Source organism: Lactuca serriola, chromosome 4 (assembly GCF_051521515.1).
Source record: "Lactuca serriola cultivar US96UC23 chromosome 4, Lser_US96UC23_V15, whole genome shotgun sequence".
NCBI classification, from domain to species: domain Eukaryota; kingdom Viridiplantae; phylum Streptophyta; class Magnoliopsida; order Asterales; family Asteraceae; genus Lactuca; species Lactuca serriola.
In genome coordinates, this window is record NC_136411.1 from 129,006,084 (window position 1) to 129,078,172 (window position 72,089).

General features: G+C 38.1%; 1 protein-coding gene across 1 annotated transcript; it reads left to right on the forward strand.

Annotated features, from left to right (window-relative positions):
• Nucleotides 1–32,606: 32,606 nt before the first annotated feature.
• Nucleotides 32,607–36,919, forward strand: TAR2 (tryptophan aminotransferase related 2). Its single transcript, XM_079039955.1, has 5 exons — nucleotides 32,607–33,428; nucleotides 35,005–35,308; nucleotides 35,848–36,131; nucleotides 36,199–36,497; nucleotides 36,584–36,919. Exons 1-5 carry the CDS (start codon nucleotides 33,127–33,129, stop codon nucleotides 36,766–36,768), a joined length of 1,374 nt encoding a protein of 457 aa, XP_078896081.1. The 5' UTR covers nucleotides 32,607–33,126; the 3' UTR covers nucleotides 36,769–36,919.
• The last annotated feature ends 35,170 nt before the right edge of the window (nucleotides 36,920–72,089 follow it).

Genomic DNA, 72,089 nt, shown 5'->3' on the forward strand with positions numbered 1-72,089 from the left:
TATTTATAGTAAATATGATTATTTTGGCATTAAATTTTGATTATTTTAATTAAACAGTTACCAGAAAAAAAAAAAAAAAAAAAAAAACCCGGATAATTATGTTTTCACTTTGTGCCTTCTTGAAGCATGATACAATTTAATAACAAAATGAATGCAACTTATATTTAATGTAATTTTCAACGACTAACGAGATAACATGTTGAAAATTTGTCAATCATGCATGTATTGTTTGTGTTTAACCATTTATTAATAGACATCTTAGCCGGACCATGTCCATGTAAAACGACATAATTTTTTTTTGAACAACATCATATATTATTAACTAGTTGTGTGACCCGTATGTTATACATGTTAGATAAAACAAAAAAATAATTAAATAGGAAGGTTTAAACAAAAATTTATTTAAATTTGAAATTTAAAATTTGAATTTAAAAGGAAACATACTAAATACTATATGAATTGTAATATTGTAATTTATTGGTTATTTTCAATTAAGGCAATTATTAATTAAGGTGTAAATATGTGTTAATTAAAAAAGACAAAAAAAATGAGAAAATAACAAATGAAAAAAAAAAACATTTATTTAAAAATACCACAAAATGACAAGTGTCAAAACTCATAAGGCTGACTGGTATACCGGCAACGAACGGGCTCGTGGTTTACGTGGCCACGAGAGTTGTCCGTGCACACCATCCCGGACGTTCGTGGTCGTGGTGGTTCGTGGTGGGGAGGACGGAAGACCACGACCGTTCCTCTCTCAGCCAGCGTTCTTCTTCTCCCTCTCTCTCCGTTCGTTGTCGTCTCCGGTACACCAACACAGTTCCATGGTTCGTGAAGGTCCTCGTGGTTCCGTTCTTCGTGACAAGCATAACGAATGGTCTAAGAGATTGACATATGGCCAAAAAAAACCTTCATTTATTAAAAAGCATTATTAAGCTAGCAGGTATTTAGACAGAAAAAACAAATTATATTAAGGAAATAACAAATTAAAGGTCCTGCAACCAATCTATCAAATTAATGTTCCTCGAATTTGATGGGTTTTGGCCATATGAACATTCCTATGTGCACATACAAACCCTAATGCTTGGATCTAGGTTTCTCTAATTAAACATGCATTGGATCCAAGACTTCTAATAGCTAATAGAGTATAAGAACAATACAAAATCAGAGTTAGAAGCATACCTTGAAACACTTGTTTGATTTTCTAGTTCTTAGAGCTTTAGAGTCACAAATGTCACTCCTCTAATGGTTTACAAACACCAACTAGCAAGAGGATGATTTGAGAGAGAGGAGAGGGAAGAAATCGGCCAGGGTTTCTTTGCTTTAGCAGAGGTGTCGATTTCCCTTGCCCCAAGGGTCTATTTATACTTGTAAGGCTCCTAGGGTTTCACCCTTAAACCCTAGTTGGATAATCTTTTACTCAAAGCAATCCAAATCCTTTCCAAGATAAGCCCTTGGACGATTTGTGGCTTATCCTAAGCCCTAGAAATCATCCAACCCTATCTATAAAGGATTTACAGCCCAAAGTGTAACTATCAAACAATTGACAGTTTATATCCTCTTATTTAATTAATCTCTTTAAGTCACCAAATTAATTCTAATTAATTTATGACTTATATTAATCAAATAACAATATTATTATTCCATATATTATTCTCATAATATATTAATAATATTTATTCTCTCATAATAAATCATCCGGTCAAGTTGCTATGGTGAAGGCAACCCAAAAGGACCATGCACAATCGGGTAAAATACTTGTCTAATATAGTTGCAGCCTTAGACACTATTCCAATAGTCTCCCACTTGGATAAGTCTAGTAACTATATGCACAAGTACAATTCGATTTGCAATCGTAGCTCTCAAAGACGCTGTCAAACTCTGATCTAATCAATCTTGTCCTTTTGATAAGGGATCGTACAGTCCTCTGTTAGATATCATGCTGAAAATTCTATGGAATAATTAGTCTAGCATTTGGTTTCTCGATCTCCGATTCATTTGACATAGAACTTAATCGAACACATCAATTTAGTTCTGACCGGGCCCGACACATAAGTCAAATCAAATCATCGAGCGGCCGAGATATCGCTTTTACCCTCTTGGGATAAAAGTAACAGATAAACTTCGACTTATATGCATTTAATTATTCATTAATCAACTATACACAACAATGCGTTTTATAACACCGAGTTACTGATGCGTTTTCGCATTATCAATGTACAACTAATTAACAAATAACAAACCATATATCTAGGTTTTAAGACTATATGATATTATCGTCTTGTGATCACCCTTTCATATCATATTCCATAAGGTGATTCCAGCAAGCGCGGGTTTGTTCCAATGCTCAAAACTAGTTCATAAGCACTCATGAATGTTGCAGCAACCCTTTGCTATGTCTAATACCATTTAGACAATCTACACACCGATTCATGACAATCTTCATTCATATCTACTTCCAACATATGAACGATTGTGGACAATTTGAATAATTCGATTATTCTTAATAAACTCAATTATTTAATCATCAAATGTTAATTACATTTATCTATTACACGTTTCTACTACTATCTAATCTATGCAAATATCATCCTTCAGCCCAATACTCCTAGCATGCTGCAAGTGCTTAACCCTACTCAGTCCCTTCGTAAGCGGATCTGCTGGGTTATCTTCTGATGATATCCTCTTCACTACGAGTTGTCCTTCTTCTACACGATGTCTAATAAAGTGATATTCTCTGTCGATATGTCGAGATCTACCATGATCCCTTGGTTCCTTGGTCAAGGCAACCGCTCCTTCATTATCACAGAAAATTTCCATGGGCTCCTTTATGGCAGGTACAACTCCAAGATCACCAATGAAGCTCTTCAACCATATTGCCTCTTTTGACGCTTTGCTCGCTGCAATGTACTCTGATCCGCACGTTGAATCAGCTACGGTTTCCTGTTTGGAACTTTTCCAAGTTACTGCTCCTCCATTTAGGGTAAAGACCCAGCTCGACTGCGAACGGTAGTTGTCCCTGTCGGTCTGAAAGCTGGCGTCACTATACCCTCGCACCTTCAAGTCATTACTCCCTCCGAGGACTAAGAACCATTCCTTCGTCCTCCGAAGGTACTTAAGGATATTCTTCACCGCAATCCAATGGACTCTGCCAGGGTTCCCTTGATATCTGCTAACCATGCTCAAAGCAAAGGCTACATCAGGGCGAGTACAAGTCATAGCATACATGATTGAGCCAACTGCGGAAGCGCATGGTACTCGGCTCATTTATGCTATTTCAGCTTCGGTACTCGGACTTTGAGTCTTACTCAACTTGGCATTACTTTGTATCGGTAATTCTCCCTTCTTCGAGTTTTCCATACTAAAACGTTTTAGTACCTTCTCTAAGTAAGTGTTCTGACTAAGTCCTATTAGTCTCTTACTTCTTTCTCTCACTATCCTTATTGCCAAAATATAAGAAGCCTCTCTGAGGTCCTTCATAGCGAAGCACTTCCCGAGCCAGTACTTAACCTCCTGCAGAGTCGGGACGTCGTTTCCTATAAGTAATATGTCATCGACATATAGAATGAGGAAGCTTACTATACTCCCACTGGCTTTGACATATACACACGATTCATCTTCGCTTCGTACAAATCCAAACTCTTTGACTTTCTCATCGAAGCAAAGATTCCATCTACGAGATGCTTTCTTAAGTCCATAAATGGACTTCTCAAGCTTACACACTCTATTCGGATGCTTCGGATCCACAAACCCCTCTGGCTGAGCCATGTAAACATCCTCAGCCAACTTTCCGTTAAGGAAAGCGGTCTTGACATCCATTTGCCTAATCTCATAATCATGAAATGCGGCAACAGCTAGCATCACTCTAATAGACTTTATCTTCTCAATTGGTGAGAAGGTCTCATCATAGTCAACTCCGGGAGTTTGAGTAAAGCCCTTCGCAACCAATCGCGCCTTATACGTGTGTACTTTTCCATCCACGTCGGTCTTCTTCTTGAAGATCCATTTGCACCCAATGGTCTTACGTCCGGGCACATTATCAACCAAATTCCAAACTTGGTCATCATACATGGATTGGATCTCGCTATCCATTGCCTCTTTCCATTTTGCAGACTCCAGGCATGCCATGGCTTCCTTATAGCTATTAGGTTCATCAAGGTTTATTAGTGTACCATCACTAATATACGTTTCCCTTCAGTAGTAATATGAAAACCATAAAACTGGGGTTGAACTCTAACTCTTTCGGAACGTCTAAGAGGTAAGGATTCGTCAATTGGTTCAACCGGAGTTTCCTCCTCGGGTTGAGTGCCAGCGGTAGAGGTTCCTTCATCTATCGATTCTTGAATCTCTTCAAGCTCGATTTGCCTCCCACTGTCTCCTTGGCTTATGAGTTCTCGCTCTCGGAAAACTCCTCTCCTCGCAACGAAGACAACATTGTCCTTCGGTCTATAGAAGAGATATCCAAAGGATTTCTGCGGGTAGCCGATGAAAATACATCGCTCACTACGAGGTTCGAGCTTGTCGTGAGTATCTCGTCTTACGAAAGCTTCGCAACCCCAAACCTTGATATGTGCCAATGAGGGAGCTTTCCCTGTCCACATCTCGTGAGGTGTTTTAGAAAACTTCTTAGTAGGGACTCGGTTAAGGATATGGGCGGCAGTCTCTAAGGCATACCCCCAAAAAGAGATTGATAGTGAAGCACGACACATCATAGAGCGAACCATGTCCAACAAGGTTCGATTACGCCTTTCTGCCACACCATTCAATTGTGGTGTCCTAGGTGGCGTCAATTGTGAAACTATTCCACACTCCTTGAGATAATCGTGGAATTCAAGACTTAGGTACTCTCCTCCTCGATCGGATCGAAGCATCTTGATTTTCCTGCCCAATTGATTCTCCATTTCATTCTTGAACTCTTTGAACTTTTCAAAAGTTTCTGACTTTTGCTTGATTAAGTAGATATACCCATATCTACTATAGTCAACGGTAAAAGTCACATAGAAGCGGTTCCCATCCTTCGTGGTTGATCTAAACGGTCCACATACATCGGTATGTATCAGGTCCAATAGACCCTCACCCCTTTCACACATACTTGTGAAGGGTGACTTAGTCATCTTTCCAAGCAAACAAGACTCGCATGTGTCATCTTCCCTAAGGTCGAATGACTCCAACACTCCATCCTTTTGGAGTTGGGCTATGCGCTTCTTGTTGACATGTCCAAGACGACAATGCCACAAGGATGCTCTATCCATACTATTGGAAGAATCCATGCATAAAACATCATTTCCTAAGTTATCTACAATCATAACGGTTTCATAAATTCTATTACATGGTATAGCTTCAAAATAAAAGACACCATTTAGATAAGCCAAAATAGAACCATTCTCATTATTAAAAGAAAATCTAAAACCTTGTCTAAACAAACCATGAAATGAAATGATGTTTCTAGCCATTTCTGGCGAATAGCAACAATTGTTCAAATCTAAAGATAAACCATTCCTAAGAACTAAAGAATACACTCCAATCTTGGTCACAGGCGACGATCTTCTGTTCCCCATGATTAGATTTATCCTTCCATGCTCCACATCCCTATTTCTTCTTAGTCCCTGCACATTAGAACAAATGTGGTAACCACAACCGGTATCAAGAACCCAAGAAATAGCATGAGATGAATTGTTAGATTTAATTGTGTATATACCTGCGAAAGACGGCTTGATCTTTCCTTCCTTGATGGCTTGCAGGTACTCTGGGCAGCTTCTCTTCCAATGTCCTATCTTGTGGCAGTGGTGGCACTCTGCCTCCTTTGGGTTAGGGCAGGGTTTAGCAGGATCAACTTTGGTCCCACTAGAAGAGGCACCATCTCGGGGCTTAACCTTGCGATGGTTCTTAGACGAAGCCTTCCTCTTCTTTCCCCTTCCTTGTCCAATAGCCAAAACAGGAGCAGCGGGTGGATTGGGAGTTGGTGCAACAGACTTGTCCTTGAAGTTGGTCTCAGCGACCCTCAAGAGACCTTGGAGCTTGCTTAGGGTGACCTCTTCTTTGTTCATGTGGTAGGTCATCCTAAATTGATTGTAACTTGGAGGCAAAGAGTGAAGCACCATGTCGATCGCCAAGTCTTCCCCAAAGTCAACATTCAACTTGCAAAGACGGTCGACATACCTTTGCATGTTTTGCAGGTGCACGGTAAGAGACTCTCCATGACCCATTTTAGCGGAAATCATGTTAGTGAAAATCTCATAACGCTCTTGTCTCGCGTTTTGGTGGTATCTCTCCAACAAGTCTTGGTGCATCTCGTACGGGTACATGTCCTCATAGGACTTTTGGAATTCGGAGTTCATAGTGGCTATCATGATGCAATGTACCTTCTATGCATCACGCTCATGAGTTTCAAAAGTGGTCATTTCAGCCGGAGTAGCGATTTCAGGGTTGATTTTCTCGAGCTTCTCATCGAGGACATACTCCATGTCCTCATAGCGAGCAATAGTGCGAATGTATCTTATCCATTCGCTAAAGTTCGTCCCATCGAAAGTGACCTTTTGACAAAGGCTCATCAATGTGAATGAACTAGCAGCAGCGTTGTTTGCGTTCGACATCTACAAATAGAAAGGACAAAGATAGATTAGAATATAAATCCCTAATTATCACCCAATAAGAAAATTAGGGCTAGGATCCAACAACAATATTTACATATTAGAAAATGGATGTCGTAATCTAATATGCAGACAATTTGAAGGTAAGTGAATGACAATTCACTAATTCTCCACCACAAAACATAACTTTAAGTTCTAAATGTATTGAGAATTCCTAGGTTTGGATGAGATTCATTGAAACTTTTCAATGGCATGTTTAAATCTCGATATGCCCCTCTTGTTTGTGACTGGGATACCGAGGATCACAAAGTGGGTGTGAATTACCATGCAAATTTACATGGTGCCTTCATTGTGACGATCACATATTCGATGTGCCGGTAAACCACACACGCTCCATCGAACTATGATAAAAAATGAATCACCCTTTGCCACCTTTGCTTAGAACCAATCAGTGTGCCGGTAAACCACACACGCTCCACTAACTTCTTAGCAAGGGTGCAAATTGTAATTTCATGGGATTGCATCAATTCACTTTTCCTAAAGTAACTAAGATTGGGAAATTTTTGAAAAACATGTAGTTACTTTGTATTTCATATTATACTTTTAATGAGAGATGAGGTTGCCCTATCCTACCCGTTCGGCTAACGACCCTCCACCGATCAAGCAAGCGGTGGGTGTGAGTGTACACCCATTAAGCGCCACTTTATAGGCAGCAAACTTATACTCACCTTATAGACCGGCTTCGTGAATGAGGCCTACTAACAGTAAGACTAGCATTTTAATTATACATACATACATATATATATATATATATATATATATATATATATATATTAATCTTATAATATTATATTAGTATAGGGTTGGATTTTAAACTTGTAAAATTCTAGGGTTTGAAATTTAAATTGTCTAAATTAAACTTTTAATCACAAAACATAAATTTCAAAACTTGAGGGCAAGTTTTAAACATTTAAAACATGGAGGATCAAATAACAAATAATCTTAATTAACAATTAATTCCATAATTATCCATATTTGATTTATTTAATGATTTCTTGCTTAATAATTTACCATTTTAATCAAAATAATTAATTAATTATCACTTAAGGAAATTAAATATTTTATTAATTGATAAATATCTTCAATTAGATCACGATTATAGTCATATATATCAAAAAATCGGATTAGGGTTGATCTAATATGATAAAGGCAAGTTTCCATAAGATAAATATCAAAAAATCCCGATTTTGGCCCTTCCTGACACTCGGCCTCGCCGAATGCCCAACTGGACTCGCCGAGTCAGGCCAACTCGCCGAGTCCACCATGGGACTCGCTGAGTTCATGACTCAGAACCACAAAATTCGAATTTTGCAAGCAAGAAACAAACAATCATGCATCAATTTAATAGAAACCAATCTAGGCTCTGATACCACTGATGGGTTTTGGCCATATGAACATTACTATGTGCACATACAAACCCTAATGCTTGGATCTAGGTTTCTCTAATTAAACATGCATTGGATCCAAGACTTCTAATAGCTAATAGAGTATAAGAACAATACAAAATCAGAGTTAGAAGCATACCTTGAAACACTTGTTTGATTTTCTAGTTCTTGGAGCTTTAGAGTCACAAATGTCACTCCTCTAATGGTTTACAAACACCAACTAGCAAGAGGATGATTTGAGAGAGAGGAGAGGGAAGAAATCGGCCAGGGTTTCTTTGCTTTAGCAGAGGTGTCGATTTCCCTTGCCCCAAGGGTCTATTTATACTTGTAAGGCTCCTAGGGTTTCACCCTTAAACCCTAGTTGGATAATCTTTTACTCAAAGCAATCCAAATCCTTTCCAAGATAAGCCCTTGGACGATTTGTGGCTTATCCTAAGCCCTAGAAATCGTCCAACCCTATCTATAAAGGATTTACAGCCCAAAGTGTAACTATCAAATAATTGACAGTTTATACCCTCTTATTTAATTAATCTCTTTAAGTCACCAAATTAATTCTAATTAATTTATGACTTATATTAATCAAATAACAATATTATTATTCCATATATTATTCTCATAATATATTAATAATATTTATTCTCTCATAATAAATCATCCGGTCAAGTTGCTATGGTGAAGGCAACCCAAAAGGACCATGCACAATCGGGTCAAATACTTGTCTAATATAGTTGCAGTCTTAGACACTATTCCAATAGTCTCCCACTTGGATAAGTCTAGTAACTATATGCACAAGTACAATTCGATTTGCAATCGTAGCTCTCAAAGACGTTGTCAAACTCTGATCTAATCAATCTTGTCCTTTAGATAAGGGAACGTACAGTCCTCTGTTAGATATCATGCTGACAATTCTATGGAATAATTAGTCTAGCATTTGGTTTCTCGATCTCCGATTCATTTGACATAGAACTTAATCGAACACATTAATTTAGTTCTGACCGGGCCCGACACATAAGTCAAATCAAATCATCGAGCGGCCGAGATATCGCTTTTACCCTCTTGGGATAAAAGTAACAGATAAACTTCGACTTATATGCATTTATTTATTCATTAATCAACTATACATAACAATGTGTTTTATAACACCGAGTTACTGATGCGTTTTCGCATTATCAATGTACAACTAATTAACAAATAACAAACCATATATATAGGTTTTAAGACTATATGATATTATCGTCTTGCGATCACCCTTTCATATCATATTCCATAAGGTGATTCCAGCAAGCGCGGGTTTGTTCCAATGCTCAAAACTAGTTCATAAGCACTCATGAATGTTGCAGCAACCCTTTGCTATGTCTAATACCATTTAGACAATCTACACACCGATTCATGACAATCTTCATTCATATCTACTTCCAACATATGAACGATTGTGGACAATTTGAATAATTCAATTATTCTTAATAAACTCAATTATTCTGGAAGTCAAAACATGCAAAATGAAACAATAGTTAAACAATTAACATAAGACAGTAACATTACTCATAAATAATACTCTTTTATTTAATCATCAAATGTTAATTACATTTATCTATTACACGTTTCTACTACTATCTAATCTATGCTAATATCATCATTCAGCCCAATACTCCTAGCATGCTGCAAGTGGTTAACCCTACTCAGTCCCTTCGTAAGCGGATCTATGCTAAACATACCATCACATACTTATTAGATCCGAAAAAAAAGTTTGTGTTGATTAGATAATAAACCATTCCTAAAATATTTGTTTTCATTTATTGATTCCTATTGAACACTTCAAACAGATATCCGGCTTTATCATGACATTTCAGATGTCTTGTACGAAAATGAAAATGAGGCCTCATAACAAAATTTGGAAAATATTATAAAGTAAATTTATTATTGTTAAATTCAAAACTCAACTTTGCTAACAAAAAATGTCGTAAATTCTCTATCAGAGAATCATGTCTTCACTTATTAGTGATAAAATAAAATTGTTACAAGCATTTAAAAAAAAAACAAAAACAAAAAGGTCAACACATTATTATTTTCTAAGCATCTGTATTTTTGCATTTTAGAAGCAAATTCATCTATTACAATTTCATTATAAATATTCTCAAGAAACTCGTTTTCAATTAAAATCAAAGCCAAAATGTTTAATCTCTTTTGAGACATGATCGATCGCAAATATGATTTTAAAAGTTTTGAAAATATTATTTCTCTATGTAGTTGTAATGGGAACATTCAACAACATTTTGTATGCTAGACAAGATATTGAACAAGTGTTTATCATCTTTAAGAAATTAAGTATTTCGTTAATTATATTATGTTCAACTGATAAATGTTTTTATAACAATTCCAGTTTGTTGAATAAATCATCAGCATCGATGTTTGAGATATGACTATTTTGCAACCTCTTTTCAAGATGTTTGCAACTTGCCTTTAACCTACTAATATTTAATGACTTCAACTTTTCTGTTGTGAATAAGAAACCAAAAATGTCTTTAAATTGTTTGTATTGCTCAAACATTCGCTCCAAGTAACCAATAATTTAATCAACTATGTACATAAAATATTGAATCTTGAATAATTCTTGAGGTGAAAGTTCATTTACCGCTTCTGATGACCAATATCACTCTTGTCAAAATGTTTTTTCAATTCTTCTTTTATTATTTTCTCAACAAACACTGGTTTAATTCCTAAATCAAAAGTGATATCTCTCACACAATTCAAAGCTTTCTAGAACTCATTCTCTCGGTAGATTTATCCCTAAATTCAACTAATTTTACATTGTGTATATAAGTAACAGGGAAAAAAAATTATGATAACATATAAAAATATATTTTATGAAAATATCAACACTATAACTATAGATTTATCTCTTCGGAGACCCTGTGCGACTGCACAACCTACACACCCTCATCTACGCCACTAATTGGCATCCTTGAAGATGAGTGTCTTTGGTGTAATAACAAAAACATGATATCTTAGGCATTAAATCCTACTAGTTAGGTTTCTTAAGATTGATGTAATATACAAACATAATAACCGTTACATAAGTAAAGGCCACACAATGGCCTTGGATTCAAATGTCACAAAAAAAATCATCTTATAGTAAGATTTACATATAACTATAATATTAGTGTTCTCAATTGAGTTAGACCTTCTTGGGGTAATTTAAATACATTAAGTTTTTGTCACAAAATAATGAAATACTTTAAGTTTTCATTTTTACTTATTTTTGACACTTTCTTTTTCCAATTAGAAATATCATGATTATAATTTTGTTCAATATTGACCATTTTAGGTTACCTGGTATCCCATGTCACTATTTGATAATATGATGCAAAAATGTCTTGATGATGTGTAACTATTTGGTGACATCACATTCTAGAAGTTAAAATTTAAAAAAATCCAAACTATAGGGATTTTTATGATAATTATCCAAAATATACTGATTTTTGAGCAATTTTGTCTCGCTATAAAATAATAAAAATTTCAACACTGCATTTAGTTACCCTTTATATTCTTTTATGGAAGTTAGTCTTGTAAGCTAAACATTAGTACGTCGTAAATGGTCGAATGCCTTACATTATTGAGGTTGGATCAACCAACATTTGCACCACATATGTTCCTATTTATATCCTCAGATCCAAGATCCTTTATATATATATATATATATATATATATATATATATATATATATATATATATATATATATATATATATATATATAATCCTCTTTTTAGGCCTCTCCATGTATATTAATATGTGTTCTACCATCCCAACCTATTAAGCTTTGGCCAAAGTTATTGTCTAAGAGTTTGTAAGGAATTAGAGTTGAAAATTGGCATCCCAAACTTATGTATGTATATGTTTTAAGCTCACACATTTTTTGGAAAGAGATATTATAAATGTACTTTAATTAAAACTTTCAGTTGTATCCTTTTTCCTACAATCTAAAAAGGAGAAGGTCGCACCGTCGTAGAAGTTTGACTATTATGTTTCACGAAGCTAGTGGTAACAGCAAGCATTTTGTGAATCATAGAAACATCAAGGGCATTCTCTATAAGTCTTAACGTATATCACTTAAATTTCAGTGCATATATATATATATATATATATATATATATATATATATATATATATATATATATATATATATATATATAGAATAAGGGATTAAGTGTTTAAGCATGAATGATGCAATGATATTTGGTGATCCATTGATGTAAAAAGAGAGGGTAATAAATATGTATTTTGTTTGCATACCTTATAAAGATGATTTTGGGTTACCTATTTATAGTGGAGATGAAGAGGTGACGACCTCTTCATTTATGGAGCATGTTTGCTATCTTGTCGTATTTATGGACGTATACCGGGAGGTACATGAAGATGTACTTAGTAGCCGCTTAACTTTTGTAAGGCGTTGGTAATAGGGTCTAACGGTCATATGTAGTAGTACATCTTGTATTATTTTGAGTTCCAGTGTCTTGTAGTACTTTTATGATAATACCTTGTACTTTGGTTGTATGTTCCTATGTATATAGATGGTTCAATACATACATATATATATATATATATATATATATATATATAGTTCGGTACATATGTAGTTGGTACAACAAGGGTATATACCCTATTCAAACTTAAAAGCTAAAGTAACCATTGTAATCAGATAAGAGAAGGCACCTGCAGTAAATTCGGATGTGACGGTTTGGCGGCTTCTAGTGTTCATCATTACCTATAACCGTCTCTTCAACTTTTTCCATTTAAGGGGATTATAGTATATAGCTGCCGCTTTGTCTGCTCCATAAATATAGCTTTGCTTGATCTGCTATAAATACCTCCCTTGGTTGGTTACTTTTCTTTATCGCCTGTAGTTTTATTCTTCTAATTGTTCTTCACCCTTTCTCCTTTATTGTATTTCCCCATGGCTAGCAAAGATATTTTAAGCATTCGCACCATGAAATCCAAACTTACCCCAAAAATCTTTTCATCTATCATGAAAAAATATCAAATTAAACCTAAATTCAGTCTATGGTTACCTGAAGAGGGAAGTGTCATTGTTGAGGCCCTATAGAGTTTTGTTGGTGTTTACCGTGTTTTCTTTAAGTCAGCTTTGCAGTTACCGACATTTGATTAAGGGAAGAGCTGCCAGCAAGGTTGAGGTTGGCGAAAGGAGGAAATTCGAAGGATCGGCAAGGCCCAATGAGAAGAGAAATTTCAATACAAGGAAGTTTAAAGGAGGAGGAAGTGAAGAAAGATGGTGCGAAAAGTGCAAAAAGAAACACACTGGAAAATGCGGTGAGGAGGTGACTTGTTTCAAGTGTGGAAAGCATGGGCACTATGCCAACGAGTGTACATTCAATAAAAGGGTGTGTTATGGATGTAACGAGGAAGGGCGCTTCAAACAAGACTGCCCAAAGAGAGAGGGGCTACAAAGCCAAATGTGCCGCCAAAGCCAAAGGCGAGAGCATTTCAAATGATCCTTGATGAAGCAAATGACAATGTGAGGATTCAGGAGTGAAGGCTTGACATCCAAAGATCGAGTTATGAAGTAGTCGTGTAGATAGTACCACGTGATGTAGCCTGTTAGAGGCATAGTCTAGGGTGAACTTGAACACCTATGTAATCATTTCAAGGAATAATATAAAACCTTCTTTTTGATATTTGATGTGTTGAGTTGTTATGTGATTTTCTTGTATGGTGACTTGGAAAACTGTAGGACAATACTTGGGACGAGTATGAGTAGGTGTGAATGGTATTAGAGGCCTATACTACCGAAAGCACATGACTCACGCTTGGATCAGGGAAAGTCACAAAGTTACCAAGAAACTAGTAATTGATTTCGTTTTATTCAAGTAGGTCGTTACCATCGTTTCGGTAATGATTAAGGAGATTATTGTTATTCCGACCCTAGTAGTTATATCAAATTGAGTCCGACTAAGACGGGTATGTTACATGGTTCAGAGAACCAAGTCTGATGTAGCACCTGACTAAAGCCAGAAGAATTAATCAAAGCGAACAGTAGAGGAATCACGATAGTTGTTTGTAGCTAGGAATGCTACCTTTTAAAATGTGATTATATCACATTAGAACATGAAGGAAGGTATAGTCTGTTTTGGAATATAACTCTAAGAGACCTGAGTCTAAACGTGCATCACATGATGGTAGGTCATAATTTGGAGTCTAACCTGAGATAGAGAGCAGGTGCACGATCGAGTACTGCTTGCAGTCAATAAGTCTAAGAGATAGACTTGAAGGAATATAGAAGTTATAATTATTACCTAGGATGAAGAGATGATGTATGGAGTCATTATACGAGCCCTGTTTCGTTGATGATTCTGGGACGTAATCATCCTAAGGGGGAGATAATTGTAACGCCCGCAGATCCGGGCTAGTCAATTTAGAGGCAATAAGTGTCGAAAATGACTTTTCGGGAAAATATTCTCTAGAATAAATAATCTTAACCAAGTTGTAGTATATGTTACAAGGTTTTCGTACATATAAAGAACGCCGAAATCCGAGTTATAACGAAGAAGTTATGACCCGTCGAAGTTTCGCGACGGAACCGACACGATACCGGGAAGCGTAAATAGTGAATTTATGATAGAGCGAGATTTAGCCTTAGCTATCTAAATGAAATTCATAGAATACGTTAAACCGAGAGCGTCCATAAAAAGAATGCCCAAATCTGACTTCGTATGAAGAAGTTATGATTTTTCGAAGTTTCGGCTTAGCAGTGTACAACCCGAAATTTGAATATTAGATCGAGCGGTTTTTAGCCGACACAACCTAAACTAGAATCGAAGATCTCGTTAATAGTAGCATAACAATAAAAAGACAGACGAAAACGGACATCGGATGAAGAAGTTATGAATTTTTAACGGACCAATAATGTCCCGGCCTGTTAATAATATAACTTTTAAAATAAAGTCAAAATTAGCCAACGGAGTCTAAACGAAAGTTGTAGAGTACGTTCCCACCTTCACGTGGATATAAAGAACGTCGAAAACGGAGCTCGTACGCGAAAGTTATGAATTTTTAAAGTTTGTAGTCGAATTTGCGAGACCTGATGCGAAAGTGCTGACGTGGCGCTTTCCCAGCCGTCCGATGATGATCGCTGAAGTCGCACTGGATGGAGACATGTCGCCCTCACATACGCCCCGCGTCCAAAGTCGGTACGCCCCGCGTACCCTCGCCCTTATCCATCCGAGTCCAATGTGCGAGCCAGCTGGTGCGAAGCTGGCACCCTTATCTAAAGCCTACGCCCCGCGTAGACTGCTGGACGCCCAACGTAACCGAGGCTGCTGGCCTCTATAAATAGATGCGAAGGGTTCCGAGTTTTTCACACATTTCTTCACTCTCTCTAAGATCTTTCTCTCTCTAGAGTTCCAAACCCCCCTGAACCCTAGGTAAACCCCCTAGCACCCAAAGGAAGCCCCGAGGCTCCTGTAGTCCTTAGAAAAAGGGTCTTTCGGTTTCGAAATGCTGCTCCGAGCAAAGCCCGATTTTCTTTAAAATCCGTTGTAAGTGAGCTACGCTTATGCAATTTTTAATATAGCTTTCAAATAATTATAGTAATGTTATTATGTCCTTAAAATAATTATTTGGGATATTATTATGAGTTATATAAGTATCGTTTAACACTTATATAATAGTAAAAATAGTTAGACTATTAATTTGTCGCGGTTATCGTTAGACTAAACCCTAGTAGTATTGATACTAGGTTTTATCGAAGGAAAATTGTTTTGAGAGTATCGAAGCGCTGTCCGAGTGCTGAGTCACCACCGTATCAGGTGAGTGCATAGTCTCTTTCATCTTACACATAGATATGGAATATTTTAATATAAATTACGTGCTATGTGTGCATATTGTCTTAATACTTGCTGTCTATGCTGGTGAAAGATTTTTATACATGTTTTAAATGATGTAAACTGTATAAAGTATTTTATATCTATAAGATATGTTGGGTAAAACCTAGGTAGATGAATGATGAGGGATAAAAGCTGAAATAGAGGAACATTAGTAGTATGGACCTAGTGCCCTATAGGTAAACATTGGCAACAATGGACCTAGTACCCTATAGGTGAGCACTGGCAGCTGCGCCACAACCCGTAGATGTTTTAGATCTACGGTAAACGTCCTAGCAGTTGCGCTCTAAGGACAGTATCAGCAGCTACGTCTAATAGGGAGCCTTATGACCATGACAGTAGCGTTTAAAGGTCAATACTGGATGAAGTGCCTCATAGAAAAAGTCCCAATTCTGGCAGCTGTGCCTAAGTGATAATATTAGCAGCTGCGCTTGACCATAGTGTCATTGGCAACAATGGACTTCATGTTGTTTCCTTAGGATGATCCTTAGGAATGAATGAACAAGGGTTAGCTGATCCTTAGGGTAAATCCTTATGAAGATAATGAGAATGGGTAATTGGGTTGATTGTTTGGTGTTTAAATATAGGGATGGAAATTTGGCCCGAAAACCCGAACCGAACCGAAAACCGAACCGAACCGAATTAGACCCGAATAAGCAATTCGATTCGGTTTTCGGGTAATTAAATAAGGCTTATTCGGTTTTCGGGTTATTCGGTCCGGGTTACCCGAATAAGGGCTTATTCGGTCCAAATGGACCGAACCGAATATGAAAAGTCACATTTTTTTTTCCATCTGCACGATTGCTTATTCGGTCTTATGTTATATCAATCGTTACCCAAAATACTCACATAATGTTTAATGTTTAACTTATATACTTATAGATAGTTTTTTAGGTGTTTTGGATGTTTAATGTTTAGTGTTTAATATGTTGCTTAATAACTATATCTTAAGATTGTGGTGGATGGATTTTACATTTTATATATCAAGAATAGTTAATCTGTGTTATTCGTGTTTATCATAAGCTACAAAAGTCATACAAAATACAATATTTATAATCACATTGTAAATGTTATTTGGGTTATTCGGCTCCTCAATCATCTTGTACTTGTTATTTGGGTTATTCGGGTCGGAACCGAACCGAACCGAATAATACCCGAACCGAACCGAACCCGTATTGCTTATTTGGTTCGGTTTTCGGTTTATACAATTACCCTTATTCGATTTTCGGTTTATTCGGGTTCGGGTCGGTTCGGTTCGGTTCCGACCCGAATAACATCCATATTTAAATATAATAATTATATTATTGTGGGTTGAAAACCCTATGTACTCACCATGTTTCCCAACCTGACCCACTCCAGCTTATGCTTATGTTCTGTTTATGCTTATGTTCCTGTATTGACGATGACATCCCAAATGTTTTAAAAGTGAATAAAAATACATTTCTTTAGAAATGCTTTGATAACGCAATTATCATGTTTTTCTGGGAACAAATTCCGCAACATTTTTATTAAAAGAGGTACTCTGATTTTTATAAAGCATAAACAAAATCGGTTTTTTTATGGCCGTGAAAATGTGATCTCCGGAAGAAGTTCATGGTTTATCAGAGAGGAACAGACGGTTGGTTAATGATTTAAGTGAGAGCCTTCTCTGCCAGGAGGAGCTAAAAAAGCTAAATCAAGATCTTCAAATCAAGGCTGATGATGCAAGATAAGAACTTTAGGAAAAAGAATGTTGAAAACGGGATCAGTATGAGAGAGATATGATTTTTGTAAAATCATTTAGTTTTACCCGCGTTAGGCAAAAAAGATGAAAGTCAAAACTAGCCAAAACAACTTAATGGAAAGTTGTAGTACTAGTTTAGACCATCACATAGATATAAAGTGGGTAAAGATTGGGGCTAGTATGCTTAAGATATAGATATTTCAAATCTTTTTTGTGCGTGCGAGGTAGTGCCTGGCATGCGCCTAACATTGAATTCAATCGAATTGTGAGTGACATGGCCCATGGAGAGGGTAACATGTCGCGATTCTAGGATGGCGCCATGATGATCACACGCGACGTGCATAGATATTTGCGCCACACACACTACAAAATAGGGGTCGCAAATTGGATCATCGTGTCGTGTTTTTGTCTGACATGACACGACACGATCTCGGGTTTTTTTAACTAACACGAAAACGAACCGATTAAAAAACGACAAACACGACAAAGATAACATGAAATAACGATTAATGTATTTAATTAATATTTATTCATACATAACACGAAAAACACGACAAACACAAAAAAAAATATTAAATCGTGTCAATTTTGTGTCGAAATTTGAATATGAACACGACACGACGTCGTTTTTTTACACTTGATACGAACACAACACGAACACGATTTCGAATTTCAGTTTCGTCTCGATTGTGTTTCGTGTCATGTATTTTTGTCGTGTCGTGTCATCAATTGCCACCCCTACTGCAAAACCTCAATTATAAATATCAGATCAACAACTCCATTCTGCATATCTCAAGCACCTCTCTCTCTCTCTCACTCTCTCTTGGAGCTGCTGTAATCCCGAGGCCATCCTGGAGTAACGAGCTCGAATCAACCCTACATCAGCGGTATCACGCATAGAAGGTGATTTCATGACCCCACTTTTACGGTTTTAAAAGATATTATGGTGGGAATACATGCTTATCAAACTGCCTTATAAAAGTATATTTTTGCAACTATATCAGTAGTTATGTGAAATATGAAACGATAGGATAATATGTCGGTGGAAACTCTGCCTAGTCTTAAACAATGATATTATGCCTAATCATTATGTTGCCCGATATACTAGGAAAAGATTATACCCAAATGTTATGCTGACCGATTTCCTATGATAACTTAGTACCTAGAAGTAATGCTGGCCAAATTTTATGATAAACATTGTACTTAGCTGTTACTCTATAATATCCTGTTATCAAGATAATTGTACCTTATATATATATATATATATATATATATATATATATATATATATATATATATAGTGATAATTATAGAAGAAAACATAAGGATATGCAATGTAGTTAACTGTATCGTAACCTATCAAAGGATATCTATAAAAATATAATTATTGTATATAGGGTTTAGTATATATGAATAATAAATTAGTATCAAGGAAAAACTAAGTATATAAAAGATAAAACGGTAATCATACTTAAGATTAAATAAACACGTGTTAGTGAGCTGTTATTATTCATCCTATAGCCTGATTAAATTCGGCTAACCCCGAACCTATAGTCGTTAATCCTGCGAGAGCCAAAAATATATGTATAGACATATACGAGACTGACACCCCACCTGCGATTGTTAGCTACAATCATGGCATGATAACTTTCTATTGTAACGACCCGTCTCCGGTATGATGATTCCATAGTATTTAATTAGAAGTTTGCAAGAGGGACTTGGCGAGTTCATAGCCTGACTCGCCGAGTAGGGACGGGTTTTCGAGCACGTGTTAGTCGGTGACTCGGCGAGTCCATATTCGGGACTCGGCGAGTCTGCCTGCCTGAAAGAAACCCTAAATCTCTGGGTTGCTCACTATTTAATCGACCTTATAGCCCCCATTCTCGCCTCCTTCACCCTCAGAAAGCTGTGAGAAAACCCTAATCCATCCTTGAGTGATCTAAGTGATCTTGTGTTAAATTTTGAAGGCTTGAAGAAGGAGAAGAAGAAAGGAGCAAGGAGAAGAGGTGTAGAGCAAAGATCCAAGGGCAAATCAGAGTTCTTTGAGGTTTTCTTCGGATTCCCTCCTGTTTTATGCTTTTAACCTCCATTAGAACTCTTCTAGATCTAGTTTGATGTTTTCCTCAAGCCTTATGATTGTATGGATACCCTATTATGTCGAGATATCCTTAGATCTGTTCATTTAGGAGTTGTAGAGCCCAGATCTATGGCCTTTATGGAGCTATTTTGCATGATAACCCTAGATCTACCCTTTTAAGTGCCTTTTTAGCCTTTATCTCCTTTTTCATGTGTTTGTACACGTAAAGTTGGAAACTTTACGTGGTGAATCAGCTTATTGGACTCAGATCTATCATTTGTATGCAATGGATTCAAGCAGAATCGAGTTTAGAGTAGTTGCATGGTTGTGACTCGGCGAGTCGGAAGAACGACTCGGCGAGTCGAGTCGCGAGTCCCCGTTTTTCCCCTTTTGAGTGATGACGAGTGGAAGCCTTTGAGTAGTAGAGTGGACTCAGTGAGTTGGAGATCAGACTCAGTAATGGAGGGACTCGGCGAGTTGTTCATACAACTCGGCGAGTCCAAGGCAATCTTCTTAAGCTCAAGAACAACTCGTCGAGTTGTTCATGTGACTCGGCGAGTCGGATGAAGATTGTCTGAGTTCTTGGATCGAGAAGGTACTCGTCGAGTCGATGCCATACTCGACGAGTAGCTACGAGTAGGGTTGAGAAGTGAGACTAGAGACTCGGCGAGTTGGCGGCCCAACTCGGCGAGTCAGGTCAACTGTGGGTTGACTTTGACCGAGAGAGTTGACTTTGACCAAGGGTAAAAGAGTCATTTTACCCCAGTGCAGTGTTTAGTATTTGATTGAGTGTGTTTATGGACTTGTAGCCGGGGAGATACCGGAGCAGCAGCAGTTAGCTTTTAGAGACATTCACACAGCAGCCAGTTCACGAGGTGAGTTTCCTTTCAGTAGGAACGGGTCTACGGCCACAATGCCGGCCCGTTTAGTTAGCAGTAGTCCCGGACTTTGGTCCGATGCAGTAGTTAGAGTGCTTGATGTCTTTGTGATTCAAGCATGTTTGTGTTATGTGTTCCGGACTCTGTTCCGATGCAGTATGCAGTATATGTGATTATAATAGTTGATATGTGTTATGCTATGCCATGATCAGCCAGTTCCGGACTCGGTCCGATGCAGGGGACAAGGTCCTAGTTAGTTCCGGACTTCGGTCCGATGCAGTCAGTTCCGAACTTCGGTCCGATGCAGTTAGTTCCGGACTCTGGTTCGATGCAGGGGACAAGGTCCCAGTCAGTTCCGGACTTCGGTCCGATGCAGCTAGTTCCAGACTTCGGTCTGATGCAGTGGGCAAGGCCCAGTATGTGCTTTATATGTATTGTATGGTATGCGGTATTTTGGGGGAGCTCACTAAGCTTCGTGCTTACAGTTTCAGTTTTTGGTTTCAGGTACTTCCGCAAGCAAAGGGAAGAGCTCGGGATGATGACATCGCACACACCACAACTTCAGTCTTGTCTTGGGAGTTGATTTAGTTTTCTTGATATGTTTGGATAACAATTGTGATACATTCCTTCCCACGGTATTTTATTATGATTTTCAAAACATGCAGCACATGGTTTTATTATGTAATACTCAGTCTTGTGGTTTTGTTATAATAAAAATCGAAATTTTTGGGAGGTATTTTTGGGTTGTTTCAAGTTGGTATCAGAGCCCAGGTTTGAGGGATTCGGATACACCTCCGGGTGCATCTAAACTCAAACTGAGGGAAAGATAGAAAGATTTTCAAAAAGAAAAAAAATGTTTTCGAATGAGATTTTGAAAAGCACTTAGAAAGAAAAGAATTTTTAAACAAGATAAGGGTGTGGTGCATGCGATCAGTCGAGCTCAAGTAAGTACTCCCTAATTACCCATACAAGTTTATGATCATTAGTTTCAGTTTCAGTTTTAGTTCCAGTTTCAGTTTCAGTTTCAGTAGAACAGCATGCTAGTATAGGACTAAGGATCTAGGAGGATGCCTTATGTGTCTGCTATATGTGTTGCAGCTTTATGAGAATTGCATGCTAGTATTGAGTAGACAGCAGTAGGATAGCCTGTTTAGGTTATGCCTGGTAGCGCGAGCTTAGCATTGTATGCTAGTGTAGCTTCTTGTTATGAGAATAGTATGCCTGAGTATGTTTCCCCTTACCCGAATGTTGCTTGCTTTGTGCTCTGTGGGACTCTGAGTGGTGGGAGTTAGCCATTAGGTGAATACGTCACATCACATGTGATCGGGGTTGAATAATCTCAGAGTGCTGGATTTGGCCCTATTGCGCAGCTCTTGTCTGAGTCCAACCGTTGTAGGGACGAGTCTTTTACTCGAAGGATTATCCGAGCCTCATTGCATGTGATGGTATTCAGGTGGTGGCTAATCAGCATTACAAGGAGGCCTTCGGCAGCTGAGGACTGGTTTGAGTGGAGTCAGAGATTTCCCTAGGGCAAGCCTAGGATGAGAGTAGCAGAGATCAGTAGTAGTAGAAGTGACTTGGTGGAGTCAAGGCGGTTCTTGAGGAAGGTACGGATAGATGTGGAAGGTAGTATGGGCCCGTACTACTGAAAGCAGAGGATCCGTACTCGAATCAAGGAAGGCCGAGACAAGACCAGGAAGCTAGTAGTAGTATCAATGATCCCTTGAGATATTTCAGTTTCTGATATTGCTATGATGTGTTTCAGTATGGTGGTTTTGCGTCCGAGGACAACAGCCGGCAGTGAAGGTGCCGGGGAGGGATCAGGATCAGGCTCGGGGAACGAGCACATGGATGAGCAGACCAGAGAGTTTCTTTCTTCAGAGATTACTCATATCATTTTAGAGCAGACTCCTGTGATCTTCAGTTCGATCAAGGAGGGTATTCTAGAGCTGATGGATGAGAGATTGGGCACCTTCCGTGCCGAGGTGGCGGCCATGATGGGGTCGCGCACACTTACTTTCAGCGAGTTCAGGGCATGTGGAGCTCCAGACTATCACGGGGCGCGGGACCCCATAGAGAGTACTAGATGGTTGGCGGATGTGGCCAACGCGTTCCGCACTAGCAGGTGTCCCGAGGGGGACAAGGTCAGATTGGCGTCCTGTCTTCTGAAGGACAGGGCACGGGACTGGTGGGAGGAGGTCGGACATACCATTGGAGATGATGCAACATTGGATGCCATAACCTGGGCTGATTTCTCTACCAGGTTCAAGGCGGAGTTTGCACCAGTTATTGAGGTGCATCAGCTAGCCAGAGAGTTTCATGACCTCACCCAGACTACAGAGACCGTGGCGGAGATCACCACCAAGTTCAGGGAGAGGGCTCTTCTTGTTCCTCAGTATACGACCGATGAGGAAATGAAGAAGGCCCGTTATCATGAGATGTTGCGGAGCGATATCCGCCAGTTTGTGAGCCGGTCCAGCTGTAAAACGCTGGATGACATGATTGCTAGGGCTCGGGAGAGGGAGATTGATCTTGAGATGGAGAAGAAGAGGAAACCGGAGGCGGTTTCGGGTTCAGGCAGTTCGGGCAAAAAGCCCAAGGTTTCTGATCACAGATCCAGGAGTCAGCAGAGCCACGGTCGATGTGGCAAGTGTGGGAGATTGCACGAGGGGGTGTGCAAGGCAGGGAGTTCCGGTTGCTACAAGTGCGGTCGGACTGGGCATTTGAGCAGGGATTGTACGGCCCCTGCTACTGCTGTTGCAGCATCAGATCTGATTTACTTTCAGTGCAATCAGAGGGGACATAAAAAGTCCCAGTGTCCGAGTTTAGCTGCAGCAGGGAAGGTGGCTGCACCTGCCCCTGCTACTTTGAGGATTACAGACGGCCGGTAGGGCCGAGCCGAGGCGCCAGTGGCGAAGAGTAGGGCGTTTCAGATGACAGTAGAGGAGGCGCGAGCGACTCCTGATGTGGTGACGGGTATGTATCTTCCTTTCATCTCTTTATTTTATTGATCGATTATTGATTATGATTGTATGTTTTATATAGGGTCGTTCTCTGTGAACGACATTTCTGCTATGGTATTATTCGATTCGGGGGCTACCCGATCATTCGTATCGCTTGTGCTTATCAAGAGATTTAGCAGAGCTCTAGGGGAGCTGGATTGTCCTTTAGAGGTCGAGATAGCAGATGTCAGGACCGTGAGGGTCGGCAGAGTGCATAGAGGGTGTTCTCTTCAGTTGTTTGATGAGCAGTTTTCGGTGGACCTGGTTCCTATTCCCCTGCGAGGGAATAAGGTTATTGTGGGCATGGATTGGCTAAGCCCCAATGGGGCGGTGATTGATTGTGAGCTTCAGCTAGTGAGGGTTCGCACTCCCAGTGGGGGAGAGTTAGTGATTCAGGGCGAGAGGCCACAGCGCGGACCGACCTTTTGTTCCGCCACAAGGGCGAGACGCTATTTTCAGCAGGGTTGCGCTGGTTATGTAGCTTATGTCTTGGATGCCCGGGAGAAGGGCAAGACGACAGTTGATGATGTTCCGATAGTGCGAGTCTTCCCGGATGTATTTCCCGAGGATTTACCGGGAATACCTCCTGAGAGACAGGTTGAGTTTGGGATCGACCTGATTCCTGGTGCGGCTCCGATAGCCAAGGCACCGTATCGCCTAGCTCCCCCTGAGATGCAGGAGTTGTCTACGCAGCTGCAGGAGCTGCTAGACAAGGGTTTCATTCGGCCGAGCAGTTCGCCTTGGGGAGCGCCTATCTTGTTTGTGAGGAAGAAGGATGGGTCGCATCGTATGTGTATAGATTATCGGGAGTTGAATAAGGTGACGGTGAAGAACTGTTACCCACTTCCGAGGATAGATGATTTGTTTGACTAGCTTCAGGGAGCGTCTTGGTTCTCCAAGATCGATCTATGCTCCGGGTATCATCAGATGCGGATTAGGGATGAGGATGTGCAGCAGACTGCTTTCAGGACCAGGTATGGTCATTATGAGTTTGTGGTGATGCCATTTGGGCTCACCAATGCCCCAGCCGCGTTCATGGATCTCATGAACCGCGTGTGCAGGCCGATGCAGGATCGGTCAGTGATAGTATTCATAGATGATATCTTGGTATATTCCAAGACGCAGGAGCAGCACGAGGAGCACCCGAGGGAGGTGCTGGAAGTTTTGAGGAGGGAGAGACTTTTCGCAAAGTTCTCCAAGTGTGAGTTCTGGTTGCGCGAGGTGCAGTTCCTTGGTCACCTCGTCAACCAGAAGGGTATTTTGGTGGATCCGGCCAAGATAGAGGTCGTGATGCAGTGGGAGGTCCCGAAGTCTCCATCTGAGATTCGGAGTTTCCTAGGACTGGCAGGGTATTACCGGAGATTCATTCAGGATTTCTCCAAGATAGCAGTACCGCTCACCCGACTGACCAAGAAGTCGGTGGTATTTCGTTGGGGGCCTGAGCAGCAGGCAACGTTCGAGACCCTCAGACAGAGATTGTGCGAGGCTCCGATCCTTACCTTGCCAGAGGGAGTAGAGGACTTCGTAGTCTACTGTGATGCCTCAATCACAGGTATGGGAGCAGTGTTGATGCAGCGAGGCCATGTGATAGCTTACGCCTCGAGACAGTTGAAGCCTCACGAGGCTAACTATCCTACCCATGATTTAGAGCTGGGGGCGGTTGTGTTTGCCCTCAAGATTTGGAGGCATTATCTTTATGGGGTTCGTTGTACTATCTACACGGATCACAAGAGTTTCAGATACCTTATGGATCAGCCGAGTCTGAACATGAGACAGAGGAGGTGGTTGGATGTGCTGAAGGACTATGATTGTGAGATCCTTTACCATCCAGGGAAGGCCAACGTGGTGGCCGACGCCCTAAGCCGCAAAGTGTCAGCAACCCCTATCAGAGATTTGTGTTTGAGGATGACAGTGATTACTCCGTTGTTGGAACGGATCAGGGAGACTCAGGTTGAGGGCCTCAAGGAGGAGAGGCAGAAGTGTGAGAGGATAGTGGGCCGAGCATCTTCGTTTGATTATGACAGTCGGGGATTGCTGACACTTCATGGGAGAGTGTGGTTACCGTACTGGGGAGGAGTACGGCAGGTGTTGATGGATGAGGCTCATAAGTCTCGATTCTCTATCCATCCAGGGGCGACGAAGATGTATAGAGATCTTCGACCCGATTATTGGTGGCCCTGCATGAAACGGGACGTCGCCTGGTATGTTGAGAGATGCCTGACCTGCAGGAAGGTCAAGGCGGAGCACCATAGGCCTCACGGCAAGATGCAGCCGTTAGACATTCCCGTGTGGAAATGGGAGGACATCACCATGGATTTTGTCACCAAGCTTCCCAGGACCGCACGAGGAGTGGATTCGATATGGGTAGTAGTGGATCGGTTGACGAAGAGTGCCCATTTTATCCCGATCCAGGAGAGTATATCGGCAGAAAAGTTAGCCGATATCTATGTGCGTGAGATCGTAGCACGTCATGGAGTGCCGGTATCGGTGGTGTCAGACCGAGATGTCCGTTTTACATCCAGATTCTGGAAGCGGTTTCACGACGAGATGGGTACTCGTCTTCATTTCAGTACCGCTTTCCACCCTCATACGGACGGGCAGAGTGAGAGGACGATTCAGACTCTCGAGGACATGCTCAGGGCATGTGTTCTAGACTTCGGTGGCAGTTGGGATGCGTACCTTCCGTTAGCGGAATTTTCGTATAACAACAGTTATCATGCGAGCATTGATCGACCTCCCTTTGAGATGCTTTATGGGAGGAAGTGCAGGACCCCGATTTGTTGGGGCGAGGTAGGTCAGCGAGTCATTGGAAGCACAGAGGTGGTACTCAAGACGACCGAGTTGATCCAGCAGGTCCGTAGTAGACTGCAGACTGCGCAGAGTCGACAGAAGAGTTACGCCGATAGGAGGCGTTCAGACTTGGAGTTCCGGGTGGGTGATATGGTTCTTCTGAAGGTCTCACCTTGGAAGGGTGTTATCAGGTTCCGGAAAGGGGGCAAGTTGGTTCCCAGGTTTATTGGTCCTTTCAGGGTTTTGGCCCAGGTGGGTCGGGTTGCTTATCGGTTAGATCTTCCTGAGGAGCTTAGTCAGATCCACAACACTTTCCATGTGTCCCAGTTGAGGAAGTGTTTGGTGGATGAGTCAGCAGTCGTTCCCCTAGAGGATATTCAGGTTGATAGCAGCCTGAATTATATTGAGAGGCCGGTCACGATTCTGGATCAGAAGACAAAGACCTTGAGGAACAAGGAAATTCAGTTAGTGAAAGTGCAGTGGCAGCACCGGAAGGGGTCTGAGCGGACGTGGGAGGATGAGGAGGAGATGAGAGAGCACTATCCGGAGATATTTGCGGATTCAGCCGTAGCAGACTTCGAGGACGAAGTCTGAGCCAAGTGAGGGAGAATTGTAACGACCCGTCTCCGGTATGATGATTCCATAGTATTTAATTAGAAGTTTGCAAGAGGGACTTGGCGAGTTCATAGCCTGACTCGCCGAGTAGGGACGGGTTTTCGAGCACGTGTTAGTCGGCGACTCGGCGAGTCCATATTCGGGACTCGGCGAGTCTGCCTGCCTGAAAGAAACCCTAAATCCCCGGGTTGCTCACTATTTAATCCACCTTATAGCCCCCATTCTCGCCTCCTTCACCCTCAGAAAGCTGTGAGAAAACCCTAATCCATCCTTGAGTGATCTAAGTGATCTTGTGTTGAATTTTGAAGGCTTGAAGAAGGAGAAGAAGAAAGGAGCAAGGAGAAGAGGTGTAGAGCAAAGATCCAAGGGCAAATCAGAGTTCTTTGAGGTTTTCTTCCAATTCCCTCCTGTTTTATGCTTTTAACCTCCATTAGAACTCTTCTAGATCTAGTTTGATGTTTTCCTCAAGCCTTATGATTGTATGGATACCCTATTATGTCGAGATATCCTTAGATCTGTTCATTTAGGAGTTGTAGAGCCCAGATCTATGGCCTTTATGGAGCTATTTTGCATGATAACCCTAGATCTACCCTTTTAAGTGCCTTTTTAGCCTTTATCTCCTTTTTCATGTGTTTGTACACGTAAAGTTGGAAACTTTACGTGGTGAATCAGCTTATTGGACTCAGATCTATCATTTGTATGCAATGGATTCAAGCATAATCGAGTTTAGAGTAGTTGCATGGTTGTGACTCGGCGAGTCGGAAGAACGACTCGGCGAGTCGAGTCGCGAGTCCCCGTTTTTCCCCTTTTGAGTGATGACGAGTGGAAGCCTTTGAGTAGTAGAGTGGACTCAGTGAGTTGGAGAGCAGACTCAGTAATGGAGGGACTCGGCGAGTTGTTCATACAACTCGGCGAGTCCAAGGCAATCTTCTTAAGCTCAAGAACAACTCGTCGAGTTGTTCATATGACTCGGCGAGTCGGATGAAGATTGTCTGAGTTCTTGGATCGAGAGGGTACTCGTCGAGTCGATGCCATACTCGACGAGTAGCTACGCGTAGGGTTGAGAAGTGAGACTAGAGACTCGGCGAGTTGGCGGCCCAACTCGGCGAGTCAGGTCAACTGTGGGTTGACTTTGACCGAGAGAGTTGACTTTGACCAAGGGTAAAAGAGTCATTTTACCCCAGTGCAGTGTTTAGTATTAGATTGAGTGTGTTTATGGACTTGTAGCCGGGGAGATACCGAAGCAGCAGCAATTAGCTTTCAGAGCCATTCACACAACAGCCAGTTCACGAGGTGAGTTTCCTTTCAGTAGGAACGGGTCTACGGCCACAATGCCGGCCCGTTTAGTTAGCAGTAGTCCCGGACTTTGGTCCGATGCAGTAGTTAGAGTGCTTGATGTCTTTGTGATTCAAGCATGTTTGTGTTATGTGTTCCGGACTCTGTTCCGATGCAGTATGCAGTATATGTGATTATAATAGTTGATATGTGTTATGCTATGCCATGATCAGCCAGTTCCGGACTCGGTCCGATGCAGGGGACAAGGTCCTAGTTAGTTCCGGACTTCGGTCCGATGCAGTCAGTTCCGGACTTCGGTCCGATGCAGTTAGTTCCGGACTCTGGTCTGATGCAGGGGACAAGGTCCCAGTCAGTTCCGGACTTCAGTCCGATGCAACTAGTTCCAGACTTCGGTCTGATGCAGTGGGCAAGGCCCAGTATGTGCTTTATATGTATTGTATGGTATGCGGTAGTTTGGGGGAGCTCACTAAGCTTCGTGCTTACAGTTTCAGTTTTTGGTTTCAGGTACTTCCGCAAGCAAAGGGAAGAGCTCGGGATGATGACATCGCACACACCACAGCTTCAGTCTTGTCCTGGGAGTTGATTTAGTTTTCTTGATATGTTTGGATAACAGTTGTGATACAGTCCTTCCCACAATATTTTATTATGATTTTCAAAACACGCAGCACATGGTTTTATTATGTAATACTCAGTCTTGTGGTTTTGTTATAATAAAAATCGAAATTTTTGGGAGGTATTTTTGGGTTGTTTCATCTTGAGTGTAAAAGCAATATTATTCGACATCCGATAAAGCGTCGTGTCGGGTATTTATCAGTCCATAGTGTCGATTATAAGGCTCACGGTAATACTGTTCAGAGAATCTTAATTTAAACTTCCTAGAGGGATGCCTTCAAGTAGTTTTATGATTTGATTTGATAAAAATTATAAAGATTAGGATAGGTAATACATGCTAAATAAAAGAAAGGTTTTTAATACATGAATAATTTTCGATCAAATAAAATTACAAATACATAAAACTATAAAACCCGTGAACTCACCAACTTTATGTTGAAGTTTTCAAAATACATGTATTCTTAGGAGGATGAGTGTGGATGGTAGCTGTGGAAGGGAGGAAGTCATCAAGGAAGTTGGTGGGAGTCATTTTTGTTTGTTTTATGATTAGTTACAAATAGGAAGTATACTTGAACTTCAAACAATGTAACCCTGAAATAATTTATAATAAATAAAAGTAATGTTTGCGGTATACTTTTGTGTATTATTCAATATACTTGTCACCATGATCCAATGTACCTATGTCACACAACCCGATGTTTTCGCCGTCGGCGGGGGGGTGTGACAAGTAGAAACTTTCTTTTCCTGATTAACATTCTGTCTTTCCTGTTGTGGTTTCAAATGATTAAAATTGGCTTCTTCTTTTCTTTTGAAATGAGCAATAGAAGCAAATACATGATAATTATTACCAAACCAGATATCACAAAGTCCTTTCTCCAAATGATTTTTGTCTTTCACTTGGATAATCTCACAAAACCAAATCTTCTTCCCATCCTGGAAAACATTTGAGCAATGTAAACGTCCATTATTGTTCCTATCTTTGCACACCTATTCCATAACTCCTTTGGAAGGAGGTCGCTTGGTAAATTAGTCACGTAGAAAGATACGACAATCTTATCTATCGATCCATGGACACTGTCTGATCTGTTTGACCTGTGGTTATCATTACTTCTATTCAATTCCTTATCATGATAACCTCTATCATATTTGCATCTCCTAACTTCTTGCCACTCAAACTCTCCATCTTTCATCATTGTACATGAATGAACGTGCACAACATCAGAAATTGATCCCAAACCCTACTCCTCCCCACCTCACAGATTAAAGGTGAGTAGACAAGGGAAATCGACGATGAAATAGTGTAGATAATCACCAGAAACACATAAGTCAAAGTCGACGACCAAAATTCACTGAAGACCACCATATGAAAACCAGACGATCTACTGGAGTTGCCCGGAGAAACAAAGGAGGTTTGCTGGCGTTTGCACCCGCCGGAGAAGAAGACCCACCTCTATACCTAGGGGTGTAAACGAGTCGAGCCGAGCACGAGCCTAACCAAGCTCGAGCTCGGCTCGTTTAATTTTGAAGAAGCTCGAGCTCGAGCTCGGCTCATGAACAATTTAGTGAGCTCGCGAACCTAAACGAGCTTAAACGAGCCTATATATATATATATATATATATATATATATATATATATATATATATATAGGCTCATTTAGGCTCGCGAGCCCACTAGCTGAAGCTCGGCTCGAGCTCGTTTAATAAACGAGCCTCATATTTGGGCTCGAGCTTGGCTTAGGCTCGTTTAATTCGATCTCGAGTTGAGCTTTTAACGAGTCGATCCTGAGTAGCTCGCGAGTAGCTCGACTCACTTATACCCCTATCTATACCCAACAGATAGAACTATTACTCGACAGACAAAACACAAAAGTGTGTGACACTTCTTTTACCCAACGGTCAACATTGTGACTCAATTCTATTGTACTTTGGCCCACCTCTCTAGTTTTATTATATAGTCGAAAATGAAATATTTGTCTATTCAATATGAAATCAAGTGTTGCAAGTTGTAAGAAGCCTCATGGAGCATCATCACTTCATCTATTCATCATGAATTAGACATTTTACACCTATGATATTCAATTTGTGATCTTAAGCCTTTAGTTGTAAATCATAATAATGTTGTGTTTCTTTTGTAATTGAGATGTTTTCGTCATAATTTGTACGATTTGCATCAACAAAAATTATAGTTCATGTTTAAAAGTTAAAGTTGGCTTCATATCATCGTTTTAATCAACATCGTGTAATATTGTAAGGATCTTCCGATTCCAACCGAATCTTACGATTACAACCTTCCAACACATAAAACGATATTTGGTAAGATCCGGATCTTTTAGAGCTTTGATTACTACCATTAACACATAACGTAAAATATAATTTCTGTTTAAAAAATGGGATAATGACTTAAAAGGGTAATATATTATTCGATTTGTACATATTTGGTCACTAATTTTTTTTCGTCCACATTTACCCCTTCAACTTGTTAAATTGTACACATTCAGTCCTTATGACCGGTTACTCCAGGTTAGCCGGGAAAAATGACTTAATAGGGTAATATATTTCTCATTTTGTACACATTTAGTCATTAATATTTTTGTACATATTTAGTCCTTCATATTTTTTTGTTTCAAAATAAATCATTTTTGTTTTTGTACACATTCAATACTTATGAATGTTTTCTTTGAGTTTTTCTCACGACATCTTACGTGGGACAATCATTGATGAAGTGTGTGAGGCTGTTGATGTTTATATGTAATGTCTCATTTTCACAAAAAAATTTCATTTTTAAATAAGGCAAAACTTCATAATTATAAATCAATTATTAAGAAAAAACGTTTATTCCAAAATATATTTATCAAAAATCAGAGTAATATAAGTAACACAGAATCCTCAATATTATTGATGAGTGTGTACAATCATGCATTCTCTTTCTCACGACCAACGATAGAATCTGAAAACATAAACAACTAGGTAAGCACACAGTTTAGTGAGTTTCCTTCAAAATACTCGATACAATAAATGTATTATCATGCATAACGGACCCACACTCATCATATTGGAATACCTTGGCCCAATCAGTCATCAGACTGGAACGCCAACATGCAACATGTCAAATCAGTCATCAGACTGGAATATCCAGGGTTTGTTGGCATGCCGCCTTAACCCAAATGCTATTCTCGAGTCCACGTGCCTATAGCTTATAGTCGGCCCGCACCAGGTATCTTGGCCTACAACATATAGCAAGACCACCTCAACCTATCCCACCACCATATGACTATCCTACGTAAGATGTCGTGAGAAAAACCTAAAAAAATCATTCATAAGTACTGAATGAATACAAAAATAAAAATGACTTATTTTGCAAAAAAAAAATTATATTAAGGATTAGATGTGTACAAAGTGAAAAATATACTACCCTATTAAGTCATTTTTACCGGTTAACCTGGAGTAGCCGGTCATAAGGACTAAATGTGTACAATTTAACAAGTTGAAGGGGTAAATACGGACGGAAAAAAATTTCAGTGACTAAATATGTAAAAATCGAAAAATATATTACCCTTTTAAATCGTTATATCTTAAAAAGTTAATAATAAAATATTATTCGCTCGTATCATAGAAATAAATAAAAGAAAAGAAATTAAAAAACCTTTGGTAAGTGGAAAAGCTTAACTGCTAAAAGAGCAGTAAGCAGCCTTTCGAGCCCATTTCCATCCCCAACACACCACAACCATCCCCCTTCGTCTTCTTCTCCTCTTCCTTTTTTCCTTTTTGCTATTTGACGTCTGCGTGATCCTTTGATACAATACATCACTCAAACATCTATCGCTTTCCCCAAATCCTTTCAACAATCGATGAAGATTGTGATTTCTCCCAGAAAAATCTCCTACTCCGCACAATAATCGAGAAAAATGCCAGTGTTTCTTTCTTCAGATTCATCACCCATGGGCACAGTTTAGATCGAACGAAACGTTTTACTTAGAATTCCTAACACCAAACATCATCATTTCTCACCGGTTTTTTCTGGATCCAGCCACTTGTTCTATCCTTTTCATTTCATCCGTTTCGGAAACGTTCACTTCATGTGGTCCTTTTCAATGATTTGAATCAACTTGCACTTGAGATTTGGATCTCTCCTTTTTCTCTATAGAATCGTATTCACGAAGGTCTCTTCGTTGTCGCATTCAAAAAGGAAGAAAACGAGAGAGATGGCGGATTTTATGTTCGTTCTGAAGAACTTTCTGTTGGTGTCTCTGGCGATGAATATGTGTTTGATTTGGAAAATAAACTACGATGATGAAGAAACCCTATCATCGAAATGGAGTAGCTGGGGAAATCTACAGCAGAAGTTCCATTTTCATGGCTCCTGTTTTAATGGTGAGAAAAACAACGGAAGAGTGGAGGAGGCGCAGGTTAGCAGCAAGAGGACAGAGATACTGGCAACGACGTCGTATGTTGCATCTACTGTGGTTCCAGATGGCGGGGAGAGTGTTGTCATCAATCTTGACCAGTAAGTGCTGCCGTACTCGAATCTAAATCATGATCGATACCTAATAATTATCGTTGGATTCCAATCATAAGATTATTTTCATTATTATTATTCATATCAATTGTTATTTTAGGAAAAAAAAGTATATCTAAAAATATTTGTATATCTGGAAAATAAAACAAAATATCAACAGTTTCATGGTTTTACCAAAAATATCTATTTTTTTGTAGTAGAATAATTAGTGTGTAATCGTTGCATGATTTCATACTGTAATTGATTTATGCGTAAATTATATTTTTGGTCCTTTATTGTAGTTGGTTTTTGCAATTTTAATCCTTATTTGAAATTCTAATAACATTTTTTGTCCCCGACTATACCTGTTTTTTGTAATTCTGTTTTAAAAAATATAGCCATTTTACTTTGAAAAGAGAAACCAAATATGTTACCGAAACATTCAAATAAGAGCCAAAATTAAAAAAAAAAAAACCTCTTGGAATTGTAATAACAAAAAAATCAATTATACCGAAGGGCCAAAAATGTGATCTACTTTTGATTTATTCATTAATTAGATTACAGAAAATATTTATAGCGAAGGGAAATACAACAATTTTACAATAAATTCGGTAAGTGCGGTTACGGATAGTATTGAAAAGGACACTACAGTAACATGCGCCAAATCAGCACGCGTTCACGTTAGCACATAGACAAAGACAATTCGGTTTTGTGAATTCCGATGGTGGATGTCATGGTTTGGGGGAGCCACCCGTTTCCACCACCAAAGTTTTACTTCCCGATTCTAGGGTCTACCGTTTTATGCTAACGTGCACTGTTGGTTAACGTGCCTCATTGTCCTCTTGCTTTCGTTTTCAAGTACATGATTATATGTTGTTTTTATTGCCACCACCACCGCCACAACACCCACCACCGCCACCACTACCTCCACCACCGCCGCCCGTAATCATTTCCATTGCTTTGCTGTCTTTTGCTTTGTTCCACTTCCAGCACCTCAATCTTTTCAACAAATAATAATAATAATAATAATAATAAGATAATAGTTAATTGTTCCACTTTATTTAGTTTAATACTAAAGCAATTACCAAAAGAAGAACCCATCGACTGTTTTTGAATTTTTTAATTAAACCTAGTCCACTGTATTCTATATTCATATTCATATCAATAAATCACACACTTGAAGTATCTTATTGGATTACTGTTTATCCGACTTATTTCTCATGTGGTTGGTTAAAGTCCATAAGAAAAAAAAACCATGTTACCATGTCAGTTCATAAGAAGAACCCTTTTGCTTGCATAGGTTGTTTCCTCTTTTAGTTTACTAATATTAGGTGTCCATTAAGATCTTTACACATGTCACCATGTGTGTCCTCTCTTTCCCATCACCAAACCTTGTTTATTCGACCAAGCTGGTATACTTGGAGAAACAGTTAGGGTTTGAGTCGAACCATTTAGCATTGCAAATTGTTTGTTTGAATTTATTTAAAAATATAAGTTACAAAAAATAAATATATATTATATTGTTTTGGAGCAAATATGGGCTTATAGTTCTAATTTATATGGTATTTTTTTTTTTAAAATATAGTGGTGACCCGACGATGTATGAAAATTTTTGGAAGCAAAAAGGTGAAAAAACAACGGTTGTGACTTCCGGTTGGCAGCACATAAGTTACTTTTCAGATGTTAAAAACGTTTGCTGGTTTTTGGAGCCGGAGCTCGTGACTGCAGTCACAAGGCTGCACAAAGTGGTCGGCAATGCTGTCATGGAGGGCCGCCACATGGTGGTTGGAACCGGCTCTTCGCAACTTTACCAGGCGGCAATTTTTGCTCTCTCACCTCACAATGCTTCCACCCCCATGAATGTCGTGTCTGCCGCTCCGTTTTATTCGGTAACTTTTAATATTTTTATTATCAGATAATCAGGTTTCAACACAGAACCAAATTATCTGAACAAAAATAATCTCAACCGTTGATCAAATCATCGCGAGATGAATTTGATCAAACGGTTGAGATTGAGTTTTGTGTTTTGTTGAGATAATTTGAATATGTTTTGAATCTATGATTGGTTTAGTTGACTAAGTGGCACATGCTTTTATCATGAAATATATGGTTTTCTGTAACTATTTTCTGATCGCTTGATGTGAAAGCAATGTCGCAAAGTTTTTTTTTTGTGTATTTGACTTGTATTGATGAGAGGCTTTAATGCTACACTGACATAGGGAAGACAAAATGATTTTAACAAGTCAACCAAATAACACTGCAAAAATTAAATGACAATGTATTATTAGAGTATCCATAGACCACAAAATGTATGTTTTCATTTTGCCAATAAAACATATATATATATATATATATATATATATATATATATATATATATATATATATATATTAAAATATTGAAATATTGTTGTTACATTTTATTGCAGTCGTACCCATTGATGACAGACTACTTGAAATCAGGGCTACACAAATGGGCAGGAGACGCTCATAAGTTCAACAAAGAAGAACCCTACATCGAACTAATCACTTCTCCTAATAACCCCGATGGATCTTCAAGACAAGATGTAGTCAGAGGCCATAAAGGGATTCTAATTCATGATCTCGCTTACTATTGGCCTCAATACACACCCATTTTATCACCTCCACCTGATTACGATATCATGCTCTTCACTGTCTCCAAATCCACGGGTCACGCCGGTTCCCGAATCGGGTAAATAAAATACATATAATTTTTCTTTTTTTCTAAATTATTAATTTTACTATTATTTATGTTGTAGATGGGCGCTTGTGAAAGATAGAGAGGTCGCTAAAAAGATGACGACATTTATAGAGATCAACACGATTGGTGTGTCCAAAGATTCACAGATTCGAGCAGCAAAGATTTTGCAAGCTGTGTCTGATAGCTGTGATAATGATGATGATGATGATGAATCTTTCTTTGATTATAGCTACAAACTCATGGAAAAAAGATGGAAGAAAATTAGAGAAGCTGTTGATAAAACTCGTCTTTTTAGTTTGCCGGATTTTTCACCGGAGACATGTTCTTTCAGTGGCCGGACTTTTGGGCAGCTCCCTGGTAATTTTATTAATTTCAAGACATAAAATGAATATATGATTAACTCAATAAATTTGACGTATTTTTTGTTTTTGTTTTTGTTGTAGCTTTTGCTTGGTTGAAGTGTGAGGGAGACGTGGATGATTGTGAAAGTTTTCTTCGAAAGAATAAGATATACACGAGAGGTGGGAAGCATTTTGGGGCAAGTATGAAGTATGTGAGGATCAGTATGCTGTGTCGAGATAGTGAATTTGAGGTTTTCACTGAAAGGTTGCCTACAATTGTCTCCTGAAAAAAAAAGTTATGTTTTTGTTTTGCAAGATGATATGCGGAATTTAGGGTTAGTTTTAGGTATGTGTAAAAGAAAGATATTTTGGTTTACTCCTGTTGTTGATAAATATCAGTAACATTAGTGATCTAAATGACTAGAAATTTTCAAGTAATCACCAAGATGCGTTGCATGTTTTGTGGTTTATTGAATATAAATTGATGATTTTCTTGCTATTTGTATTTCGGTATGTGAAAATCATAGGGTTGTAATGGCAAACTAGATCGAGTCCATAAAAACAAAGTCATTCCAAATAAAAAGATTAATGGTTAAATTGGTTATCCATCTCTACAAAACAATGCTGAATATGTGTCTCAATAAGTCAAGTCGTTAGTTTGGAGTTATTACTTCCTAGTGTAAGTCGGCTTTTCTTGGATATAGTTGTAGCCTAAGTATTAGCCATGCTTATCCATTTTGATATAATAAATAGAGGTTTTAGGTCTCTTGTAATCAGTATCTTTTTCACAAGTATTGTATGTCCCTTAATTAAATTGACATTATGAAGTAGTTCTTTGTTTGTTTTTCATAATTAGTTGGGTTTCCACACAAAAATTCTTGATGATTTTATCTCTTTTATTATTTTCTACGTATGTACGGGTTGATAATGAAAAAATTAAAACTAAAGGCGATGAAATGCATGTTTCTTGGGTAAAATCCAAGGATAAAAGGCTACAAGTTATGCATATCTAGGCTAAAGAAGGCCATCATCTCAAGAGATGTGACCTTTTGATGAAAACACTATGACTTATGAAAACACTATGACTTATGGGATCTCTAACTTACCAATGACAAAAGACTAAGCATAAGAAGAAAAGGAGGAATCATGAGTGGAAATAGAGCTTCCACTTAGCAAACAAAATTCGTATAATAGAACGTGACTCATGAGTCTACTACGACAAGACAAAATGCACTAGTTTTGTCAAGAATGACTACACAATGTCACAGCTGGCTGATATCCCGTGACTGTGATGACCAAGAAGACAAAGACCATGTCACTGGAATAGCTTGCCATTAGGTTCAAAAGGGGGTGTCCTAGCTCAAGGGACATTGTTATGCTAGTCGTTGCTGTCTGGCCGAGTCGCTGAAGTGCGTGACAATGAAGGTGGCCGTAGCTTTCTAGAGATACAACTGGTCGAGGGCTAGTGCCGCTTCCCTGATGAGCCCATGACAGGCGAAACCAGTTGGTGTGTGTAACATGGGAGGGTTGGTATCGGGGTTTTATGGGGGACCTTAGTACGCCGCACGTGCAAGGAGTAATGCCGAACTTGCGTCCGTGACAAGTGGTATCAGAGCCAAACGACGAAGGGACATGCCAATATGATCGTGCATATTCGTGGGGTCCGTAGAAGTATGGACTTGCTAGTGGGTTGTGGTGGTTGTCGAGACCAACAAAATTAAAAACCCTAAATCTTTTACACTAAAATAGTGTATAATGGTAAAAGCATCGAATCCACGGAGATTGGTTCAATTTAATAACACTATGAAAAATCTCTTTGTAAAAATACTTGGAAAATGACAATAAATTAAAAATGGGGGTTTCGGTGTTTTGAAATACTTGAAACAAACTAGAATTAAACTATGATTTAAATAGACAATTTCAACAAAAATAAGAGTTTGATGTAAAATTAATAAGGGAGAGATGGTTGACTTAAAGTTTCCTCACTTTAACTTTTGATGAACATATCGTTAGAATCCAATGGTGCAATACTTGATTTAAATCCTTAATTTGGCTATAGTAATCCAAGGAGGTTGAGATTACCTAGACTTTTCTTAGTTGTTGAAATGGTTAGAGAAGCTCATAACAATTTCCTTAGTTAAAGTCACTAATTCCAATAAACATGTAATTAGTGAAAGTCAACTAGCATTAAGAACCAAAAAATCACCAAATCTAAGAGGTGTCAAAAGCTTCCACTACTATGTTGGAGAAAATGTTTTTGTGATCGTGTGAAGTAAAACTAACACAAGAATCACTTGTTGCGTACTAATTTGAAGATCCTTTACTTAATCAGGAAATTAGCCAACTAATCACCACAAACACATTTAAACTCATGAATAAAAACATACAAGCAATGATAAGATGTTAAAACACAAAAAATTTTCATAAAGATTCAAACACAAATTCATGGATTCTTCAATATTCAACAAAAGTACAAAGGATTCAACAAAAGTCAACCAAGGCTTGTTTAGCCAAGCATGGCTAAACTCAAGAAAACAAAGTTAGATAAGATAGTACCAAACATTTGACAAGAATCAAGAGAAGAAAAAATGAAGTTCTTCAAGGTTTTTGGCCTTCAAATTGCTCCAAAACTCCAGAGAGAATGCCTCCAAATCGGATGTAAAAGATCAGGCTGAAGAGGCACACCAACCTTCCCAATATAAAGCTCCAAATGAAATCCCGAAATTGCCCCTGCAAGAACCCATGCGGGCCGCGTGGATTCTTACGCGGTCCGCGTGACTATGACGGAGTTTTTGGGCTTCTTCAAGTTTTGGGCCCCCGCAACAATTCCTTTGGCCCATTTCGAGTCTAATCAGCTTCTAGCCCATTTTTCTTCAAGTTCTCTTCAATTTGAGTCCAATTTGACTTTTCCAAATCCTCCAAAGCTCTCGTAATCGCCCGATCATCAATCTCCGCACACTCGAAAATCCCGCATCTTGCAAATTTAAAGTTTAATTCTTCTAAGCCTTCAAGTAATTGACAAGCCCACTTCATGCATCATCTCCATAGCCATCAAGCCTAAAATCCTCGTTGTCCTCCAAGTCCAATTGCTTTCCAAAAGATCCCGCTCTGCTAGTCTCCTTAAAATCTGCAATTATACTCACGAAACTAGAAATGTACCCGAAAGCGGTCATAAAATAACAAAAAGGAAAATATGCATGGAAATTAACTAAAATGCGAATGAAATATGCTAAAATAAACTATAAAAAGAAGTAAATAAAATGAAACTATTTGGTTGCTGTGAAGTCAAGAGCAATACACCGATGAATGCTCTACCTCCTTGAAGGAAGTAATTGGGGTGACCACATGCCGAGGATTCTGACTTCGAAGTATAATGGTTGGGATCTGGTGTAGCGGTACGCTATCATACTTGGCATCAGAAGAAAAGCCATTTTGAAAGGAAAAAAGTTCCTCTTCCATCGCACGAGAATGTGCGATAATTTTGCGGTGGGAGAATGTCACGGGCTGATATCCCATGATCGTGATGACCAAGAAGACAAAGACCATGCCCCTGAAATAGCTTGCCATTGGGTTCAAAAGGGAGTGTCCTAGCTCAAGGGACACTATTATACTAGTCGTTGCTGTCTGGCCGAGTCGCTGAAGTGCGTGACAATGAAGGGGGTCGTAGCGTTCTATAGATACAACTAGTCGGGGGCTCTGTCGCTTCCCTGATGAGCTAATGGAAGGGCGAAACCAATTGGCATGTGTAACATGGGAGGGCTGGTATTGGGGTTTTACGGGGGACCTCAGTACGCCGTACTGGAAAGGAGTAATACCGAACTTGCGTCCGTGACAACAAGCTTCAATTAGCGAACATATGACTCATGAGCTTTTTTTCATCCATCTTAAGCAAACAAGCGATGTATTGCATGAGATAGACAGAGAATAGATCATGAGTCCGAAAGGTATGCTCAAGCAATTCTACTTCATACTCTCTTCCTATTGCAAATGAAGTTGAGTCTGATTTAGAACCCACAACCTAGGACGAGGCCATCAAATCTATAGAATCAAAAGAGTAGATGGTTTCCATCCATAACAAGATGGAATCATAAAAGAAAAATGAAACATAGGATGTCATCCCTAATCCAAAAGGTAAGAAGACGGTTAAATGTTTGTGATTTTAGTGTTATCAACACGTGTTAGTGTAGTTATTATTAATATTGAGATAAAATGGGTTCTATTTCACTCACTGAGGTTGGAGGTGTGAGGGTGCACACTCGGAGTGATAAATATTGATGGGTTTTGTACAAACAATCCTATGTGTGCATGCAACCCTAGAATTGGATCTATGTTTTCACTATTAGATACACAACATTATGAACACATATAGAAACCCTAATATGCTTCTAGGAATTTCGAAATCCACAAGGAAAGATGAAATACATACCTCTTGTTGTTATATTGTAATAACAACTTAAATCTTGAATCTTCTTGTCTTTGAAAGAAAGTACCACAAGTGTAGTATCTCTAATGGCTCACAAACACCAAGAGCAAATAAATGGAGATGCAAGAGAGAGAGCGAGAGAGAGAGAGAGAGAAGAGGTATGAAATTCGTCCCTAGGAACCCTAGACAAGGCATGGACGAATTCTTATGGCCTTAGGGGTATTTATATAGGTGTAGAGATTAGGGTTTCATTCCTTATCCTTATCTAGTTGCTTGCCCACCAAGTAACCATAAGATAAGCCTTGAAAACCCTTATCCTTATCCTTTGGACGATTTCAAGGATATCTTATCCCTTGAATTCGTCCACCCTATATCTAGGATAACCATTACCCTATTTTGTAACTATCACATAATTACAATTCAGCCCCTCTAGTTTAATTAATTACACTTGATCATTAAATTAATTCTTAATTAATTATTGACCAATATTAATTAAACAAATATGATTTATCCTTTAATATATTATTGTTATACCATATTAATAAATCATAATAACCTCTTTCTTTATTATTTCTCCAGTCAAGTTGCTTTGGTGAAGGCAACCCAAAAGGACCATGCACAATCAGGTCAAGTACTTGACAAATATGGTTACGAGCTTAGACACTAATCCAACAGTCTCCCACTTGGATAAGTCTAGTAAATATAATAGTAAGTACTACCCGACTAGCAATCGTAGCTCGCAAAGACGCTGTCGAACTCTGATCTTATCAGTAACCTGTCCTTTAGATAAGGGATCATATATATCTCCATTCCAGATATCGTATAGACATGAGACATAGATTGAAATCATTCTCTCAGTCTATGTGTTGTTTCCCGATTTCCGATTTACGACGACTGACTAATTGAACAAATCAAATTAGCCCTAGCCCGACCGAGCATTTACGTTTTGTCATCATTAAATCATCGAGGGGCCCACAAATATCGCTTTTATCCCACTTTAGGTAAAAGGAAAGGATAAACTTCGACTCAATGTTTGCTTGCACTCACTTACCAAATCACACACAACAATAAGTTTTGTAACACCAAGTTAATGGTGCGTTTACATATTATCAATGTGTAACTGATTCGCAAAATACAACTCACACATCTCGGTTTCAAGAATACAAGATATTATCGTCTCACCAATCGCTCGTGATAAAATCCATGATAATACTTAATCTTATATGACCCCAAACTTGTGAACATTGCAACATGAACATTGCAACAAACCTTTGCTATGTCCAATACACTTTAGACAATCTACAAACTAAATCATGACAGTCTTCATTCATACCTACTTCCAACATATGAACGACTGCGGACCGTTTGAAAAATTCGATTATTCTTAATAAACTCAATTATTCTAGAAGTCAAAACATGCAAAGAGAAACACAATGATAATACTTAATCTTATATGACCCCAAACTTGTGAGTATAAATAAAACACATTTATTTAATCACCATATTGATTACTCATTATCCATTGTTTAATGTTTCAGATAATCAACTTTATAACTCGAATCATAACCACAATTGTCCCATGCTCCAAGCATGCACACTTTGGTTTCCTATGGTCCATACTTTGTGAAATAGATCAATTGAAACTTTTCAAATGCAACTCATTTCATAATCCCCAATCCTTATAATTAGTGTAAGAATACCAAATTCTTGTCACCTTTTAGAATATGTCAAATTCTAATATTTTATGTAATGATACTCTTGTGAAGTCACGTCACAAAAATCACAAAGACTCGGCCAATGAAATCACAAGGTACTCTATCAAAAATTGTTACAGAACAATTCTATAGATGTGATGTCTCTCATTCAAAGTACATTCCTTTGAACATCCTTTTGCATAAAATTTTCTAATCTAGACATAAATTCTTAATTTCCAACTCCCAATTATGGAAACAATTCCATATTTACCATATGACAACTCATTCTTAATAGAATCTTATCTATTCATAATAATGTCGATATGGTCCATTCAATACCATACTTCCAACTACTCACAAGCGACCAATCCTCAGCAAACTTTGGATCGTCCTTTGATAGTTGTTTAATTATCTTAGTCAAAACCGATTCTTGTCCTTTTTCCTTCTTAATGCGCTAGACATTTGGAAAAATTTTAGAATTGTCAAATATTATAGCACTTGCAATCGATCCTTTACCCGAAGCGTATGGGACATGATGCATAATGTCTTACATAAAGATATGATACTCTATCAATCTTCTGCCATAATATTTTATGTGTCACGTTCTTACAATTTGAACTATGAAGAGGGATACCGTAATCATAATCGAAATTTAAGAACACACTATGTATCCTTTGACTAAATTTATTAAAATTTCTCAATCTAAGCTTTAGATTTTGAACGAAGTACAATATTCTCTCCCTTAATTATAGAAAAACAACTTTTCAACTATTACAACTTTGCAAAGTATAACTCTTGTTTTCTATAATTAATATTGCTAACTTGCAATACTTACCATAATAATCATGCTCCCACTTACATGATGATTATTTCTTTACCAGCATAACACTTATGCTCCCACTAGCTTCGACATGTATTCAGAAATCAGCTGAACTTCTAGAAAACAATTTCTCAAGTTCATATTTCTAATACTAGATGCTTCGATAAGACTTTATCTAAGCTTCTTAACCTCATACACTTTTCCTTGGACAGCTCATATGTATATGTCTAAACGATTCTAGGACTCATATCAATAAGTCTAAAATGTTCAGACCCATTTGCCATTTCCCACAATTCGAACTATGAAGAGGTATGCCATAATCATAGTTGAATTTGAGAAACCCAAATCACATAATGCTATCTTCAAAATCTCTCTTAGTGAAAGCGTTTCCTCACAATCATTTTCATGAATGAGAGAAACCTTATGACACTTAGATTTTGTGGTGTATACATTCCCATCCATGTGAATTCGTCGTAACCATAATCACAAGATAATGTTAGTGACAAATCCAAACTCTTATGGATAGAACTTGTTCCTCTTAATTTTTTGCCATCAAGGGTCCCACCATTACTTCCAAGTTATTGAGCAGCCCACCCCTTCATTTCAATGTACTTTCCATTGAACAAGGTGTCTTGCCCCTATACAATCCATTGAGAACTCGTAGAACTCACATATACAGAAAACTCAATTGGAATGGCACAGAAAACAAAATAGTGTCAACACGATAGGTTATAAACCTCAAGTCGTGTGCTAGTGACGATTGATAAGGTTTAATCTTGATTTGTTCTTGAAACCTTTCAAGACCATTAAGACTCCCACTAACTCCTTGACATATAAGGTTCTCTTGTCAAGAACCATTTCTTGACAAAGAAATATTCATGAGTTAGTGTAGCTTTCATCAAGACAAAACACTTCATATGATTGGTCCTAGTTGGTCTTTGTCTTATCCAAGACATCACAACTTACCAATTTCAAATGTGCAAGAATAAGAAAAACCCTTTTCCAAATTCCACATTTGATGAATGTTATAGACCTTCTTAAGACTTGTCACTCAATTCACAATCTTGGAGTCTAACTCTAAGACTTGATATTGGAACCAAGTATGATTGACTTCTTGATTTAACCATTTCCAAAATTCCCGATTCTTCTTCTTAGACATACAAATTGTACTAAGAATCACTTAGAGGATCAATTGAGATATGGTTGTTAATCATTAAGACCTATCATAAAACATAATAAAATGTACTCTCCCTTCTTCTTAGAATAGAGAAACTTTTATCTTTCTGCCTACTTGATTCTTCTTATTCGTTTTACTATTGATTGAAACTCTTTCAATCAACTTAGAATTATACTCAATCTTATAGGTATAACCATATTCACTAAACTTTAGTAAATCATGACGAATATCTTTGTCATTCTTGTGGTAGACTTGATCAACGTACGACCTAGTGTACTCGATCTCTTAGTCCTTAATTTTACACTTTGTCAAAAAATTTGTCTAAATTTCCCAAATGCAAAAGTTCTCATTCTTCATACAATACTTGTTGCACGATTCCAAGTTCCTATCCACTTGAAACTTGGGCGATGAGAAACTCTCCCTATTTGGTAAACTCTTGACACTTCCACAAATAACCTAACTAAGAATCAAATCCATTTTTTTGATAAAAGAAGTACACAAACATCAATTTTTCATATATGCCATTGTAAGGATAAACAAATAAGATAAAACCAAAATTTATTTTATTCATAAAAGCAGCGGAAAACATGTCCTTACAATGAAAATTTCAACTGAAAAACTATGTAATCAAATACTCCTAACAATTCTATCATAACTTCCTAAGCTCAAAATCTGATCTTCGAATCCATGCGATCGTAATCCATTTCTTCGTGATCAGACTCATCTTGCTCTTCCATCAAACTTCCTCTCTTTTCTCTAATTCTGCAAAACATGCAAATGTAATCTTATCACATTATGTATAAAGAATAGGAATTTAATGGAGTTAGATAGTGGATTTTATACCTGAAGTAGAGCCATACTTCTTGACTCTCCCATCTCTTAGACTCTTCAGGTCCTTTGGGCAACTTCGTATCCATTTCCCCTTCTCTTGGCAGCAGAAACAGGTGGGTTCTTCTAGAGTGTCCACGGAAGCATGGTTGGTTGAATTATTAGACAAATATGCTCCATTGCTTTGCCAAATCATTTCTGATTCAGCAGCAATAAGCATGTAAGTTTAGCCAATGAGGGTCGCGTCAAGATCCATCATATAATACTCTCTTATGAACTTATAATATGATTTAGGGAGTGATCGAAGAACCCAGTTGTAACAGCCCGAAATCTCAGGTATTGTTAAATTATGTTTTTGGGGTGATTTAGGAGGGGACTCGGCGAGTTGGAGCCTAGACTCGCCGAGTAGGATCGTAGACCTGGTCGCGGGTTCGCGACTGGACTCGACGAGTCCAGATATGGACTCGGCGAGTCTGCGCTGTTTAGCGAAAACCCAAACTGTTCAGGTTTGGGACGTATAAAAGAGACTTATTGGCCGTCATTGTTCATTTTAGCCTCCTGAGAAGAACCCTAAATCGAGTGTGTGCATCTGGAGCAAGGATTATAGGCCATTGTTGATTATAGAAGAGTTGCTGTGCAAGGAAGAGAAGGACTTGGCTAAAGGAACAGCAAGGGAGTCACATTCTGAGGATTGGGGACACAGAGAATACATCATCCAGGTAAGAATTCGAGTATACTCTGCTATATTGATGTATTTATGGATTTAGGGTTTATGGAACCCTTTTGTGATTAGATTGAATGTTACCCTAGTCCCCTAAACGAGTGTAACCCTGTATTGAGACCTTTGGGAGGTCCAGAATGTCCCATGTCTGTGCATTTCGGGAATTGATGAAGGTTTTGGATTGGAATCCTTATGCCTTAGGTCAAAATGTAAATTATGAATCATATGGTGTATCATGAGCACTGAAATGAGGACTTTACGTGATGGATCAGCCTAGGAAGGCCAGACCTAGGAATGGTCGAAGCAGTTCTGACCTTAGGATGCAGTTTGAGCGGTTGCATGGCATGGACTCGCCGAGTTCGATGAACAGACTCGGCGAGTAGCTTGAAGATTAACTGGGACTCGTCGAGTTGTTCTTCAGACTCGGCGAGTTGAGTCGGGGTGGCCCCGCGATTCTTCCAGGAGTAACTCGTCGAGTCAAGGAGGATACTCGACGAGTAGATAGGGAATCTCAGAGAGTTGGAGGACGTCTAGACTCGCCGAGTCGACATGGTACTCGCCGAGTCCGGACGAGTTGACCGTTGACCGTCGACCAGAGTTGACCTAAGTCTGACTTCTCAGGGATAGTCACACTTAGAAGATATAAGTGTTAATGAGAGATTTGTGATGTTATAGGGAGGTTGTAGCTCGTCGGATCGTGCACGAGTGATTTCAGGATTTGCTAGCTTTCAGCATTCACGAGGTGAGTCTTCTCACTATACTGTACCCGGAAGGGTTTGACTGTGTGACCGGAAGGTCAGATATGATATGTGATATGTATGCTATATGTGGTAATCTGTTTGTTATGTATGTTATGGGCCGGAAGGCGATTATGTTATGGGCCGGAAGGCAATATGTTATGGTCCGGAAGGCAATATGTTATGGGCCGGAAGGCAATATGTTGTGTGATGGACCGGAAGGTCGGCGTGGGTAGGACCGGAAGGTTTACCCAGCAGGGACGGAAGTCCCCTGAGACACATGGACCGATAGGTCAGGGCCTGGAAAGGCGTATGTGCGTAAGTTGTATATTGGGGAACTCACTAAGCATTTATGCTTACAGTTGTTATGTATGTGTTTCAGGTACTAGCGAGGACCGTGGGAAGGCGCCGGCGTGATCGATACACACTGAAGGATGTTTTTATGATCTTGGGATTTAGACTATTTGTATTTGACATAATACTTAAATTATTTATGCCTTGTTTTGAATGGAAATACTTTATTTTTTTAAAATGAAAAATTTGTTTGAAAATTTGCGTTGTTACACCAGTCCACATCCAACCTATTGGGAAAAGACGCACCCAACATAATCAACCTATCAATGTGTGATTTCATCCTAAGGACGTGAGCACACACGAGTTTACCATCTTCATGTTCCATTGCCAATAGGGCTTCAGTGATCTTGAACCTTTCAAATCTTCGATCTTGTGGGTCAGGGAGAACAACGGGAGGAGGAGGAGGGAGTGAAATCAAGCTAGTCCACATTGATCTTTCACTTTGGAACAAGCTTTCACTTTCAACAAGAATACCTTTTCCTTGGGATTCGGGAAGACCACGGTTAGAATCAGACATCTACAAAACGGGAGAAATTTCAAGTTATTTGATTGAATCCTTAATGAAACACCCAAATGAGACATTAAGGCTAGGATCCAACAACATTATTTACACATTAGAAGAGGGATGCTGTAATCCAACATGCAAATAATTCGGAGGTAAGTGAATGACGCTTCACTAATTCTTCACCATGAAAAACATAAAGGCTTAAGTTTTAAATGTATTAAGAATTCCTAGATTTCCTTTGAGATTCATTGAACTTTTGAATGGCATGTTTAAATCTCGATATGCCCCTCTCGTTTGTGACTGAGATGCCGAGGATCACAAAGTGGGTGTGAATAACCATGCAAATCTACATGGTGCCCTCATTGTTACAGTCACCTATTCGATGTGCCGGTAAACCACACACGCTCCATCGAACTATGACAAACATTGAGTCACCCTTTGCTACCTTTGCTTAGAACCATTTAGTGTGCCGGTTAACCATACACGCTCCACTAACGTCTTCGCAAGGGCACATAGTGTAATTTCATGGAATTGCATCAATTCACTTTTGCCTAAAGTAACTAAGATTGGGAATTTTGTAAAAACATTTAGTTACTTTATACTTCATTATACTTTTAATGGAAAGGGTTTGCCCTATCCTACCCGTTCGGCTAACGACCCTCCACCAATCAAGGAAGCGGTGGGTGAGAGTGGACACCCATTAAATGGCCATTTTATAGGCCATAACCTTATACCCCCTTATAGATCGGCTTCGTGAATGAGGCCTACTAATGGTAAGAATAGCATTTTAGTTATACATATATAATATTAGACTTTTAATGTTATACATAGTATAAGGGTGTATTTTACACTTTTAAAATACTAGGTGGTTTAAATTTTATAAATTACACTTAAAATATAAACATTATCATTATGGATTTATTAACTCTCTTTTAATCATACACTTAATTAATCTAATAAAACCATAAGGGTGTAGTTTGTGTTGGAATAGTGTCTAAGACTGCAACTATATTAGGCAAGTATTTGACCCGATTGTGCATGGTCCTTTTGGGTTGCCTTCACCATAGCAACTTGATAGGATGATTTATTATGAGAGAATACATATTATTAATATATTATGAGAATAATATAAGGAATAATAATATTGGTATTTGATTAATATAAGTCATAAATTAATTAGTATTAATTTGGTGACTTAAAGTGATTAATTAAATAAGAGGGTATAAACTGTCAATTGTTTGATAGTTACACTTTAGACTGTAAATCCTTAAGAGATAGGGATTGGACGGATTCTAGAGCTTTGGATAGCTCAAAATCGTCCAAGGCTTATCTATGGTAAGGATTTGGATTGCTTTAAGGAAAGGATTATCCAACTAGGGTTTAAGGTGAAACCCTTACGGAGTCTACAAGTATAAATAGACCCCATGTCATAGGGAAATCGGCACCTCTTAAGAAGAAAGAAACCATGGCCGAATCTTCCCTCTCCTCTCTCTCTCTCTCTCAAATCATCTTCATTGCTATTTGGTGTTTGTAAGCCATTAGAGGAGTGACAATTGTGACTCTAGAGCTCCAAGACAACAAGATCAAAACAAGAGATTCAAAGGTAAACTTCTAGATCTGATTTTGTATTGTTTTATACCTAATTAGTTGTTAGAAGTCTTGGATTCAAAGCATGTTTAATTAGAAAATCTAGATCCAAGCATTAGGGTTTTGCATGCGCATATAGGAAAGTTCTTATGGCTAAAACCCATCAGTGGTATCAGAGCCTAGATTGGTTTCTATTAAATTGTTGCTTGTTTGTTTGAAACTTGTGTGCAAAATTTGATTTTTGTGTTTCTGAGTCATGGACTCGGCGAGTTCTATAGTGGACTCGGCGAGTTGGCCTGACTCGGCGAGTCCCTTGGTGCACTCGGCGAGTCCGAGCGTCAGGAAAGGCCAGATTCGGGATTTTTTGATTATTATCTTATGGAAACTTACCTTAATCATATTAGATCAACCCAAATCCGATTTTTTGATATATATGACTATAATCTTGATCTAATTAAAGATATTTATCATCTAATAAAATATTTAATTTCCTTATGTGATAATTAATTAATTATTTTGATTAAATTGGTAATTATCTTGCAAGAAATCTTGAATAAATCAAATATAGATAATTAGGAAATTAATTGTTAATTAAAATTATTTGTTATTTGATCCTCCATGTTTTTAAATGTTTAAAACTTGTCCTCAAGTTTTGAAATTTATGTTTTGTGATTAAAAGTTTTAATTTAGACAATTTAAATTTCAAACCCTAGATTTTTAAAAGTTTAAAATACAACCCTATACTAATATAATATTACAAGATTAATATATGTATATGTATAACTAAAATGCTAGTCTTACCGTTAGTAGGCCTCATTCACGAAGCCGATCTATAAGGTGGGTATAAGGTTGCGGCCTATAAAATGGCGCTTAATGGGTGTACACTCACACCCACCGCTTACTTGATCGGTGGAGGGTCGTTAGCCGAACGGGTAGGATAGGGCAACCTCCCCCTCTCATTAAAAGTATAATATGAAATACAAAGTAACTACACATATTTTTTTTAAAATTTCCCAATCTTAGTTACTTTAGGAAAAGTGAATTGATGCAATCCCATGAAATTACACTTTGCACCCTTGCTAAGAAGTTAGTGGAGCGTGTGTGGTTTACCGGCACACTAATTGGTTCTAAGCAAAGGTGGCAAAGGGTGATTCATTGTTTATCATAGTTCGATGGAGCGTGTGTGGTTTACCGGCACATCGAATAGGTGATCGTTACAATGAAGGCACCATGTGAATTTGCATGGTAATTCACACCCGCTTTGTGATCCTCGGTATCCCAGTCACAAACAAGAGGGGCATATCGAGATTTAAACATGCCATTGAATAGTTTCAATGAATCTCATCTGAACCTAGGAATTCTCAATACATTTAGGACTTAAAGTTATGCTCTTATGGTGGAGAATTAGTGAATCGTCATTCACTTACCTTCATATTATTTGCATGTTAGATTACGGCATCCCTTTTCTAATATGTAAATATTGTTGTTGGATCCTAGCCCTAATTTTTCTTATTGGGTGATAATTAGGGATTCATAATCTAATCTATCTTTGTCCTTTCTATTTGTAGATGCCGAACGCAAACAACGTTGTTGCTAGTTCTTTCACATTGATGAGCCTTTGTCAAAAGGTCACTTTCGATGGGACAAACTTTAGCGAATGGATAAGATACATTCGCACCATTGCTTGCTATGAGGATAAGGAGTATGTCCTCGATGAGAAGCTCGAGAAAATCAATCCTGAAATCGCTACTCCGGCTGAAATGACCGCTTTTGAAACTCACGAGCGAGATGCAACGAAGGTACATTGCATCATGATAGCCACCATGAACTCCGAATTCCAAAAGTCCTATAAGGATATGTACCCGTACGAGATGCATCAAGACTTATTGGAGAGATACCACCAAAACGTGAGACAAGAGCGTTATGAGATTTTCACTAACATGATTTCTGCTAAGATGGGTCATGGAGAGTCTCTTACCGTGCACTGGAACAAGATGCAAAGGTATGTCGACCGTCTTCGCAAGTTAAATGTTGACTTTGGGGAAGACTTGGCGATCGACATGGTGCTTCACTCTTTGCCTCCGAGCTACAATCAATTTAGGATGACCTACCACATGAACAAAGAGGAGGTCACCCTAAGCAAACTCCAAGGCCTCTTGAGGGTCGCTGAGAGCAACTTCAAGGACAAGTCTGTTGCACCAACTCCCAATCCACCCGCTGCTCCTGTCTTGGCTATTGGACAAGGGAAGGGAAAGAAGAGGAAGGCCTCGTCTAAGAACTATCGCAAGGTTAAAGCCCAAGATGGTGCCTCTTTTAGTGGGACCAAAGTTGATCCTGCTAAGCCCTGCCCTAACCCAAAGGAGGCAGAGTGCCACCACTGCCACAAGATAGGACATTGGAAGAGAAGCTTCCCAGAGTACCTGCAAGCCATCAAAGAAGGAAAGATCAAGCCATCTTTCGCAGGTATATACACAATTAAATCTAATGATTCTAATCATGCTATTTCTTGGGTTCTTGATACCGGTTGTGGTTACCACATTTGCTCTAATGTGCAGGGACTAAGAAGAAGTAGGGATGTGGAGCAAGGAAGGATCAATCTAATCATGGGGAACAGAAGATCGTCGCCTGTGACCAAGATTGGAGTGTATTCTTTAGTGCTTAGGAATAGTTTATGTTTAGATTTGAACAATTGTTGCTATTCGCCAGAAATGGCTAGAAACATCATTTCATTTCATGGTTTGTTTAGATAAGGTTTTAGATTTTCTTTTAATAATGAGAATGGTTCTATTTTAGCATATCTAAATGGTGTCTTTTATTTTGAAGCTATACCATGTAATGGAATATATGAAACTGTTATGATTGTTGATAACTTAGGAAATGATGTTTTAAACATAGATTCTTCCAATAGTATGGATAGAGCATCCTTGTGGCACTGTCGTCTTGGACATGTCAACAAGAAACGCATAGCCCAACTCCAAAAGGATGGAGTGTTGGAGCCATTCTACCTTAGGGAAGATGACACGTGCGAGTCTTGTTTACTTGGAAAGATGACTAAGTCACCCTTCACAAGTACTTGCGAAAGGGGTGAGGGTCTATTGGACCTAATACATACCGATGTATGTGGACCGTTTAGATCAACCACGAAGGATGGGAACTGCTTCTACGTGACTTTTACCGATTACTATAGGAGATATGGGTATATCTATTGAATCAAGCAAAAGTCAGAAACTTTTGAAAAGTTCAAAGAGTTCAAGAATGAAGTGGAGAATCAATTGGGCAGGAAAATCAAGATGTTTCGATCCGATCGAGGAGGAGAGTACCTAAGTCTTGAATTCCACGATTATCTCAAGGAGTGTGGAATAGTTTCACAATTGACGCCTCCTAGGACACCGCAGTTGAATGGTGTGGCAGAAAGGCATAATCGAACCTTATTGGATATGGTTCGCTCTATGATGAGTCGTGCTTCACTACCAATCTCTTTTTGGGGGTATGACTTAGAGACTGCCGCCCATATCCTTAACCGAGTCCCTACTAAGAAGGTTGCCAAAACACCTCACGAGATGTGGACGGGGAAAGCTCCCTCGTTAGCACATATCAAGGTTTGGGGTTGCGAGGCTTTCGTAAGACGAGATACTCACGACAAGCTCGAACCTCGTAGTGAACGATGTATTTTCATCGGCTACCCGCAGAAATCCTTTGGATATCTCTTCTATAGACCGAAGGACAATGTTGTCTTCGTTACGAGGAAAGGAGTTTTCCGAGAGCGAGAAATTATAAGCCAAGGAGACAGTGGGAGGAAAATCGAACTTGAAGAGATTCAAGAGTCGATAGATGAAGGAACCTCTACCGCTGGCATTCAACCTGAGGAGGAAACTCCGGTTGAACCGATTGACGAGTCCTTACCTCTTAGACGTTCCGATAGAGTTAGATTTCAACCCCATTTTTATGGTTTTCATATTACTACCGAAGGGGACACGTATATTAGTGATGATACACTAATAAACCTTGACGAACCTAATAGCTATAAGGAAGCCATGGCATGCCTGGAGTCTGCAAAATGGAAAGAGGCAATGAATAGCGAGATCCAATTCATGTATGATAACCAAGTTTGGAATTTGGTTGATAATGTGCCCGGACGTAAGACCGTTGGGTGCAAATGGATCTTCAAGAAGAAGACCGACGTGGATGGAAACGTACACACATATAAAGCGCGATTGGTCGCGAAGGGCTTTACTCAAACTCCCGGAGTTGACTATGATGAGACCTTATCACCAGTTGCGAAGATAAAATCTATTAGAGTGATGCTAGCAATTGTCGCATTTCATGATTATGAGATTTGGCAAATGGATGTCAATACCGCTTTCCTTAACAGAAAGTTGGCTGAGGATGTTTACATGGCTCAGCCACAGGGGTTTGTGGATCCGAAGCATCCGAATAGAGTGTGTAAGCTTGAGAAGTCCATTTATGGACTTAAGCAAGCGTCTCGCAGATGGAATCTTTGCTTCGATGAGAAATTCAAAGAGTTTGGAAATGTACGAAGCGAAGATGAATCGTGTGTATATGTCAAGGCCAGTGGGAGTATAGTAAGCTTCCTCGTTCTATATGTCGATGACATATTACTCATAGGAAACGATATCCCGACTCTGCAGGAGGTTAAGTGCTGGCTCGGGAAGTGCTTCGCTATGAAGGACCTCGGAGAGGCTTCTTACATTTTGGGAATGAGGATAGTAAGAGAGAGAAGTAAGAGACTAATAGGACTTAGTTAGAACACTTACTTAGAGAAGGTACTAAAACGTTTTAGTATGGAAAACTCGAAGAAGGGAGAATTAACGATACAAAGTAATGCCAAGTTGAGTAAGACTCAAAGTCCGAGTACCGAAGCTAAGATAGCTGAAATGAGCCGAGTACCATACGCTTCCGCAGTTGGCTCAATCATGTACGCTATGACTTGTACTCGCCCTGATGTAGCCTTTGCTTTAAGCATGGTTAGTAGATATCAAGGGAACCCTGGCAGAGCCCATTGGATTGCGGTGAAGAATATCCTTAAGTATCTTCAGAGGACGAAGGAATGGTTCTTAGTCCTCGGGGGGAGTGATGACTTGAAGGTGCGAGGGTATAGTGACGCCAGTTTTCAGACCGACAGGGACAACTACCGTTCGTAGTCGGGCTGGGTCTTTACCCTAAATGGAGGAGCAGTGACTTGGAAAAGTTCTAAGCAGGAAACCGTAGCTGATTCAACGTGCGAATCAGAGTACATTGCAGCAAGCGAAGCATCGAAGGAGGCAATATGGCTGAAGAACTTCATCGGTGATCTTGGAGTCGTACCCGCTATAAAGTAGCCCATGGAGATTTTATGTGATAATGAAGGAGCGGTTGCCTTGACCAAGGAACCGAGGGATCATGGTAGATCTAGACATATCGACAGAAAATATCACTTTATTGGACATCATGTAGAAGAAGGACAACTCGTAGTGAAGAGGATATCATCAGAAGATAACCCAACAGATCCGCTTACGAAGGGACTGAGCAGGGTTAAGCACTTGCAGCATGCTAGGAGTATTGGGCTGAAGGATGATATTAGCATAGATTAGATAGTATTAGAAACGTGTAATAGATAAATGTAATTAACATTTGATGATTAAATAAAGGAGTTTTATTTATGAGTAATGTTACTGTCTTATGTTAATTGTTTAACTATTGTTTAATTTTGCATGTTTTGACTTCCAGAATAATTGAGTTTATTAAGAATAATCGAATTATTCAAATTGTCCACAATCGTTCATATGTTGGAAGTAGATATGAATGAAGATTGTCGTGAATTGGTGCGTAGATTGTCTAAATGGTTTTTGACATAGCAAAAGATTGCTGCGACATTCATGAGTGCTTATGAACTGGTTTTGGATATTGGAATAAACCCGCGCTTGCTGGAATCACCTTATGGAATATGATATAAAAGGGTGATCGCAAGATGATAGTATCATATAGTCTTAAAACCTAGATATATGGTTTGTTATTTGTTAATTGATTGTACATTGATAATGCGAAAACGCATCAGTAACTCGATGTTATAAAACGCATTGTTGTGTATAGTTGATTAATGAATAAGTAATTGCATATAAGTCGAAGTTTATCTGTAACTTTTATCCTGAGAAGGTAAAAGCGATATCTCGGCCGCTCGATGATTTGATTTGACTTATGTGTCGGGCCCGGTCAGAACTGAATTGATGTGTTCGATTAAGTTCTATGTCGAATAAATCAGAGATCGAGAAACCTAAATGCTTGACTAATCATTCCATAGAATTGTCAGCATGATATCTAACAGAGGACTGTACGATCCCTTATCTAAAGGACAAGATTGATTAGATCGGAGTTTGACAGCATCTTTGAGAGCTATGATTGCGAATCGAATTGTACTTGTGCATATAGTTACTAGACTTATCCAAGTGGGAGACAGTTGGAATAGTGTCTAAGACTGCAACTATATTAGGCAAGTATTTGACCCGATTGTGCATGGTTCTTTTGGGTTGCCTTCACCATAGCAACTTGATAGGATGATTTATTATGAGAGAATAAATATTATTAATATATTATGAGAATAATATAAGGAATAATAATATTGGTATTTGATTAATATAAGTCATAAATTAATTAGTATTAATTTGGTGACTTAAAGAGATTAATTAAATAAGAGGGTATAAACTGTCAATTGTTTGATAGTTACACTTTAGACTGTAAATCCTTAAGAGATAGGGATTGGACGGATTCTAGAGCTTTGGATAGCTCAAAATCTTCCAAGGCTTATCTATGGTAAGGATTTGGATTGCTTTAAGGAAAGGATTATCCAACTAGGGTTTAAGGTGAAACCTTTAAGGAGTCTACAAGTATAAATAGACCCTATGGCATAGGGAAATCGGCACCTCTTAAGAAGAAAGAAACCCTGGCCGAATCTTCCCTCTCCTCTCTCTCTCTCTCAAATCATCTTCATTGCTATTTGGTGTTTGTAAGCCATTAGAGGAGTGACAATTGTGACTCTAGAGCTCCAAGACAACAAGATCAAAACAAGAGATTCAAAGGTAAACTTCTAGATCTGATTTTGTATTGTTTTATACCTAATTAGTTGTTAGAAGTCTTGGATTCAAAGCATGTTTAATTAGAACGCCTAGATCCAAGCATTAGGGTTTTGCATGCGCACATAGGAAAGTTCTTATGGCTAAAACCCATCAGTTTGAACTTTTTCAAATTTAGGGTTTTAGAATTTAACATTTTTCAAAATTAAACTTTCAATCAACCAATTTAAATTCCAAAACTTGAGGGCAAGTTTTGAAACTTTTCAAAACAATTAGATTTTAATCTCACTTTAAAATTTTCGAAATTTAATACTATTTAAATTAAAATTTTAAATATTAAAACTCTTGATTTAATAATTATCTTGAATTAAACTATTAATTTAAATTATTAAATCATAATGGATTATCTAAATCATAAAGGATAATTACCAATTAATTTATCCTAATCCTTTTAATCCCTCTAAATTTTGAAAATCATGGGATAGGATAATTCAAAATCTTTAGTTACCATAGATAACCATTAAAGGATAATTACAAGATATGGGATAATCCAAATCCCTAAAGTTTAGGATCTTATCTTGGGGAGGAGGCTAATTTCGAAAATCATGGGGTTTTTTCAAACCTTAGATTTCGAAATCTTGAGGCTTAAGGAAAGGATTAGAAAACCCTTTCAAATTTCCGCAAATTAGGGTATAGAAACCCTAATCTCAAAATTTCTAGCCTCCTAGGGTTTATTGGCTATAAACCCTAGTATGTCAAGTTCACACAATTGTATAATACTAATTGAAAACAAGTTAACCAAAGGCTCTGATACCACTGATGGGTTTTGTACAAACAATCCTATGTGTGCATGCAACCCTAGAATTGGATATATGTTTTCACTATTAGATACACAACATTATGAACACATATAGAAACCCTAATATGCTTCTCGGAATTTCGAAATCCACAAGGAAAGATGAAATACATACCTCTTGTTGTTATATTGTAATAACAACTTAAATCTTGAATCTTCTTGTCTTTGAAAGCAAGTACCACAAGTGTAGTATCTCTAATGGCTCACAAACACCAAGAGCAAATGGAGAGGCAAGAGAGAGAGAGAGAGAGAGAGAGAGAAGAGGTATGAAATTCGTTCCTAGGAACCCTAGACAAGGCATGGACGAATTCTTATGGCCTTAGGGGTATTTATATAGGTGTAGAGATTAGGGTTTCATTCCTTATCCTTATCTAGTTGCTTGCCCACCAAGTAACCATAAGATAAGCCTTGAAAACCTTTATCCTTATCCTTTGGACGATTTCAAGGATATCTTATCCCTTGAATTCGTCCACCCTATATCTAGGATAACCATTACCCTATTTTGTAACTATCACATAATTACAATTCAGCCCCTCTAGTTTAATTAATTACACTTGATCATTAAATTAATTATTAATTAATTATTGACCAATATTAATTAAACAAATATGATTTCTCCTTTAATATATTATTGTTATAACATATTAATAAATCATAATAACCTCTTTCTCTATTATTTCTCCAGACAAGTTGCTTTGGTGAAGGCAACCCAAAAGGACCATGCACAATCGGGTCAAGTACTTGACAAATATGGTTATGGGATTAGACACTAATCCAACGAATATGAGCTGGGGATACAGCGGTCTAGGGGCAATGCCCCTGGGTACGGGGTTCCAAGGGGCAGTTCCCTAGGCGGGGTCTAGGGACAATGCTCCTAGCGGGGTCTAAGGGGTAGAGCCTCCGGCGGTGATTAGTGGTCAGCGGATGGGATCAACGGGCAACACCCCAAAACCTAAACATATTTCTATATCGGGTATGACTCAAGCCATGAATTTTCCCACCAAAACCCAGTAATGACATCATGATGATGTAAGCGTTAGTTATGTCCAATAATTACCATATTTTGGCGCCAATTTTGGTTTAACAGATTTTCACCACTTTTCCTTCATGTATAAATAAGATGTGAATGTTCCATGAAAATGGATGAAGTCTCATATAACTGAAATCTATTCATCAAATTTTCTCTATCTCTCAAGAACACATCAAGAAAAGGTATTTTGTGTTTCACAATTTAAATTAGGCCTGTAATTTCGAGTTCGTTTTGTTTTTGGATTATCTCGCTTCTAAATTTACGACCTCTCGGACAATATAGACGAATGAAAGATATTAGAAACTATTCAAAACACGATCCTTGAATCCATCCAAGTAATATATATTGTTATTCTGATTCCCTAATTCTAACATTAAATAAAAATGGGTTTATAAGCTAAAGGAGGTCGTTTATCCATGTGAAAAAACAAGATATAAGGCTCAATTGGTATCCATGTAACGCCCGGGTCGCTAGGTATAAATTTTAACCATTATTCAATTAATCAAGACTATACCATGAGTACGTTGTGCGTATACTAGGTACGTACAACGTACTTCTTTGCATGTGCACATCAGTGTGATCCCTACGTATGCTAGGCGTACCCATGCGTAAGCAGGGTGTACTCAAGCCAAGGGCAAACCCTAATTTTTAGGGGTTGCACCCTATTTAAACAAATCCTAATTTTTAGGGGTTGCACCCTATTTAAACTCATTAAGTGACTTAAGGCCATCATCGTATCAACCTCCCTTGCCTCTTAAGTCATATCTCGAAACCCTAATCCACCTTCCTTAAAGTTTGAGCTTGTGTGTGTGAGTGTGTTTTTGGTGTGTGTGGAGCTTAGAGAAAAAGAATAAGAGTTGTGAAGAAGTATTGATCCAGAGGTTTCTCATCATTTCTAGCTTATTGAAGGTAAAAAGCTTCTACCTTGATGACTTTATGTGTTAGTTTGTAGTTTAGGGCTTATTTCTTCATAAAATGGTCCTTTAAGTTGTTCTTGAGAGTGTGAGCTACTCCAGAAGGTTATAATGTTAGATCCTAATGTTTCTAATGCCCCCTAAGCATAAAATGGAGTCTTGATGGATTAAGTTCAATCATGCAAGATTGAAGGTGGTTTCATGAAGATAATATGTTTAATCCAAGATTTTCCCCATTAAGACATGCAAAAGCATAAAGTTGGGAACTTTATGGCTTAATGCACTTTAACAAGCCTATATCTAAGATTGGACGTTGGGTCTTAACTGATTATGATCTTAATTTGAAGTTTTAGCCAGCTGCAGCGTAAGCCATATGTACCTTGGGGTATGTTGCGCGTACGCTACTAAGGTCCCGATTGTGCAAGGGTTGCGAGTATGACGAGTGTACTAGTTGGTACGGTGAGCGTACCCATCAGAATGGGTCTTGGGCTTGTTTCGGGCAGTGTGTGGGACTTAGGGACTTTGTGTAGTGGTGTTATTTGTGATGACATATGTGGAATTAATTAGATCTAGTGAATTATTGTAAGAATCATGAACATAAGGAGTAAATAAATATGGTTTAAGCTCTTATTAGATCTAGAAAGAAAATACAAAGTGAGTCTTGTACAATTCTGTAACGCCTGTGTTTCTGGGCTTGTCATTAATGTTGGTATAATAGTCTAGGTTAACCTTTGTAACCCGTTTTGAAATAATAGAAGTGTATTATTTGAGTATTATGTGTTTTGTGCTTAACTGTGTGACTTAATTGAATTAAATATGAAAATAAGCATCAAAATGAAATGTTATATAAAGCTGATATCTATGGATAATGTTGTAGTAGTTGACACGAGGTTTCCGAATATATAAAGAATGCCGAAATCCGAGTTATAACGAAGAAGTTATGACATGTCGAAGTTTCGCGATAGAACCGGCACAACGCTGAATGACGTAAAAAGTGAATTTACGTTAGAGCGATATTTAGCCCTAGTGATCTAAACAAATGTTGTAGAGTTCGTTAAACCAAGAGCGTGCATAAAAAGAATGCCCAAATCTGACTTCGTATAAGAAAGTTATGATTTTTCGAAGTTTTAGCTTAGCAGTATGCAGCCCGAAACTCGAATTCGAGATCGAGTGATTGTTGTGTTGGATTAGTGTCTAAGTCCATAACTATTTTGGTATGTACTTGACCCGATGGTGCATGGTCCTTTTGGGTTGCCTTCACCAAAGCAACTTGATTGGAGAAATTAATAAAGAGAGAGGTTATTATGATTTATTAATATGTTATAAGAATAATATATTAAAGGAGAAATCATATTTATTTAATTAATATTGGTCAATAATTAATTAAGAATTAATTTTGTGATCAAGTGTAATTAATTAAACTAGAGGGGCTGAATTGTAATTATGTGATAGTTACAAAATAGGGCAATGGTTATCCTTGTTAAAGGATGGACGAATTCAAGGATAAAGATATCCTTAAAATCGTCCAAGGTCCAAAAGATAGGGATTTTCAAAGCTTATCTTATGGTTGCTTGATGGGCAAGTAACTAGATAAGGATAAGGACTGAAACCCTAATCCTAACCCTATATAAAGACTCCAAGGCTCATGAATTCGTCTAAGCCTTCCCAAGAGGTCCTAGAAACGAATTCAATACTTCCCCTCTCTCCTTATACCTTCTCCACTTGCTTATGGTGTTTGTGAACCATTAGAGGAGTGACACTTGTGACTCTAAGCCTTCCAAAGTCAATTCAAGGAGGAATTGGGATTGTTATTGCTACATAACAATCAAGGTAATATTATAAACCTGTTCTAATTATATGTTAATATGATTACTTGTATGCTAGAATTAGGGTTTATAGTCTTGGATTCAAAGCATGTACAATAGAGAAACCTAGATCCAAGCATTAGGGTTTGTATGAGCACATAGGATGTCTTATGACCAAAACCCATCAGTGGTATCAGAGCCTTGATTGGTTTCTATTGTATTGATGCTTGATATGTTTGAAAAAATTCGATTTTTGGTGTTCTGCTTGAAGGACTTGGCGAGTTGCCCTTACTCGGCGAGTTCCAGACGGTGACTCGGCGAGTCGGTGCGTCAGACAGAGGTATATTCGGGATTTCTTGCTGTTTTTGCTTATGGATGGTTACCTTATCATGTTAGATCAATATTAATCCGATTATATGATATATTTGACTATATTTTTGATCTAATTGAAGATATTTATCAATTAATAAGATAATTGTTTCCTTATGTGATAATTGTTTAAATTAAATTGATAAATTGTTTTGCAAGAAATCATTAAATAAATCAAATATGGATAATTACGTGATTAATTGTTAATTTAGATTATTTGTTATTTGATCCTTGTTGTTATGAAAAGTTTCATATTTTCCCCTTAGGTTTTATAGTTTAAATTTGAACCCAAAAGTTTTGTTGTTTTGAAATTTAAATAGTTGAAACCCTAATGTTTTGAAAAAGATTTCAAAACTTGCCCTCAAGTTTTGGAATTTAAATTTTGATTAATAGTTTAATTTTGATGTATATTTAAATTCTAAACCCTAATGTGTTGAAATGTTTCAAAACTTGCCCTCAAGTTTTGGAATTTAAAAGTTGATTTACAGTTTAATTAGGAATGTTAAATTCTAAAACCCTAGTATTGTTTTGAAAAAGTTCAAATCACACCCTTATGGTATTATTAATTAATTAAGGTGTATAATTAAAAGAGGTTTAATAAATCCATAAAAGTTTAGGTTAACAATTTAGTTGAATTAAAAGTATAATTGTTAAATTAAACCACCTAGTATTTTAAAAGTGTAAAATACACCCTATATATATATATATATATATATATATATATATATATATATATATATATATATATATATATATAACATTAAAAGTCTAACATTATATATATGTATGAGTAAAAGTCAGTCTTACCGTTAGTAGGCCTCATTCACGAAGCTGGTCTATAAGGGGTGTTTAAGGAAATAGCCTATAAAATGGCGATTGAATGGGTATCCACTCTTACCCACCGCACTCTTGACTAGTGGAGGGTCGTTAGCCGAACGGGTAGGATGGGACGAACCCTTCCATTATAAGTATAATGAATTACAAAAGTAACTAAATGTTTTCATAAAATTCCCAATCTTAGTTACTTAGGCAAAGTGAATTGATGCAATTCCATGAAATTACACTTTGTGCCCTTGCAAAGACGTTAGTGGAGCGTGTGTGGTTTACCGGCACACTAAACGGTTCTAAGCAAAGGTAGCAAAGGGCGACTCAATGTTTGTCATAGTTCGGTGGAGTGTGTGTGGTTTACCGGCACATCGAATAGGTGATTGTAACATGTGAGGGCACCATGTAAGTTTGCATGGTTATTCACACCCGCTTTGTGATCCTCGGCATCCCAGTCACAAACGAGAGGGGCATATCGAGATTTAAACATGCCATTGAAATGTTCAATGAATCTCAAAGGATCTAGGAGTTTTCATAGATTTAAAACCTAAATTTCTTTTTCGTTTTTCATGGTGTAAATTAGTGAATCGTCATTCACTTACCTTCAAATGTTCTGCAATTTGGGTTACGGCATCCCTCTCCCAAGTTGGAGAATATTGTGTTGGGTCCTAGCCTTAGTATCTCATTTGGGCGATTTACTAAGGACTCAATCAATCAACTAACTTGAATTCGTTTTCTCCCGTATTGTAGATGTTAAAGTTCGACAACTATGGTATTCCCAAATCCCATGGAACAAGCATTCCACATGAAGACGATATTCCACGATTCGATCGAGGAACAAGAGATCATACTTCACTTCCTCCTCCTCCTCAAATTATTCTCCATAACCCACAAGTTAAAAGGCTTGAAAAGTTCAAGATCACTCAAGCCCTTTTGGCAAGTAAACATAAAGAAGGAAAGTCGGTGTGTGCACACGTCCTAGGGATGAAGTCACACATTGATAGGTTAAGAATGTTGGGATCCGTTGTCTGTGAGGAAATGGCTGTTGATTGGGTTCTTCAGTCACTTCCTAACTCATATAGTGAGTTCGTAAGAGAGTACTATATGATGAACCACGACGTGACCCTTAAGATCTCACCTATATGCATATTGCTGCTGAATCAACAATGGTTTGGCGCAATAGAAAAGCAATGTTGATTGGTGAATCTGCCTTCGAGAGCTCTATGGATGTAGACAATGGCAATGAAAGACATGCAATGATTGAAAAGTTTGATCATAAGAGAAAGGCGATGTCTGAAGTAGTTCCATGTCCTGTTTCGATAGAGTCAATTTTATTTTATTGCCAATAGAAGGGGCATTGGAGACGAAGCTGCCCCATTTACCTAAGAGATATAAGAGATGGGAGAGTCGAAACGTATGGATCTAATTTAGGTAAAATCCATTAACTAACTCTTTTAAGCTTCATTCTAGATTCTAAATACATAATGTGATAAGATTGCAATTGATGTTTTGTAGGATCGAAGAAAATAAAGGAAGCTTAAGGGAAGAAGTGAGCAGAATCTAACCATGAAGGAATGGATTTCGATCGCATTTCTCGAAGATTAGATTCTTGAGCTACTACTTAGAGTTAGAATTAGTTTGCTAAAGAAAGATGTATTAGCATAGTTTTTTCAATGAATTGCATTGTAAGGACAAAATTTTTTCCGCAATAAAATAAATTTTGATTTTATATTATTTATCCTTGCAATAGCGTATATGATAAATTGATGTTTGGATGTTTCCATTATTAGCAATAATGGATTTGATTCTTAGTTATGGAAATGTCGAAAATTTACCAAATAGGGAGAGTTTCTCATCGCCCAAGTTTCAATTGGATAGAAACTTGGAATCATGCAACTTGGTTGCACGATGAATGAGAAATTTCATATTTGGAAATTAGACTAATTCATTGACAAAGTGTCAAGTGAAGGACTAGGAGATCGAGTACACAAAGTTGTGTGCTGATCAAGTTCACCATAAGAGTAACAAAGATATTCGTCATGATTTACTAAAAGCTTAGTAAATATGATTATACTTACAAGATTAAGTGTAATTCTGAATTGATTAAAGGGTTTAGATCAATAGCAGAACGGATAAGAAGAATCAAGTAGGCAGAAAGATAAAAGTTTCTCCATTCTAAGAAGAAGGGAGAGTAGCTTTTATGCTTTATGATAGGTATTAATGATTAAGAACCATATCTCAATTGATCCTCTAAGTGAGTCTTAGTACAATTGTATGTTTGAAAAGAGGAATCAAGAATTGAAGAAATGGTTAAATCAAGAAATCAATCATACTTCGTTCCAATAACAAGTCTTAAAGTTAAGATTGTGATATTGAGTGATAAGTATTAAGAAGGTTTACAACATTCATCAAATGTGGAAAGTTGTGATGTCTTGGATAAGACAAAGACCAACTAGGACCAATTTATGAAATGTTTTGATAAAAGCTACACTAACTCTTGAATATTTGTTTGTCAAGAAATGTTTGTTGACAAGAGAATCTTATATGTCAAGGAGTCAGTGGGAGTCTTAATGGTCTTGAAAGGTTTCAAGAACAAATCAAATAAACCTTATCGATCATCACTAGCACACGAGTTGAGGTTTAAAACCTATCGTGATGACATTATTTTGTTTCCGTGCCAATCCAATCGAGTTAATTATGCATGTGAGTTCTATGAGTTCTCATTTTGAACGCATAAAAGGCAAAGCACCTTAATCAATGAAAGGTACATTGATAGGAAAGGGTGAGCTGCTTAACTGCTTGGAAGACGTGGTGGGCAGCTGTGCTAACATAAGGCAAGAAATCAAGATTAAGAAAGATCGGTCCATATGAGTTTGAATTTGTCGTAAACCTTAGTTTCAACAAATTCACATGGATAGGAACACATACACCGCTCAAATCTAAGTGTCATAAGATTTCCTCCTTCATGAAAATGATCGTAAGGAAATGCTTTCACTAAGAAAGATTTTAAGAAGATAGTGATTTTAAAATTGCATTCTCAAATTCGATTATGGTTACGGTATCCCTTTCCATGATTTGAATTGTGAGGTTTGGCAATTAGTCTTAATTGTTTAGATACACATATGAACTATCTAAGGCAAAGGTGTATAAGTTCAAGAAGCCTTGATAAAAGATTATCAAAGCACTAAGTATGAGAAACATGAACTTAAGAAATTCAATAAGCATTGTTTTTTTGAAAGTTAAGATGTTTATGAATACATGTCGAAGCTAGTGGGAGCATAAGTGTTATGTTTTATAATAATCATCATGATAGTGGGAGCATAAATGTTATGATTGTATGATTATTAAGGCACGTATTGCAAGTTGGCCATATTAATTATAGAAAACAAGAGTTATACCTTGCAAAGTCGTAAGGGTTGTAAAGTTGTTTTGCTATAATTAAGGGAGAGAATATTATGCTTCATTTCAAATCTAAAGGTTTAGGTTGAGAAATGTTAATAAATTTAGTCAAGGGTACATAGTGTGTTCTTAAAATTTCGATTATGATTACGACATTCCTCTTCATAATTTGAATTTTGAGAACATAGCAAATAAAACATTATGCGTCGTGTCCCATACGCTTCGGGTATAGGATCGATTGCAAATGCTTTAATGTTTGACCATTCTAAAATTTTCCAAATGTCGAGCGCATTTAGAGGGAAAAGGGACTAGAATTGGTTTTGACTAAAATAATTAAACAACTATCAAAGGACAATCCAAAGTTTGACGAGGATTGGTCGCTTGTGAGTAGTTGGTAGCATGGTATTGGATGGACCATATCGACATCATTATGAATAGAAAAGATTCTATTAAGAATAAGTGGTCATATGGAAAATATGGAAATGGTTCCATATTGGATGGACCATATCGACATCATTACGAATAGATAAGATTCTATTAATATGAGTTCTCATATGGAAAATATGGAAGTGTGTCCATATTGGGAATTGAATATGGAAGATCCATGTCTAGATTAGAAACTTTTATGCAAAAGGATGTTCAAAGAATGTACTTTGAGTGAGAGACATCATATCTAAGGAATTGTCTTGTAACAATCTCCAATAGAGAACTTTGTAATATCATTGGCAATAGTCTTTGTGACTTTGGTGCAGTGACATTACGAAAGGATCATTGCATAAAGTGTTAGAATCTAGCATATTCTATAAGTAGCAAAAATTTGATATTCTTACACTTATGAAAAAGGATTTGGAGTTGTGAAATGAGAATGATTGGAAATGTGTTCAATTTGATATATTTCACAAAAGTAAGAACCATAGGTAAACATTGTGTGCATGCTAAGAGCATGGGATAAGTGTAATAATTCAAGTAAGAAGTTGATTACCCGAAACGACAAATAATGAGTAATCAATATGGTGATAAATAAAAGGAGTTTTATTTATACTCAAAGGTTTGAGGCCATATGGGATTAGCATTATTCTTGTGTTTCACTTTGCATGTTTTGACTTCCAGAATAATTGAGCTTATTAAGAATAATCGAATTATTCAAATAGACCATAGTTAGTCATACGTTGGAAGTAAGTATGAATGAAGACTGTCATGAATTGGTTTGTAGATTGTCTAGAGCGTATTAGACATAGAAAAGGTTTGCTGCAACGTTCATGAGTGCTTATGAATATGAATTTGAGCATTGGATTAAACCCACGCTCACTTGGATCACTCCATGAATTATATCACGAGTGATTAGTGAGACGATAACATCTTATATTCTTGAAACCGATATGTGCGAGTTGTATCTTGCAAATCGGTTGCACATTGATAATATGTAAACGCACTAGTAACTTGGTGTTATAAAACATATTGTTGTGTGTGATTCGGTGAGTAAGTGCAAGCAAGCATTGTACAAATTTTATCCGTTCCTTTTATCCAAGGTAGGATAAAAGCGATATCTTTGGGCCCCTCGATGATTTAGTGATGACAAACGTAAATGCTTGGCCGGGCTAGGGCTAATTTGATTTGTTTAATTAGTCAGTCGTCATAAATCGGAAGTCGAGAAGTAGTACAAAGAGAATGATTTGAAATCATATCTCATACGATATCTAGAATGGAGGAATATATGATCCCTTATCTAAGAACACACGTATCTGATATGATCAGAGTTGATAGCGGCTTTGGAAAGCTACGATTGCAGATCAGGATCTGAAGTCATACGCAGAATAGTTATTAGACTTATCCAAGTGGGAGACTGTTGGATTAGTGTCTAAGTCCATAACTATTTTGGTATGTACTTGACCCGATGGTGCATGGTCCTTTTGGGTTGCCTTCACCAAAGCAACTTGATTGGAGAAATAAATAAAGAGATAGGTTATTATGATTTATTAATATGTTATAAGAATAATATATTAAAGGAGAAATCATATTTGTTTAATTAATATTGGTCAATAATTAATTAAGAATCAATTTTGTGATCAAGTGTAATTAATTAAACTAGAGGGGCTGAATTGTAATTATGTGATAGTCACAAAATAGGGCAATGGTTATCCTTGTTAAAGGATGGACAAATTCAAGGATAAGGATATCCTTAAAATCTTCCAAGGTCCAAAAGATAGGGATTTTCAAAGCTTATCTTATGGTTGCTTGATGGGCAAGTAACTAGATAAGGATAAGGACTGAAACCCTAATCCTAACCCTATATAAAGACCCCAAGGCTCATGAATTCGTCTAAGCCTTCCCAAGAGGTCCTAGAAACGAATTCAATACCTCCCCTCTCTCCTTATACCTTCTCCACTTGCTTATGGTGTTTGTGAACCATTAGAGGAGTGACACTTGTGACTCTAAGCCTTCCAAAGTCAATTCAAGGAGGAATTGGGATTGTTATTGCTACATAACAATCAAGGTAATATTATAAACCTGTTCTAATTATATGTTAATATGATTACTTGTATGCTAGAATTAGGGTTTATAGTCTTGGATTCAAAGCATGTAGAATAGAGAAACCTAGATCCAAGCATTAGGGTTTGTATGAGCACATATGATGTCTTATGACCAAAACCCATCATGTTGGTCAAAACAATCTAAACGAGAATCGAAGATCTCGTTGATAGTAGTGCATTGGTGAAAAGACAGACGAAAATGGACGTCAGATGAAGAAATTATGAATTTATAACGAAGTTTTCTTGTCCCGGCCTACTAAAAATAAATAATAAAAATAAATTCAAAATTATCCAGCAGAGTCTAAATGAAAGTTGTAGAGCATAGTCTCACCTACGCGTGGATATAAAGAACGTCGAAAACGGAGTTCTTATGAGGAAGATATGAATTTTTGAAGTTTATTAAATAATTAAAATATTAAATTTAAATATAAAATCGGATAATATCGAAGGCATTGACGCGTCGGTCCTATCCACCTGGTACGCCCCGCGTACCTAGATGTACGCCCAGTGTACATGTCGACGGAGGATTACGCCCAACGTAATTTGGGGTTATGCCCAGCGTAACTCGGGGTTTCAGCCCCTATAAATAGAACATAAGTGCTTCCGAATTCTTTGGTCATTTTCTTCATTCCTCTCTCGTTTTTGCATCGTTTTGCGTGCAAGAAATATCCCGAAGCCCCGGTATCAATCCCGAGCCTCAAAGCGAGTCCCAAAGCCCCGAAGATCCCGAGAAGTAAAGTTTTTGATTCGAAACTCTGCCCGCGAGAAGCCCGGTTTTTGTGAAGATCTCCCGGTTTCACCGAAGAATACTACTCTTAGAGCCGTAGTGCTGTTCGATCATCTTCTGATAAAGTGAGTGTGTAGTTCACTTTCTTCTAACGCATAATTATGAAGTATTTTATACGAAATACGTCTTATGTGTATATTTTGTTGTTATATGTGTGAATGTATATTCACTTTCTTCTATCTCATAGATATGATTTATTCTCTATGAAATACGTGTTATGTGTATGTGTCTCATCTATTGTTTGGAATATGTATTGAATGAGAATACTATACAGGTTTTAAACTATGTATATAAATATATATTTTTATCTATTAATATGTTGGGTAGAACATGGGTAGAGAGTTGATGAGTGATAAACAAATGAGAGGCCTCGATGTTGTTGGTGTTGATCTAGTTATTCAGCGGAGTATGAATAACGACGACAGACTCTTTCTAGACAGTCCTGTGGAACGCTAGCAGGCTCATAACCTGTATGTGTTGTGAACGATGTGTTCACCGGTGTACTCTATCCCCCTTATGGTTGCATTAGGACTTTTATTGCTGAGGAAACCCCTCGCGGTAAAGTCCGTCCCGATGAAAATCCTAGATTAGGTCCCTTGAGATAGATGTTGTTTTAGGGACGTAAAGTTAGGATAACGAGAATGGGTAATCGGGTTATTGTTGGTTAGTGATACTAAATATAATTATTTGTTGTGGGTTAAAAACCCTATATGCTCACCAGGCTCCCAAGCCTGACCCACTCAGTTTCTTTGTATTACAGGTAGTGGTGCGAGAGCATAAGTTGGATGACTTATCAAGATCTTTTGATATTAGACCAGTTGTTATATGTAACTGTTGTATGATATATCTTTTGTTGTTTATGCTTTTAGTCTGTTTATTGGAACATGACATCTCAAATATTGTTATATAATGAAAATGCATCTCTTGATGAAATGCTTTGATAAAATTTATTTTATCATATTTTGTTTTGGGAACAAATTCCGCAACTCTTTTAAATCAAAATGATTTAATCTGAAATAATTTTAAAAGCATAAATGAAACCGGTCTTTTCTGGCCATGATTTTGGGGATGTCACAAATTCTCTCTCTAGTCTAACTCTCCAAATGAACATTACATAAATGAGTGTCACTCACTTCGTATTTATAGGAAAGACAACTCATTACACAATACAATAAGGTAAGCACAAATTACATCCAAGTGTGACTTTGCACCTAACATTCTCCCCCTCAAAGTTAGGATTGGATGTCTCGACTTCAATATCCAACGAGATCGCGCGATCAAGACCAACTCCCCCTCGAAGTAATACCGGTCTTCAAATCCGCGAATGGATACCTGAGAAGCTTTGAATATGCATTCTTCATTCACCCCATTTTATAATAAAAATGAAACCGCGAAAAACTTGCATGGAAAAACAATCACGAAAAAGTCTTGAAAAATTTCCAATTTTTGTGAAAATTTTCGACTTTTCGGTGAGAGTTGCAAGAATTTCCAAAATCCGGGTAAAAACTGCTAATATCAGAATTTGGCAGGGACCCGTTGCGCCCAAAATAGCCTAAGATGTGAAACTCTATCCTAATTGCGAAACTGGGCATACAACGTTAAGTCACATTAACTGTAGGGGCTGAACTATAAATTTCTCCATTTCTGAGAATTATTAGTCCTATTTCGAAGTTGGGTAGTTTTTGCCAATATTTCGAAACTTCAGGGACTAAATGAGATCTTATTCCTTCTTCACAAACTGTTTTCAACAATTCGAATTTAGAGCATTTCTACCAAATTGTTAAAAGTTCAGGGACCCAAATCGAAAATGTTTCATGTTCTTCCCCAATTCTTGTTACCAGTTACGAAGGGTGATGGTTGACCATATAAAAGTCAAAATTGAAAACTCTTAACCCTTCGCTTTTAGTAACGTGCCATCGACATCATGTATTCTCTAGTCGACGTCGACCTCTTACTCCAACCCTTCGCTTTTCAACTCAACCCTTCGTTAACGAACATCAACCCTTCGTTAACGAAGCACAAATGGTCATCGATAATGAATCAAAATCCATCATCCCTTCGCTTTTAATCAATCATTGATACTTTCTGTCTTCGCATTTACAAACCATCGACATTATCCCTTTGTTCTACATATCGATGCTCGACTTCACTCATTCTGTTGAGTGTCGAGTATCAACAACCATTCGACCAAAATCATTTCAAAATCATAGTCTTCGACTTTGATACCCAACCTCGATACATTGATTATTTCCAACACAGTCTTTGACTTTCATCACACCAATTTTCTTAACCTTAGTGGGTTTTATAATCACTTGTTGATTATAAAAGGGGGAGAATGTAGAGTGGGTATTCGAAGCTTATCAGGTATTCATTTTCAGATTTGAAGACTAGTATTACTTCAAGGGGGAGTTGGTCTTGATTGCGCGATCTCGTTGGATACTGAAGCCGAGACATCTAATCCTAACTTTGAGGGGGACAATGTTAGGGTGAAAAGTCACGCTTGAATGTAATTTGTGCTTACCCTCTTGTATTCTGTAATGAGTTTTCTTTCCTATAAATAGGAAACGAGTGACACTCATTTATATAATGTTCATTTGTAGAGTTAGACTAGAGAGAGATTTATACAAGACCCACTTGGTATTTTCTTTCTATATCTAATGAGAGCTTAAACCAGATTTATTTACTCCTTGTGTTCATGATTCTTACAATGATTAACTAGATCTTATCAATTCCGCATTTGTCATCATAGTCAACACCACTACACTTTGGGCCCTTGTTGGGACATAAGCTTTTTCTGTATTGGGCCTTTGGGGCTTGGGCCCATTTTGGACATAGATTATATATTGGGCTTCGTGGCTAGTAGCATTTGGGCCTGGATGGGTTAGGCCCAATAAGGCAAGGAATAAGTAACTTTCTCACTTAAGGCCATGATTTAGGGTTTGGACTTTCGGGATGGATTATTGACCTAATTTTTAATTATGGTTTCTTGTCATTTGTTTGATTGTCAGCAGACTGAGGTGAGTTTGCTCACTATACTATAGGACACCAAGATATGTTATGTGCTTGTAGTCTTTGTGACTCATGTTGTATGTGTTATATGATTGTGTGCCTCTTTGCTATATGTATGTGGGGTGAAATAAACCCAGGGGTGAAATATACCCAGTACAACCTTGTGCTGA

What these genes read in the sequence shown, in the direction of transcription:
- TAR2 (XM_079039955.1), top strand. Translation starts at nt 33,127, where the DNA reads ATGGCGGATTTTATGTTCGTTCTGAAGAACTTTCTGTTGGTGTCTCTG. An exon ending in CACGCCGGTTCCCGAATCGG is followed by an intron (nt 36,132 to 36,198) that starts GTAAATAAAATA and finishes TTTATGTTGTAG; the next exon opens with ATGGGCGCTTGTGAAAGATA. An exon ending in GACTTTTGGGCAGCTCCCTG is followed by an intron (nt 36,498 to 36,583) that starts GTAATTTTATTA and finishes TTTTTGTTGTAG; the next exon opens with CTTTTGCTTGGTTGAAGTGT.